The sequence below is a fragment of the Vigna umbellata genome, chromosome 11 (assembly GCF_029865625.1).
Source record: "Vigna umbellata cultivar VRB3 chromosome 11, Vumbellata_1.0, whole genome shotgun sequence".
Lineage (NCBI taxonomy): Eukaryota > Viridiplantae > Streptophyta > Magnoliopsida > Fabales > Fabaceae > Vigna > Vigna umbellata.
In genome coordinates this window covers 10531723-10603811 of record NC_142175.1, presented here as the reverse complement: position 1 = coordinate 10603811, position 72089 = coordinate 10531723, and the positions used below count along the sequence as shown (strand labels likewise).

The 72089-nt window shown below is 34.2% G+C and overlaps 3 protein-coding genes and 3 pseudogenes across 6 annotated transcripts; 3 read left to right on the top strand and 3 right to left on the bottom strand.

Annotated features, from left to right (window-relative positions):
* Positions 1–23366: 23366 nt before the first annotated feature.
* LOC124846141 (Polynucleotidyl transferase, ribonuclease H-like superfamily protein) lies at positions 23367–26237 on the bottom strand. Of its 2 annotated transcripts, XM_088101682.1 has the most exons (6): positions 25919–26235; positions 25368–25427; positions 25159–25271; positions 24760–24828; positions 23947–23998; positions 23367–23781 (listed from the first exon to the last, which is right to left on the bottom strand). In XM_088101682.1, the coding sequence occupies exons 1-6, from the start codon at positions 26195–26197 to the stop codon at positions 23650–23652; spliced, it is 705 nt and encodes a 234-aa protein (XP_087957808.1). In that variant the 5' UTR covers positions 26198–26235; the 3' UTR covers positions 23367–23649. The 2 variants fall into 2 exon arrangements, with proteins under 2 accessions (XP_087957808.1, XP_087957809.1); XM_088101683.1 differs by lacking the exon at positions 23947–23998 and having other exon boundaries at positions 23640–23781; positions 25919–26237.
* A 7596-nt stretch (positions 26238–33833) lies between these two features.
* Positions 33834–43166, bottom strand: LOC124827882 (uncharacterized). Of its 2 annotated transcripts, XM_088101833.1 has the most exons (3): positions 42820–43166; positions 35808–35903; positions 33834–35363 (listed from the first exon to the last, which is right to left on the bottom strand). In XM_088101833.1, the coding sequence occupies exons 1-3, from the start codon at positions 43054–43056 to the stop codon at positions 34104–34106; spliced, it is 1593 nt and encodes a 530-aa protein (XP_087957959.1). In that variant the 5' UTR covers positions 43057–43166; the 3' UTR covers positions 33834–34103. The 2 variants fall into 2 exon arrangements, with proteins under 2 accessions (XP_087957959.1, XP_047157004.2); XM_047301048.2 differs by lacking the exon at positions 35808–35903 and having other exon boundaries at positions 42820–43165.
* A 4107-nt stretch (positions 43167–47273) lies between these two features.
* On the bottom strand, positions 47274–48347 carry LOC148190962 (serine/threonine-protein phosphatase 7 long form homolog; annotated as a pseudogene).
* A 370-nt stretch (positions 48348–48717) lies between these two features.
* On the top strand, positions 48718–50173 carry LOC148190961 (uncharacterized; annotated as a pseudogene).
* Positions 50174–60304: 10131 nt separating this feature from the next.
* On the top strand, positions 60305–60775 carry LOC148190960 (secreted RxLR effector protein 161-like). Its single transcript, XM_088101223.1, has one exon. The coding sequence runs from the start codon at positions 60305–60307 to the stop codon at positions 60773–60775; it is 471 nt and encodes a 156-aa protein (XP_087957349.1).
* Positions 60776–62929: 2154 nt separating this feature from the next.
* LOC124841323 (putative disease resistance RPP13-like protein 1) lies at positions 62930–68194 on the top strand (annotated as a pseudogene). Its single transcript, XR_015782989.1, has 2 exons — positions 62930–66747; positions 67069–68194. The product of XR_015782989.1 is annotated as a putative disease resistance RPP13-like protein 1 (transcript).
* The last annotated feature ends 3895 nt before the right edge of the window (positions 68195–72089 follow it).

Genomic DNA, 72089 nt, shown 5'->3' with positions numbered 1-72089 from the left:
AGGAATCCAAATCTCTATTTAATGTCATGATTAAATTCTTGATTTAGACTTTTGTTATTTTATTAAACTTTCATTATGCAATGAATAAAACCGAGCAATTCACGCTCGATCATCGGTTACCAATTTCGATCCAGAATTTCATAGTCAACACTAAAACCCTCTCAAAGACGAACGGTAAAGCCCGTTCCCTAGGAAGCACTCCTAGGTCGAAGACCGAGCGGTAAATCCCTCTCGGGAGAGAGGTAAAGCCCTCTCAAAGACGAACGGTAAATCCCGTTCACTAGGAAACACTCCTAGCTCAAAGCAGAGGTAAAACCCTCTCAAAGTCGAACGGTAAAGCCCGTTCCCTAGGAAGCACTCCTAGGTCGAAGACCGAACGGTAAATCCCGTTCACTAGGAAACACTCCTAGCTCAAAGCAGAGGTAAAACCCTCTCAAAGTCGAACGGTAAAGCCCGTTCCCTAGGAAGCACTCCTAGGTCGAAGACCGAGCGGTAAATCCCTCTCGGGAGAGAGGTAAAGCCCTTTCAAAGACGAACGGTAAATCCCGTTCACTAGGAAACACTCCTAGCTCAAAGCAGAGGTAAAACCCTCTCAAAGCCGAACGGTAAAGCCCGTTCCCTAGGAAGCACTCCTAGGTCGAAGACCGAGCGGTAAATCCCTCTCGGGAGAGAGGTAAAGCCCTCTCAAAGACGAACGGTAAATCTCGTTCACTAGGAAACACTCCTAGCTCAAAGCAGAGGTAAAACCCTCTCAAAGCCGAACGGTAAAGCCCGTTCCCTGGGAAGCACTCCTAGGTCGAAGACCGAGCGGTAAATCCCTCTCGGTTCATGTTGAAGGACGAGCGGTAAATCCCGCTCGGTTAATGTTGAAAGTCGAGCGGTAAAACGCTTTCAATTCCGCAAACGCAGCCTCCCTCAAACTCATCAGTCCTATAGTTAACCACGGCTAAAGCCAAACGCTTAACTCGGACTTGGGGGGCATAGTGTACAGTATAAAATATTAACCGAGTGGTTACAAACAACCAACCGGATATTCAGGTAATCTGTTTATATCTTATTCTGTTTATATTTTATTGGGTTTATATCAGCTTAAGATCCATGAGGTAAATTATAAATACAAAGCCAGGGCCAAAAGCCAGGTACGTTCCACTTAGGCATGATTTACTCTACGTTACTCTCAAATACTCAATAGTGATAATCATTCACTAAATATTCAACCAAGAGCCGAGGCTCTTCAAATCACATGCCTAACTTGGGCGTCGGAGTACCTTTTGCAGGTACATCCTCCCTCGTCGAGAAAGAGACCGATCGGTTTGTGCCAACACCGATTGGCCAATAGCAGGAGTTTGGAAGCGAGCGAGCGGCCCAGACACGTCAACAGGTTAGTTTCTCGGTCCCAAAATTATCCACCGAAACACATTGTAAAACAAATCTTGAAGTATAGATAAATGGTAATATGTGAGAAAAAAATAATTTGGGTAAAAATTTTAATTATTACAATTTAATGACTACAAAAGAGTAACTTAAATTCATGTTTTTTAATTATTATAATATATTTTTACATATTTAGTTCATTCATCAAGTTTTTCTTTGGCGGGTACGAGAGAGAGAGAGAGTGATTTTACACCACTTTACATTTCATTTTGTCTGCATTTTCAGATCCAAAAAAAATCTTTTTCAAATATATTTCAAAATTTATTAAAAGCTTTCGAAATATTTTTCAACAAATTTCGATATTTATTAAAATAATTATTCAACGGATTTTAAAATTTGTTAAAGAAAAATTCTTTCAATAAATTTTGAAATTCAACGAAGGATTTTTCGAAAGTTTAAATAAATTTCAAAACTTAATAAATTTCAAAATTTATTGGATGATGTCAGGCCCCGTTAAATGCACCCAAATCCCTCCTGTCAGCTCATTAAAAATGTACCCAAAAATCCCTGCTCAGACTCATTAAAAACGCACCCAAACCCTCTGTGTGAACGCCAGTTGTCAAGAATCGAAGTTTCGAAAATCAGTTAGTGGATGGCAGGTGTCGACAGGAGAGCGTACGTCCGTTTGGACGTGGGGTAAACAAAAATGATTTTTTGAAAACCCTGCCCACTCTCCTCTGCATGCACCCTCTTTCCAAAATCTGATCTTTCATTTTCCTCCTTCTTCTCTCTAGAAAACCCTTCCTTCTCTCTACTGTAACTCACCTTTTTTCTGCCCCGATCACCGTTCAGGCACCGTAGGAATACTCCCGGCGTCCCAAGCAAATCGAACCGATTAGCTTCAAGTTCTGAAACTGGTAAATCTCTTCGTCTTCACTCGTTCGTTTTCTGGTACATGCAAACCAAGTACCGGCTTCATGCTGTTATGTTGTCTGAACCATTTTTTGGTTTTTGACTGTTTAGTTAGTTTAAGAGTTGTGGAACGTAAGAGTAGAAGGGAATCCAGTCAGGCTAACGTGTTGTGTTGTTAGGACGTCCGTTCACAGAAGAGGTAAGGGAAGCTTATTCAATTTAATTCATAAGTTTTTACTGAGTTGCATGGACGTTCTGTGAGTTGCATGAAGCATGACTTTGTGATGTTGATTATTTGATATATGATAATGATTATGAGTTGATGTATGAATAATATGAAATGTGCTATGATAGGAAAGTATGAAATTATGAAGTTATACGCTGAGAAATGAATTAGAATAAAAGTGAGTTCAAATAAGAAATTTTCCTATGATATTGAACGTTCGACATTGAACGGTCTTTGACCGTTCGGTGTTCCTTGTAAACTCTTTTGAAATCGAATTCTTTCATTTGGGAAGAGTTCTAGTGGAGGACGAGCGTTTTCTTGTAATAGTACTATGTTTGAGCGTTCGGCCGAACATAGATGTACTTGAGTGTTAAGTGAGGAACTGAAAATCTTGTAAACAGATATTTGTATATTTAGTTATTCTTCAACACCGTCTCCAAATGTGTCTTATCATAATTATTATTAATGTTTCTATTATAAGTTCAAATTAGTGATAGTCTCAACTCACGCTCTCATAATGATTGGTGTTCGGTCTTACACCGAGCGCTCGTAACCATTTTAACTTATAAATCGGGATGAAACAGCGTTCGTCCAAATTCAGTAGAATCTCCTTTACCGTGTTCAGTCATTGACCAGCACTTAGTCTATATATATATATATATATATATATATATATATATATATATATATATATATATATATATATATATATATATATACATATATGTATTAATTATTCTACGTTTGGTTCTTTAAACGTCTTGGCACGTCTACCTTCGTTGCCTCCGACCTAGAGTTCCCTGTACCGGATGTATTCTTCGAGTGTTAATCTTAGTTCACGAGAGTCAGTTCATTTAACTGATTCATGTTGTAAGTAACGTTAGTCACATATTGTGTAACCGTACTCAATTTATTTTAAATCTGAAAGTAACCCCTTCAGTCTTATTCTATTCTGGAAAGGGAGATTTCACGGTCTCGTTCCTGTCGTTCGTCCTCGTTCTGAAGAGGGTTGAACGTTCGGTATTTGACGTTCTTGGAAATTGTGATAAAAATGGCATTAAAGTGAAGATTTATAAAAGAAGAAGAGTATATGAGATGAATGAAAGATTGTGGATTTGAACGAGCGTTCTGGGGAGGAACGACTCATGAGTGAATATTTGATAGTTGTAAAGTATGACTGTGGTAATGCTAAGCTGTCGATTCATCCTGATGTTCCGTGAGTACTCGTCCTCATGTAGAGGAGAGTAGGTCATGTGTGGGGACGGTAGGAGGTCCTAGTCCTTAAGGGTACTTTGGACAGATAGGACTAACCTCGGGTGGCAGCTGATGGGAATATTCTAGTTACTACATCACCCGGGTGCACGAACGTCGTAGCTACACAGATGTCATACAGTCCGGACGGTCGGTCTAGTAGTAGGCCTTGCTTGAAGTGTTTTGTTAACTTTGTCTCTGTGTTGATGTATGAATTGTATGATTTGTAACTGAATTAAATTACATAAGCTTACCCTGTGTTTTTCCTTGTGTTGTCTCGTTTGTACGACTGTCCTTGTCCTTGCAATGATCATCCGTGTGGATGTGAGCAGAAGGAGACGCGCTACTGGAAGAGGTGCTTGAAGAACAATATTTGGAGGAAGAGAATCTCGTAGAAGTTGAAGTTAAGGCTGAACCGTAGAACGTTCGGTTAGTAGTATAGTTTAGTTAGTGTAAGGTGTCGTTCGATCACCTTTTTCTTTTGGTAGGAATGACCGTTCGGTAACCCCTTTTGTAAACCGTTCGGTCTAGTCTTGTTTATCTTGTGCAGTTAAGTTTATAGCTCTATGTAAGGCCGTTCGGCCAAGATCGTATGCTTGATTAGTATAAGACTGAACTGATATATTACTAATTGTAATTATTTCTAATGTATGGTTTATTACTGTATTTTTGGGATGTTACAGATGACATTTTCTTCAACAAATTTCAAAATTTGTTAAGAAAAGAAATGAGATGTAAAGTTTTGGGTTAAATATGTTTTTCGTCCCTTAAGTATCACACGATTTTGGTTTTACTCTCTATTCGAAACTTTGATGGTTTTTAGTCCTCATAGTTTTAAAACTCTTACTATTAGTCCTTAAAATTGGATGGCGTTAACTTTTGTTTGACGTGACTAACGGCCAGCCCATGTGTCATGCCACCTTACTACTTTTAATTGACGTGACACTAAAGGTCTGGTGGTAGGTCGGCCTGGTGGGTTGTCGACCACTCAGTCTGGTGGTCGACATGGTGATCTTTGCCCATAACCGTTTGGGCTTTTCCCAACACCGTTCGGTCTTTAATGTGTTGCACTCCACCTATCACCATAACCGTTCGGTCTGTGTCCAACACCGTTCGGTCTTTGCCCAATACCGTTCTATCTTTCAGATATTGCACTTCACTCGTCACCATAATCGTTCGGTCTTTAACCAACACCTCTCAGTATTTGCGGAACACTGTTCGGTCTATGCCCATAACCGTTCGGTCTTTTATATAGTCCACTCCACACGTCACTATAACCGTTCGGTCTTTACCCAATACCCATCAGGCCGACCGACCACCACACCTTTACTGCCACGTCAATTAAAAGTAGTCAGGAAAGGTGGCATCACACGTGGACTGACCATTAGCCACATCTACTAAAAGTTAACGCCGTCCAATTTTAAGGATTAATAGTAAGAGTTTCAAAACTATGAGGACTAAAAACCATCAAAGTTTCGAGTAAGGACTAAAACCAAAATCATGTGATACTTAAGGGACGGAAAACATATTTAACCCTAAAGCCTTTTTAAATATAAGAGATAGTTTTGAAATTTTAAAAAAATGTGGGAATACAGAAAGAAATGTGGAGTATTGTAGGAAGAAATACTCTTTGCGCTTTTCTATTTTCATGGGCTTTTTGTCTATAGGTATTTTCTTACCACTTCTTTATTATTTTCCTTCTAGGTGTACTTTCTTCCTACACCTCATAATTTCTTCTTACAACCTTATAAGTATAAAAAAAATCAAATTTACCCGGTTAGAAACATTCCATACTTCATGATCTACCAAATTGTATAATTCATAACTTCAAAATATATTTTTAATTTTGCAACATGAGAATGTATTTTAGAATATACAATTTAAAATTCATTTTCATTGTAAATTATGTAATTTAAAATATATTTCTAGCAATTATTTAACATATATTTTAAAATTATGCAATTCGAAAATCTATAAGTTCATTTTTATTAAATATTTTGAGTTAATTATGTAATTATTTTAGGTTTAAAATACATTTATAATAGTAGAGTCCATAATATATTTCTAAATTTCTTAATTTAAGAATGAACATTTCAAACATTTTCATACTCTCATGAACTAAAACATTAGGAAAAGGCACAACGTAATTACCCTTTCTTCCTCGTAATTGAACAAACCTTCATGACATGCACTTAATCGAGATTGCGAGAGAAATATATAAAAAGATTTAAAGAATAATTCTAATGCATTATTTCAAAGAGTAGGGTAACATATATATATATATATGCACACACACACAAGGGTCCTATAATTTCTCCTCTATTAAAGGAATAACAACTGCACAAATCTGCACAAATTATAATAATGCCTAAATTATAGCCAACATAATATTTAATTATCTAATACTTAATAATAGAATATTTGACATATCTTAACACCCAAACTCAAGTTGATGCATGGATATCACACATTTCCAACTTGAATATATACTCATTAAACAATCTGCTTGATACTCCTTTGGTGAGAACATCAACTAACTACAATTCTGATCTTACAAAAGGAAAGGAAATTATTCCAGCTTCAAGCTTCTCTTTGATGAAATGTTTATCAATCTTCAAATGCTTTGTTATATCATGTTGCACAAGATTGTGAGCAATTGTTATAGCCGACGTATTGTGAGAGTACAAAATCATAGCTTCATTTGGTTTAAAGCTCAAATCTGATAGCACATTCTTAATCAACAAAAGTTCATATACACCTAGTTTCATGCCTCTAAGTTCTGCTTTAGAACTAGATCTTGCTACTACAGGTTGTTTTTTACTCCTCCAAGTTACAAGATTCCCTCCTACAAAAGTAAAGTATCCAGAGGTAGATCTTCTATTGTCTTTTGAACCTGCCCAATCTGCATCAGTGTACCCTTCTACCTTTAAGTTTCCATGATTTAAGAACAAAATTCCTTTTCCAGGAGTGGGCTTCAAATATCTCAAAATCTTTTCCACAACATCCATATGAAGCTTTCGTGGGTCATGCATAAATTGACTAACAACATTCAATGCATAGGTAACATTTGGGCGTGTATGGAACAAATAAATTAATTTTCCTACCAGCCTTTAGTATCTCCCTCTGTCTCTACTTGTTGAATTTGAGCATTGAAAGAGTTTATGATTTTATTCAATTGGTGTATCAACTGGTTTACTCCCAAGCAGCCCAGTTTTCGATAGTAAGTCAATAATATATTTTCTTTGGCATAGGAAAATACCATGTTTTGACCTAGCCACTTCAATAGCCAAAAATTATTTAAGGTTTCCAAGTTGTTTCATCTCAAATTCAGATGCAAGGTATTGTTGTAAACTAGAAATCTCATCTTAGTCATTTCCTGTAACAATCATGTCATGTACATATAAAATCAAAGCTGTAATTTTTCTTTTTCCTCTCTTAAAAAATAAGGTGTGATCAGAGTTACTTGCTCTATAGCCAAAAACCTTCACAAACTTGGTAAACCTTCCAAACCATGCTCTTGGGGATTATTTTAATCCATATAAAGCCTTATTTAATTTGCAAACCTTCATTCCAATTGAATCTGCCATGCCTGGTGGAGAATCCATATAAATTTCTTCTGAAATTTCTCCTTGTATGAAAGCATTTTTCACATCAAATTGTAGAAGAGACCAATCTTGGTTTGCTGCTAGCGAGAGAAGTATTCTCACAGTGTTGAGCTTGGCCACTGGTGTGAACCTCTCTTAGTAATCTACACCATAAGATTGAGTGTAACCTTTAGCCACAAGTCATGTTTTATACTTTAATAGTTCCATCAACTTTATGCTTAATTGTAAATATCCATTTGCAACCCACCGTTTTTTTCCTTCTTGGTAAGGACACAAGATCCCAAGTGCTGTTTTTTTCTAAAGCTTTCATCTCATCAACCATTGTTCTGGTCCATCTAGGTTCTGCCAAAGCTTCTTGTATATTACTAGGAATAGAAATTGAAGATAATCGAGATATAAATGATGTATATGACTGGGATAACTTGTGAGATGACACATATTTACTAATGAGATATTTAACTTTGGCTTGGAAGTGTGGTTTATATTTAGTTGGAGGTTGACCATGGTTAGAACGAATTGAAAGATTATATTGAACAGTAGTAGACTCAATGTTTAGTGTCTTACCAATGTGAAAGCATTGTATCTTTGAAGTAATTTTGATGATGATGCAAGTGACTGTGATGATCAAAGACTTGAGGTTTCTTGAGAAGCAATGCTTGTTGATTTGAAATGTCTGATCAATCTGCACAACTGGGTGTATTCTGCATGATCAGGATTTGCAATCTCTGAAGATTGGCTTGGATTCCCTGTGGTGTTTGTAGGAAGAATAACGGTGTTCTTGACTTTGAGGGTGCCTCAAAGGGATAGACAACAGAAGAGGGTGTTCTTGTTGTTGGTCTAGTTTGGTTATTGCCTATATTTAGATTAGAGGGTTAGGGAGGTGTTTTACACTTTTGACGTGAGGTCTCTGTAAAAACCTTGTTGTAAAAACCTTGATCCTTATAGTGCATTTGCTTCCTGTGATTGGAAGGACACTGGATGTAGGCAAGTTGGCCGAACCAGTATAAAAATCAGCGTTTGAATTTTCTGATCCCTACACTATTTTATTAAGTCGATTACACTGTCTTTATATTCGATTAAGTTTATTGTTGCATTGCATATCTTTTAACTTGAGATTCAAGAAAAGTGTTAAAACATCTTATTTGGTGAAATAGTTTTTGAAAGCTTCTATTTTTACACTTCACCAATTCACCCCCCTCTTGGTGTGAGAAACTAAGTCATTCTATTTTAACACGTCTAATGTTGAATATTAATGACATTAAACTTAAAAACTACTGCATTTGTGAGAACTTTTTGAAATGTGGTTGTGAAGAATGTAACAGTAAATACCAATAAACTCAGGATCCTCAACAGTAAATATAAGTAAGTATTAATCAAACCTTACTTGGGTTGTGCTTCACCAAAACCCTACATAAGGAGAACAAGCAACAATCAGCGAGCCACACACCATGACAACAACAACATAAGAGAAATGAGGGAATGTGCCACCCACTACGATAGATAATGCTTCATTTGTGTTTCACCAAAACCCTAAACATGAGTGAGCATCTACAGCATGAGCAATGCCAACACAAGAGCTTCAGTGCGATGGGAAGGAGGGAATGTGTCAATCACAACAACAACAACAACAACACCACAACATGAGCAACGCCACTACAACATAAGCAATGTCACCACAACATGAGGGCAACCAATGAGCAATGACGAGGGTCAATGACAAATAAAAGTAAGGAGCAAATGAAAATGCAATGTAGAGAAGCAAATAGATGAAGCGCGAATGAAAGTGAAGCGCCAAAGAGCTGTAAAAAGGAGGATTAAACATTCTAATCGGTTATAATGACTAAAAAGAATAGAAACTCTTCTCCAATATTATAGATTTGTCATCATGCCACTTTTTATACCAGTTCCAGGTTTAACCAATATAAAAACACTTTGTAATTTATTACAGTTTTATCATCGTATCACTTTCTATACCGCTTTTGGGTCTAACTAGTATACAAAATCTTTGTAATTTATTATAATTTTGTTATCGTGTCACTTTCTATATTGCTTTTAGGTCCAAACGGTATAGAAATATTTCACCTATTTACAATACTGCCACCACATAACTTTTTATACTTGGTAAATTATAACCCATATAAAAATGTGGTATGAAAAGGCTTTTCTATACCAGTAAATAAATTTTGTACAAAAACCATCAAATCCGACAACATTTCCCTAAAATATCAAACTACTATCCCGAAATTCAATATTTGCCCAACAACACTTCTACCGCCACAAAAATCACGAAGCTCGACGTCTGAATCTCAAAAAAGCAAGTAAAAAACAACAAAGGTCGCCCTCTACATACAGAAATAAAATACAATAAACAGAAACACATAATTATGCCCCACTACAGGTGAGAGAATATAGATTGGTAAATTAAATATTTTCTTTAAAATTAAAAATATATTTTTATAATAAAAAGGTAAATATATAATTGTTGGATATGAGTGTTTTTGGCTAATCTCGATGAATTAATGGAGCAATAATTTACATTTGCAACCTTTTACAATTTTTCTACTTTTCAAATATATATTTAATATGTTTAAGAGGTTTTGATATTTTTATATTTTTTATTATATTAAACTATGTCAGACTAATTTCAAAAGACTGTGCCATTGAACCAATATCAATGATTACCTAAGTGCCAGGAAATTTACCGGAGTTAATTCGTTGACCTTTAGTGTTAGGAAATTTTTTAGAATTAATCAGTTGACTTTAGTGTCTAGAAATTTAGTGGATAAATTTTGTTTGCCTCAATTCATGGTTTAGCCAATAAATTACAATCGTGTCAATGTGTGATTTAGTAGATAAATTTTGGTTGCCTCATTATGTGATTTAGTGAATAAATTTTGTTTGTCTTAGTGTTTGGTTTAGTGGATGAATTTCATTCACCTTGGTGTTTGGTTTAGCAAATGAGTTTTGTTCATGTTTAAGAATAAAATTTGGTTTCTTCATGATAATGAATCTCTATTTATAAACAAGTATGAGAAGTTTAGACTTTTCACCTTGAAGACTTGAGTCTGGGGCCTATGGTCTGTCCGAGACGAGTATGAGAATTTTAGGCTTTTCGCCTTGCAGATTTTAATATGAGAAGCTATGGTCTGTCTAGAATAATGATTGTCAATATTTAGACAAGTACTAATATTTAAATTTAGATATTGAGTTTGGAATTTATTTAGAACAAGAAACACTAATAATAGTATCACTACATACCTTAACAAATTAACAATTTAAATTGGAAAATATAAAAGAATAATCTTATTTATTGAATCACCGTGCATAACTATGTAAAGGGTTATATATATATACATGAAAGGAAGTAACAAACCTTAAAGTAAGGAAACATAATAAATAGCAAATAAAGATAAACAAGTACTATAACAAATATAAATTAGTTAGAAACTAATTTGACTAAATGACATATATTAGCCTTCCTCAAATTGGAGAATGTATATTAAGTATTCCGAGTTTGGAAAAAATAGATCTAAAAGATGCAGATGTCAAAGGTTTTGTATAAATGTCATCCAATTGTTGTGATGAAGGGATAGGTAGAAGATGAATAAGGCCTTGGTTTAGTTTTTCCGGAACAATGTGACAATCCAATTCAATATGTTTTATACGTTCATGGAAATTGGGATTATAAGCAATATGAATTGCTGAGCGGTTGTCACAAAAAAGTGACACAAGAGAAGGTTCACTAACTTGTAAATCTTGCAGAAGATAAGAGATCCATTGTACTTCACACACTATTGCTGCAAATACTCAGCTTCACATGAGGATCGTGCCGCAGTAGTTTGCTTCTTGGATCGCCACGAGATTAAAGAGGAACCAATGTATAAACAATATCAATAATTGATTTTCTAGAGTCAATGCAACCAGCCTAGTCAAAGTCATTGTATGCGGTGAGCTTGTGAGTGTTTGATGATGGATAGAAAAGACCACACCCAGGTGAGCCTTTAATATAGCAGAGTACTCTTTGAGCAACTGTTTGATGTTGATCTGCGGGGCAAATAAGAATTGACTAAGTTTGTTCACCACAGAAGCTATGTCTGGCCATGTAGTTGTAAGATAAAGAAGTATTCTTATCAATCTTCTATAAGTGTGGATGTTTGAGAGTGATTCGTCAATAATAGCTCCCAGATTAACGAAGTTATCCACGAGTGTTGTTACTGCTTTACAGAAGAGAAGACCATAATATGATAAAAGTTCTAAGGCATATTTGCGTTGGTTAACCACTATGCCTTTGGAAAATTGTGCAATTTCTAGACACAAAAAGAACTTGGCTTCTCCAAGATCCTTAACGTGAAATTGTGCATGAAGAGACCGTTTGACCTTATTGTTTTCAGAAATCTCATTTCCTGTTGTTGATGGATTGACAAGTGTACCAAATCGCACAAGTAATATAAAATGGTATCTTAGACGAATCTCGGCACTAAACACTCGTGTGATAAATAATTAATTAAGACTTAAAATAAACAAGATCATTGGTTTAAAATGCAAAGACAGAAAATTAAATATGAATGAAAATTGATCAATAGTAGAGTAACACAAAGATGAACGGATGTTGTTTAATATGAGATGAATATGTTGTTGGGGTTAAATTTCACCAAGTTCCCTCTCATGTATATAAGAATTCCTCCTTATGCATTAATGTTAACGTCACTCATTAAAGTACTTAGAACCCAATCCCTTGGCGCAATAAGTCTGCCTTAATTCCTAGTTCGTGCAATTCCTAGCGTTCCTAGAAAATTAAGTCTGAACATCAAGAGCTTAAGATGACAAGTACTCATACCTTTATCCCTAAGAAATATTACCCTTGGGAGAATTCAACAAGAACCTGAATTGTAAGGAACCTCCCGGCACTCATGCAATTCATAAATTATGCAACTAAATGAGTTAAATAGAGCAAGCATTAAAACAGATGAATTCCCTAACAATTAATGAATAAAGCATATATGATTAAGAATCAATTCAAATACATGAGAGTTCACAAGGTTACATGATTCCCCAACAACAAATAGAGTTTAGTTCCCCACAGACATGGAGAAACTAGATGTACAATGGAAAAGCATGAGATAGTAAAACCCTAAGAGTAGGAGAGGAAGCTCCCGCCTCTAGATCCGCCTTTAAAGAGTAAAAGAGTGTGTTGTTGTGTTGCTCCAGCCAGAGATACCAAACCTAGAGCGCCAGGATCCTTTAAAAAGAGTTGGAACAGATTAGAAACAGAGCCCGGTCCAAAAGAGTCGAAACAGAGCAAAAACTGGGCCGGATAAGCAACCCACGCCGCTCGGATTCCCCATTTAGGGCACCCGGGCGGTGGACGTCGATTTTCGTAGGGCTTGAGCCTTCAATTTCGCCCAAGCTTCAGGGGTCTGACGCCCGGGCGGCAGACATTGATTTTTCCATGGTCAAGCCTCCTGCAGGTCGCCCAAGCTTCGTGCGGTTCCCTCTTCTGGTGCTTTTCTAGGCCTTTAAGAGCTCTATATCCTGAGCACTTCATTTCTGCTTTCTGTATTAACTCATTTTCTATCAAAACAAAGGGAATTAGTCATAAAATCATCAAATTCAACCTCAACTCTCTTATTCACACAACTTAATGAAAAAACATGAGTCCAAGCAAGTTTCTAAGTCAAAAAGGATGTATTTAGTATCAAAATTATATTACAGATAACGGTATTTTAAACCGTTATCACCTGCTAACAAGACATCATCAACATATAAAAGTAAAGTTTTGAAGGATTTCTCTGTTTTCTTGGTATACAATGTGTGATCAGCTTGACTTTAAGAATAACCAAGAATTTGTAGAGCACGAAAGATAGTATTGAACCACTATTGACTAGCTTGCTTCAACTCATAGAGAGATTTCTTTAATAAATAGACCTGGTTGGGCATGTAAGTTGAGAGACCTTGCGGTGAAGCCATATAGATTTCTTCTTCTAGATTTGCATGCAAGAAAGAATTATCTACATCTAATTGGTGTAAAAACCAATTTTTTGGAGGAGGCCAAAGTCAATACAACTCTTAGAGTGGTCATTTTTTCCACTAGGGAAAAGGTGTCCATGAAGTCAATACCTTCTATTTGAGTGTAACCCTTCACAACCAACCTTGCTTTATATCGTTCTACTGTCTCATCTTGTTTGTGCTTAACTTTGTAGACCCACTTGTAATCAACAAGGTTTTTGTCAGATGGTTTATCAACCAGAACCCAAGTATTATTTCTTGCTAGCGCCTCTAGTTCTTGATCCATGGCTATCCTCCAACATTCATGTTTGACGGCCTCATAATATCTGGTGGGCTTAGGTGTGGTGGTGATATTCATGACAAAAGACTGATGTGAAGGTGTTAAACAATGATAGGAAAGTACTTGATAAAGAGGATAGAGATTACCTTTGCTTGAAGATGGATGTGGCATAGTAATGGAAACAACAAGGTTGTAGTGATAATCTCACAAATATGAAGGAGCCTTTTTAATTCTCTTAGGTAAACACTGTGGTACTAGTATAAGATTATGTGGTGTGGCTACTGTATCTGTTGTTTGGTTTTTAGGAAGAGGATTTCGTGGTATTTCAGGTTCTAATTCAGTTTGTGATACAATGTAAATGAAAGGTTCCATAGGAAGAAAGGTTGGCAAGGGAATACTAGAACTAGAAGTAGCGTGAGTAGATGATTTCAGTTGGTATGGAAAAATGTTTTCATGGTAGATGACATTCTAAGATACTAACAATTCTCTAGTCTTTATATCATAAACAATATAACCTTTTGTGCCACTTTTATATCCTACAAAAAATACACTTTATGGCTCTAGGATCAAATTTGGTCTTATGACTAACAAGTGTGGAGCAAAAACAAAGTGAACCAAAAACCTTGAGGTGAGTGAGGTCAGGAAGACATTTATATAGGAGCTGATAAAGGAACTTATTATCCAAGATTGATGTAGGAATTTTGTTGATGAGATAAACTGAGTGCATAACTGCATAAGACCAAAATATTTTGGGAAGGTTAGCTTGAAACAACAAGGCTCTAGCAACATTGAGAATATGTTGGTGTTTTCTCTCTACTATAGAGTTTTGTTGGGGAGTTTCTACACAACTTACCATTATCAGTTCTAATGGTTTTAACTATTATTCGAAATTGGTTTTCTACCAATGCACAAAAGCCTTTAATTAAAGGTCTAACTTCTACCTTATTCTTTAGTAAATAAATTCAAGTGTGTCTAGAGTAATCATCAACTATGATAAGAAAATAAGAATGACCATGTATGGAAATCATAAAAACTAGACCCCAAATATCAACGTGAATTAACTTAAATATTGTAGTGGTGAATGAAGAACTTAAGGGAAAACTCAAATATATCACAAACATGCTTTTTAGTACAATGAATGAAAGGAAACATTTTATTAATTGATTAACCTCTATCAAAAGACAATGACCCAATCTATAGTGCCATAAATTGGGCAAACTAGAGAAAAAATTTCTGAAATAGTGTTGCAAATAATAGAGGGTTGAGAAGAGTCAATTGTCTGGGTGAAAACGTAAAGGCCTCTTTTTTCTTTAGTTGTGTCAATCATATTGCAAGCATTGGAATCATGTATTAAACAAATGTCAGTAAAGAAAGTCAGCTTATAATGAAGGGTTTGGGTTAATTTTGTAACTGATATCAGATTGAATTTGAAGCTTAGGAGAAATAACACATAAGTTAAAACAAAATTGAATGAAAGGTGAATTATGCCAAAGATGGTGGCTGAAATTAAGGTACCATTAGGTAGAGACACTTTGACAAGTAGTCTGTGTCTATATGTAGTAAAGTAACCAAGGGAATTTGATATGTGATTTCTGGCACTAGTGTCTAGGATCCAACTAGAGATTAGTAGATTACCATTGCTTGTTGGAGTTGATTAGTACAAGCATTTACATGAGGAGTGGGCAGTGTGGAGTCTCTATGATCCTGTTGTGGCAGTAAAACCAATATATGTTGATATTTTCCTGTAGTAAAACCAAACTATGCACTTCCTTGCGTGTTTTTTTTCTAATGAATCTTTTGGACAGTTGGTCTCATTTTCTTTAGTTACCACCATATTTGCAAAACTTGGAGTAGGGATTTTGGAATTTTTGAACATAAAACCAGCAGGGAAACCATGTTTCCTATAACAAACGTCAATTGTGTGACCCATTTTTCCACACCATGAACACTTCTTGGAAGTGTATCTGCTATTCCAAACATTGTCATGTCCTTGATTTTTCTTGGAGTATGAAGCTTCATTGCTAACCTCAATAAGAGCCTTTGACATAGTAAAACTCTCAGTGGTAAATTATCCTTCTTATTGTGCAGTTAGTGCAAAAACTCGGTTCACATTGGGAAGATTATTTAAGAGCATCAATTGTGATCTTAGACCTGAATATTGATCATTCAACCCTCTCGCAAAAATCTAACCACTTGATTCTTATTCCTCTCCTCTTCAATTTTCTAGATTACACCACATGAACATTTGGGGTTGCATGTGCAAACAGTAAGGGGATTCAAAACATCTAATTCAGCCCGTAGAGTTTTCAATGTAGTGTAAAATTTTGATACAGAGTTATCACCTTGCCTCTGGCTGAAGATTTCATCTCGAATTTATGAAATTTTGAATAGATCAGCATGTGAAAAATGCTCGCGAAACTCCCTTCACACATATGAAGCCTTCTCACGCCAAAGAATGGACTGCGCAATTTCGACGTTCATCGACTTTATTAGCCAACTAAGAACAAGCTTGTTACCTTGTTCCCATAAAGAAAAAATTGCATGATTCTTCGGTGATTCTGCAATCGTGTCGTCAATGAATCCTAGCTTTTTCTTTGTTAACAAGCTCTTTTTCATTGCACGAGACCAACTATGATAATTATCATCTGTGAGTAGTGGTGAGACAAGGACAGTGGAGGGACTCTCATTTGGGTGTATATATAGGGGATGCGATGAACTTTGTGCATCCTGCAGAGTATAGGGGTAGGTGGCTTCATTAGCCATTAGTGCGTGTAGTAGAGCTCTCTCTAAGAGAGATCTGATACTATAAGAAATTAACAATTGAAACTGGAAAAGATAAAAGATTAATCTTATTTATTAAATCACTATACATAATTATTCAGAGGGTTATATATATACATGAAAGAAAGTAACAAACCTTAAAATAAAGAAACAAAATAACTAACAAATAAAGATAATCAAGTACTATAACAAATATAAATTAGTTCGAAATTAATTTGACTAATATGATGTATATTATACCACTACTCTTAAGTGATAGAGTGAAATATTATATATATATATATATATATATATATATATATATATATATATATAAAGACGATAGATGAGTGAATTAGAATAATATAATATCCATACTTTTATATAATTTCATTATTTATTTTATCTTATTTAAATGTAATAATTAGAAAATTTTATGTCTTCTGTTATTAAATTCATATTTCGTATTAGTACCATGTTTTAAATGTAGACAATATTTTTATTTTTTGTAAACTAACCTCATGTAATTTATTTGTTCTTATGGTATGGTGTGGAGTTAATTGATGAATCTTAGCAAAAGTAATTCTACATGCATATTAACAAAAGTAATTCTACAATGATAATTCTATTCTTTTCAACACATGTAACATTTGTGGTATTTTGGAAGGGTAAACTTCTTAGTACAATGGAAAGAATTCAATTGGTTAATTTTGTGACTGAAGATGCTCTTATTTATAGTTTTCAAGTTTACAAATAGCTTGCTAATTTGTTTTTTTAAATAGGAATTGATTCTAGAGTTTGGTCCTTACTTCAACAAGTTTTTTCATGTTAGACATTTTCTTTTATCTACTAATGATATTTTGAATTTTATATATATTAGAGACAATCTTCTTGTGAGAGATATACACATTTCATTTGGTACATATATTGGGATGTTGTAGTAAATCATAATTCTTGATTCTTGTAGAAAGAATTAGTTTTGCCCTTGTTCGTGAAGGATGAGATTCATGGGTATTGTTTTTGCTTCAAGTGGATGCGGGAGAGGTAGGTCTAGTGAGGAGAGGGACGAAGGATAGTACGACGAGGCGGAGATGGGGTCGGAGAAGAGGAAGGTTGCGTAGAGCTAGTGGCAAAGGGGGTCGGAGTGGGAGCCAGAAAGGGAGGCTGAGACGGAAACATAGGCGGCGGAGGAGGAGAGGAGGGCAAGGGCGAGGTGGTCAGAGTCGGCGAGAGAGGAAAGGGAGTCGTGGGAGGAGGAGGTGAGGATGGCGGCGAGGGCGTGGATGCAGGAACAAGCCTTGGACATTGATGCCCACCAGGAGTGCATTGGGTCGGTTGCGGGTTTCTAGGGATCGGTGGTGTTGGGTGTGGGCATGGACAAAGACGGCGACGATGAATCGCTGCGGTGGAACTCTATGTTCCTCTCACTTTTATAATTAAACACAACATTTACATTTGGTGGGGTTTTGGGCAGCGAGGAACAACTTGAGGTTTGATTTGGAGAAATTGAGGTTTTGGGAGAGGTTTGGGAATCTGGATTTGTCGCGTAACGCGGGTAAGATTCCGAACAACGTTGTTGGGCTTCAGAAGATGTCGGAGAAGGTTCTACATGCTAATAATTTGCTCCATTCCGATGGGTACTAGCAAGAGAAGCAATTTTCCGGCGAGGGTTTTCCAACTAAGACGATCACACTGTGCCACATCATTAAAAATTGCGCAGTCAACAAGTCAACATTCAGAAATTTTAACGTCGTTCAGTGAAATTGACGGCAAGGTTTCAATTGACTCAATTTTACAAAAATAGAGACCTAATTGAGGTCAAATAAAATACAAGGACCTATTTGAGAAGATTCCACGAAAATGGAGACATTCGAGATGATTAAACCTTTATCTTATTATAAATGTACCTATAATTCCTTTTGTATCAAAATGACAAGTAATTCCTCTAAAACTTAGATGAGCAATTATATTCATGATTTTTCTTAATAAAAAACTTCAACTTTATTAATTTTGTTTGAAAGTCGTTAATACCTCAACTATTGATGCGCGATATCCATGGAACAGGGACATTCAGGGGGCGTCAGGGCACACAAGCAAGTTCTCACAAAAAAGGTGTCAGTGGGCGCTTAAGAAGCGCTCAAGCCTCATGACAATACCTATAACACTTCAAAAATAGATTTTTATGTTCTCATAACTTTTTCTATTGATCAAGTTGGTTCCTTGAACATTAAAATTGATAGGAAAACACATTTATAAGTCAAAATAAGTATCCATTTGATCATTACACTCAAGATTAGTTGCATCAAACCGTTTTTGACACAGGAAGCACCTAGACTCAGATTTACACCTTATACACCAAATTTTTGCAACCTAGCCCCTTGAACAAGTCCTAATAGAGTCAATAACATATTACAAATCATCACCTATAGCTCAGAACTTCTAATTTGAAATCTCACTAGTTAAAACTCCTAAAATTGAACTTAAAACCATACAAAATTCAACATTTCAACTACTAATTCATTTTACCTCATATTTCTCTTAACCAAGAGTCTAGAAAAGTCATAATAATTCTCCCAATTAATTCCCAAATGTCCAAAATAGTACACACCTCTTACTCCTAAATATCACTACTCCAAACCCCATTTTTCACACTAAAAACACTTCAAAACCTCAACAAGAAACCACTTAAGTGCTACATATCAGTTCTTAATCAAAACACACTCGTCCCAAGTCCCAAATAACCTCATAACAATGTTAAACTAGTTTCCTTCTCACTCCAATACCTATTTCTCAAACTCACTCCTCAAACCTTACTTTTTAAGCTTAAAATCCAAGTAATTGACTCTTACTTACTCCAAATGCTTTAAAATCATATTCAAAGACAATAACACTCTCAAACACACAATCATAACAGTCGAAACATCACAATCACACCATTCCAATTATATTCCATATCATACTATCAAAATCATCAATTAAATATACATAGTATCGACCCAATTATACCAATTTCTCCAAAATAATCCATAATTCATACAAATACCAAATTTATGATACAAACACAAACTTAAAGCAAGAATTCTAGCTTCCCTTAACTCACAAGAAATAGCCCCAACTCAAATAACATTTCGTCGATTACTTGAAACGCAAGAAATATCTAGACAAGTCATAATAATTCTCCCAATTAATTCCCAAATGTCCAAAACAGTACACACCTCTTACTCCTAAATATCACTACTCCAAACCCCATTTTTCACACTAAAAACACTTCAAAACCTCAACAAGAAACCACTTAAGTGCTACATATCAGTTCTTAATCAAAACACACTCGTCCCAAGTCCCAAATAACCTCATAACAATGTTAAACTAGTTTCCTTCTCACTCCAATACCTATTTCTCAAAGTCACTCATCAAACCTCACTTTTTAAGCTTAAAATCCAAGTAATTGACTCTTACTTACTCCAAATGCTTTAAAATCATATTCAAAGACAATAACACTCTCAAACACACATTCATAACAGTCGAAACATCACAATCACACCATTCCAATTATATTCCATATCATACTATCAAAATCATCAATTAAACATACATAGTATTGACCCAATTATACCAATTTCTCCAAAATAATCCATAATTCATACAAATACCAAATTTATGATACAAACACAAACTTAAAGCAAGAATTCTAGCTTCCTTAACTCACAAGAAATAGCCCCAACTCAAATAACATTTTGTCGATTACTTGAAACGCAAGAAATATCTAGACGAACATACGAAACACCAAATTGAAAATGGACAGAGTCCTTAAAACTCTAGATGAACCGAGAATGAGTAGGAGAAACATGATTACACATGCAACAATACAAGATTCTTCTAAAAACATATTAGGAACGAGAGAGGAAAAAGGAGTCGAAACTTACTTGCTCTATTCTTGAAATTGATCGACTAGATGTGGAGATAACTCAACTGTGATCTCTTAGGAACTTCCTGATCATCAAACAGATGATCAAGGGATGAGAAATCTTAAAGAGATGTGAGAGAAAGTAAAGAGAAAGAGTTTTAGAGAGATAGACGTAATGAGACGAGTATAGAAAGTTTTATTTATATTATTGAATTATTTTAAAATAAAATACTCGGTCTCATTATTTTAATATACCTACCAACTCTAATAATCTATTTTCTAGGTTCTTACAAAACTGGACAAAAAAAACAAATCATCCTCAAATAAAAATTTCAAAATAAATACTTTTAAAGAAACATAAATTATAAATACTTCAAAATTAAAAATCACAAACAAATATATGCATATCTATATTTTGCATTTTCAACTATTTTGTCACATATTTTACTAAATATTTATGATTTAATAAACTAATTCAATAGTTTCAGCCACCACTAACAAACTTTTAACTAGCCTTTCGAGTTCTAAGATAAAAATCAAACAAGTACACGGAAGTTTTAGAATTTCATGTTTTTTTCATTTTGGTGCTTTGACATTTTAAATCTCCAAAACTAACGTTACAAATCAAAAATAAAAATTAAGTACTTACATCAAATCCTAAATAATTTCAATAACTTGTTTTCTCTACATATACTAATATGGTATCTACGTGGACACTAAATTGACCTTTTAGTCTTTGAAAGATAATGTTAAAACTCTTTATATTCTTAATAATTTATTTGCGTTAATGAATATTATTATATATAATGGGAACTTACACATAAACACTTAATTCATTTAACTTCAATTGAAAGATAATGTTAAAACTCTTTATATTCTTAATAATTTATTTGCGTTAATGAATATTATTATATATAATGGGAACTTACACATAAACACTTAATTCATTTAACTTCAATTTTTACATATTTAATGTAAAAACCTAGAAAATAGAGTATTAAAAATGATATTATGTTCTAAATAATAGGACTCAATTATTTTAATAATAAAAATTAATATGTATAAATAAAATTTCAATTAACAAATTTTATTATCTAAAATAATACTATCTCTTTAAAACTCTTTTTCTTATAGCCCTTTACCCTCTCTCTAAGCCTTCTAAACCGTAGTTCATTTGTTTGAAGATCAAAGAGTACTTAAGTGATTACTAAGGTGGGGTCTTCAAATTTGTTTGATCAGTTCTTCCAAAAGAGTAAGTTAGTTTTTACTCTTTCCTCTAATTTGTGTGATTTCCTATGCATGTAAGTTATGGTTCTTTGCATGTCATTTGAGTCTGATTAGTAGTATTAACGGTATACCTTGACAATGTTTCAGTGGTTTGTAAGAGTAGAGTTCCTTGCATCGTTGGAGTTGTTCTAACACTCTTAGAGCAATTTCAACCTTTAAAAAGGAAAGCTAATTACTTTGATTTTAATTGATAGGCAATTTATAATTGATGATTGTAGGTGTGTATGATAGTTGGTTTGTGAAATTTAGTTGTTTGATAAATTATGACATATTGAGTTGATTTTGTAGTTTTGATTCGTCTTTAATGATTGTACTTTGGAATACTAATATGCTATATGGTTGGAACTTCATTTGAGGTGAATTGAGTTATTGAATGGTGTCTGATTGTTAATTGGATTTGGCATTTGTGGTTGGTGTTAGATTGGTTCTACAGGGCTGGAATGACATAAATCTGTAGAAACATGTTTTGCAAAATTATGTAGACTCTTTGGGTGAGCATATACTCGTTGGGCAAAGTTAAAATCAATAAGCTACTTACTTGGTGGTCAATGGGTGAGAAAAGTCTCGTTGGGAAAAACTTAAGTCAAAGAGCTCACTGACTTGATATTTACAGAACGAAAACATACTGGTTGGACGACTTTTAGGAGGATTTAAATCTATAAGTTCTTGTGGTATTTCCACTGAACGAGTTATCTAATGGATAAACAAGTGTGCTACGAAGCATTATTCATTGAACGAGCAAATCTCATAGCTGAGCAAAAATACCAAAATGTTAGTTAGAATTTCATATTTTTCTTATGATGAGTTTAATGTGTGTGATTATTGCAATGGTTGGTTTATAACATGATATGTGAATGATTGGTACTAATCTAAGGAGGATGGGTAGTGGTTAAAGTAGTGTGTATATTGATATATGGATTTCGTATTGAGAGTTATCTAAATGTCTAATAAGCATCCAATCTCAAGTAAAAATGGGTGGGGTATGTGGTGAGAGGAGTAGGAAGTCCTAGTCTAAAGACTTTATCTTGGTCAAAGATGGTTGACGAACTAACCTTATGTGTGGTAACTTGAGTGAACAAACTGTTTCACCACTATAAGTGTATAATTCACCAGAATCTAATATCAATACATATATCTGAATAGTCAAGTCTACAATGAATAATTATATACCCTAAGATTGGTTGATATATCTTTGTATATGTGTTAACATCTCTATTTTGCTATATGGATGCTCTTTTGATAAATTAGCTTACCCTTTTGATTTTGTTTGCATGTGTTTCTTGTTTACTATTATCATTTTAATGATTTAAGAAGATGAAAAAGATAGTTGTTGATAAAGTCCATGCTAAAGATGGTGTTGAAGTATAAAATAGGGTTTTAATTTTGTGTAAAACTCTATTATTGCACTTTAGTTTTCATTGTAACAGAACTCTTAATAATATAGAATCTTTTATATATATATATATATATATATATATATATATATATATATATATATATATTTATTGGTGTTATAGTTATGTTTGGATAACTATAATAACATCTTATATTTTCTCTTGGATTAATTGTTTTCTATGTATTGAATGTGTGATGATTCTTTTAGTAGTTGAACATTACTACACTTTAAATATTTAAAATCAATAAAATAGTTTTTTTTATTAAACTTGTTAGTGTTTCAAAATGATGGCATAATGCTTCTTTTATCATTATTATTATTATTACTATTATTATTGTATTAAGATTAATTCAACCAAAGTACTATTTTCTTCCATTAAACTTTTACTCTATTTCCCCATTTCATTTATCTGCACTCTTTTACAATAATTTCAATTCATGATCTAAAATCTAAATCCTTCATCATGATCACAGCTTGCTGGAATATCTTTCTTTTTTTCTCAAAACCTTCTCATGCATAATTGCAATCTATCAACATGAAGGAATAGTACACACAAGTAAGCTGCTGCACGATATGTTATCAACCCTTGCCAGGCATTACCATAAAATTCACCACAGAAGCTAGTGGAACCAGGCAAGCATTCTGAGATTAATCTTCGTCAGAGAAAAAATCAACATCTTTGGGAGGACCCCTTTGAAGTTTTGCTTGTAATTCTAGATTTTTGGGCAGAACAAGTTCAGTACCCTGACCTGAAGTGGAGAAATATCTCTCCAGTACCATCTGGTACACAAAATATATATATAGTAAAGTCAATATTCCAGAAATGTTTTATATTGTGATTGGAAATTTAAAGCAGATAGAGCATAAAACTTCATATCCCAAGGTCATATAACTCTATTAATATAATATATTGCCAAAAAAGCATTACATATAAAAATCATTTACCATGGCAGCAAAGGCATCAAGTTTCTTTTGTTGACAGGACTTACTCAAACCCCTGAAAGAGTATTGGGTTAGTTTCCTCAATAAAATACTAAACTCCCACACAATTTTGATTGACAACTTTTAACAGTGATTTTCTAAATCTCATTTGACTTTCACATCCTCTAACACTATTTCCTCTGTGTTGAAATTCTCATATCAATTAGAGATAAGATCAATTTGAGTTATGCTTAAAGTCTAATATACCAACAATCTTTGTCTCACATCCCTCAACATGTCATTTCTCCATTCCCCCATTAGAGCACAGTAGGGTCTCTTATTTAAATACACTAAAAAGGAATTCAGAAGTTAAGCACATAATAGCTTCAATGGAATAAAAACCAAAACAGTCTCAACCTACATAAAAAGAAGTTATAACATGTTTCTCATTGGACACAGCGTGCATATTTCTTCACAAGCAAGTCTTATATGATCGGATGATGGTTTTAATTACAGCCTACTTAAATACTGAAGAACTTCAACATGGTTCTCTGTGAGAATGAGATTCCATAAGTATACACGGTTCTTTTCCCATCAATTTCCCCTCATGAAGCATATCATAACTGTGTCGACTACACTAAATGAATAGTGAATGAAAGATCCAGCAGTTTAAACTTTTCATATTGGTGACATTGTGACAATGCACCAGATGCCAAATCATTGCCAACAATACCATATCACTTATGAAATTACTTACTATTTCTAATTTAATTCACACAAAAAGATAGAATTTCAAAGGTTATAATACAATCAATAAAGAAGTTTAAAAACAATTACATGTTGATCATTCGATCCATGGCTTCTGATGTTGTCCCATGTTCATCTTGTAGATATACTCTCCAACCCCTGAAGTAGAGTTCATATATAAATAAAAATTAAACTAGTAATATAAGTACTTAACAGTTCAATATAATCCTATCAGGAGTCATCCAGAATTCCAAATATGTCATTCAAAGTTATTAGTAACTTAATGTCAATAAATATAATTGTTATTTGCTAAGGTCAACCACTTAATATAATTCATAACTCACGGTTCTGGTGGCTTAGCAGCTTCAAGAATGAAGATTATAACATATAAAGCTGAGCCTGATGCTATTGCTTTCATATTCTCATTACGGAATTCATAAATAAAGACAGAAGAATATAAATCGTCAAAGCTTCACTGAAATGGCTTACCTTTCAGCAGCTTGAACAGCAAGCCTTCCAGCAACACTTCTGACTTTGTTTGACTGAGGTGTTTCCTTCCCATCAGCAGATTTTGGAAGCCCAATTATAAACTCATCAACCTCCTACAGTTTTAAAATCATGTCAATTTGAATGTTATGTACCCTCAGAGAAAATAACCCATTCTTTAGTAGAACAAGAGAAAAAAGATGAATCCAGACCTCTTGTTCGGCAATGTTAATAATCTGAACCTCAAGCTTCTGTCCTCGCAGTTCCAACACCTAAATCAACTGCAGGCTTGTCAGGATTGATGACTGATGAAACACAAATAAATAATTCATAATTGCCGTAGAAGTAATGAGCATATATTAATATTGTCACAGTTAACTGCAGCATTTTATTATCAACTATAGCAATATGTGCTCCAATGGTAAATTTTATAAATGTACAAGATTTTGGTTTTAGTTCCTCAATGATTTGGGTTAGACCACCAATTTCATCCTTGAAGGATTACTTTCTCTTCTAAGTGTTCTCTAGTGTTAAAACAAAACTTAAAGTCTTAAGATATATCTAAAATCATGTTAAGTAGTCCCCCAAATATTTAAATACACTTCCAATTAGTCTCTAAACTTTACTAAAATACATCAATCTAAGTACAAAGATGATGAATATACAACCGAAAACACAGTAAAAAGATTACATCTTTAATTCACCCAAATTTCACTGAAAGAGGAAACTCTTAAAAGTAAAAGAGCAAAAGAGAAATTGTTACGGTTAAGGGGCGAATGGAGAAGCCTTTGCTTAGGGCAAGACCAGTGCGAGCCAATCCCAAGTCAAGGCCAAGGCTGAAACCTCCTCTCCATTGCGGCTCTCTCTTCCTCCGAAGTGCATTTGGGGGAAGTTCATCCAACTTTAGTGCATTTACTGTTAAGAAACTATGACCATACCCAATTTTACAATTCACAAAAGATGGGATTTTTCTAACATTGAGAGGGGAACAAGAGAGGAACAGTTTCTGGGGTGGCAGATGCAGCACTTGCTGCGACAACATTATTGCAAAGACTGAAAGAGAGTTTCAAAGAAACCAGAGAGGATAATATATATTGAAAGATTGAATGATTAAATAAGTTGGTAATTAATAGACTTAGGTTTATATTGAAATCAATATTTCTAATTCTTTTTATTGTGTAATATATTCATAATTAATGCATTAAAATACTTTTATGAAATATTCATAATAGATTAATTATAAATATATTATAATCATGTTTATAAATTTACTTTGACCGACAATTATGTAACTATTATATGGTATTATATTTTAATATTTATATGAATATGGTTTGTCATTTATTAATTGATATTGTGTACAAAAATATTTGTTAACTTATCATTAAAATTTTAATAATATTTTATGTTTTATAAAAATTATTATTTAATTAATATTTGAATAAATATAAAAATTAATAGATATATTTATTTTGCCGTACCTATAAAATAAAAACAAATTTTAAGATAAATAATCAATTTAATATGATAATTAGTGACATGTTTTGTATTCTTAATACAATAAAAAGTTATAATTTTAAGAAAATTTACAATATCTTATTAATATATGATAACATTCATTTGTTGTAAGTATTATTGTCAAAACCCTTAAAATCTCATGATAGTGGAAACGTTGTAGGTGCAAGAAGCCTTAAAAATCCTGTGTGAATGGAAGGTAAGCGTTAGTGAAAATCAGAAAGTGGAAGAGCAGCAGAGTGACCGATCGGTTTTGACGGTAGGAGTAAAACTTAAGTTTTCAAATTTCACACCACTTTTCTGCATGTACTCTTCATCTTCAACCTTCTGAGTTTTCATTCTCTCCTCCTTCTCTCTATAAACCTCCTACTTCTCTCTAAGAAATCTTACTCTTTTCTTCTTTCGATCATCATTCAGACCACGCCTGAGTATTCCTGGTGCCAAGAGCTACGCTTTGCACCGATCAAGTTTTGGGTTTAAGCTGGTAAGTTCATTCCTTCCTCAGCCGTGTGGTTTTCTGGCACATACAAACCAAGTTCTGGTTGCATGGATTGATCACTTTTCTATATGTAATTCTGATAGTGTTTTGGTCCTTTATTTTGGTCTAGTTTTGTAATCAGTGAATTCTAAGGGTAGAAGAAATTGTAGTGGTGAACCAGTATTCTGCACCTGTGAGCGTCAGGTCACATTTAGAGGTAAGGGAAGCTTATATAATTTGATTATGATTATTGTTTTGAATGGTTGCATGTTTGTTTGATTATTGGATGAATATGAAGTATAATTGTTACTGCATTTTGGTTGTATGAGTGAATGAATATAAATGATGAGGAATTGGATTGATATAAGATTTGATCTTAAGTTTGTAACTTCTTGTGTAATTATATGTTTATCACCGAAAGTCATTATTGACCGTTCGGTTTCTCATTGAGTATTCGGTCGGGACTCGGTTCTTCTTTTGGGAAGAATTCTAGTGAATGACCGATTAGTTTCCTCTTAGTATACTTGTAAATAAGTGCCTGTCTAAGTGTAGTTGTCTCCTTATATTTGGTATTCAATATTACTTACACATATACTAGTATATTTATCTTCCCTTAAAAATCCATTATTTGTATCTGTATTTAATTCTTCATTCTATAAGCTAAGTAGTGCTCGGTCTTAAACCCGACACTCAGTCTAAGTGGTGCTCGGTCTTAAACCAAGCGCTCGGTCTCGTCTCAGTAATCTATCATTACCATTTTTAAAATAAGAGCGTTCGGCCAAACTCAATAGTGTTCGGTTTCTAAAATGCTCGGTCTCAGAATAACACTCGATCTCTTTAGTGTATTGTCTTAAGACTAAAAAAACTAAGTATTATTAGTACTCAGCATCTTTCTATCTCTCGATTTCTTCATAGCATTCAGTTTGTTATTAGTATTCGGTGTCAAACAATATTCGGTCTTAAACCCGACACTCAGTCTAAGTGGTGCTCGGTCTTAAACCAAGCGCTCGGTCTCGTCTCAGTAATCTATCATTACCATTTTTAAAATAAGAGCGTTCGGCCAAACTCAATAGTGTTCGGTTTCTAAAATGCTCGGTCTCAGAATAGCACTCGATCTCTTTAGTGTATTGTCTTAAGACTAAAAAAACTAAGTATTATTAGTACTCAGCATCTTTCTATCTCTCGATTTCTTCATAGCATTCAGTTTGTTATTAGTATTCGGTGTCAAACAATATTCGGTCTCATTAAATGGTGTTCGGCCTAGAGTCTTAGTATTCGGCCTAGGCTTTGTAGTGTTCGGTTTGAACTCTTAAGGGTTAGTTCATTGAAGCGGATCAATTGGTAAATAGCGCTCGGTCATGTTAGTTTCTAAGGAGTGTTATTCCATTCGGACTTATTCTATGATGAGAAAGTGTGGTCTTATTTCAAGTTGAATATATTGATGATGAAGTATGATGGAATTTGAAATGTGATACAAATGAAATTGTTTGGATATGAAAGAGTATTCCAGGGAGGAATATCTCAGAAATTGGTTATTGAATGGTAAAGTATGAATGTGGGCAAAGCTTAGCTGGCGTTTATCTTGATATTCCATGATTACTCATTCTCACGTAGAGAGGAGTAACTCATGTGTGGGAATGGCAGGAGGTCCTAGTCCATAAGGTTAACTTGGACGGAACGGATTAACCTCGGGTGACAGCTGTTCAGGGTATCCCAGTTACTACATCACCCGGGTGCACAAACGTCGTAGCTACACAGAATTCATACAGTCCGGACAGTTAGAGTCAAATGGTTGTTTATTGCATGCAATAATGTATGATTGATTGTGTATAATTGACTTATTGATTTGTATCAGACTTATGTGATATATATATATATATATATATATATATATATATATATATATATATATATATATATAATTATGGTCTTCCATTAATTAAATTACATAAGCTTACCTTATTTTCCTGTCTTGTCTGTATTGTCGTTCGGTTGTCCTTCCTGTTACAATGATCATCCTGTGGATGTGAGCAGAAGGAAAAGAGTTGTTGGAAGAAGCTCTGGAAGAAGTGGAAGTGAAGACCGAACCTTAGGATTGTTCGGTTATTATTCTGCTTCTAGTTTTGTAGAACCGTTCGGTGTAGGTAATTTTGGAAACCGTTCGGTCTAGTCAGTATTTCTGTAAAGTTTAAATTATGCATTATTTTGGTAAGGTCGTTCGGCCAGAATTGTATTTCTTAATCTGAGAACTGAACTGTAATATTATTAATATGTGATTATTCTATTATATGGTTTTGTGCTGTATTTTTGGGATTATACAATTATTTTTTTAATGAATTTATTTTGCTATTAACATGTTGAGTATTGTACAATTGTAGTTACAAAAAAGATGGTGTAAATATTTTAAAACCAAAAGAGAAAAGAAAAAGAAAGTTGATGTATTATGCCAGCGTTGTAGGTATTTTTCAGATTTTTTTTATTAATGCGTACGCTGGAAAAGAGAAAATAAATAAATATCTAAGAAATAAAGCTTGTTTGATGGATGAAAAAGAAAGTGCATGAAAAACATTTTTAGTATAACATTATCTTAAGAGAAAAAAGAAAAAAGGAACATGAACGTATTAGTTAACTTTAGCTAGATCATACAAGAAAGAAAAAAAAAATCTAAAAAAAAATACATTGTGGAGGTTCATACGTAGCTTTTTTTTTCCTCTTGCTTTTTCCCTAGCCAATTCTAGTTATGCTCAATGACTAGATAAAAAGGTTACTTCAACTTGGGTAAGTTTTCAAAAAAAATAAAAAATGAATATAGGTAATTTTATTTAAAGCACTTTTAAGGTTAAAGTTTTGTTAATATGCATAACATTAGTTAAAAAAAATTGAAACTGAAGTAATGTTATTTTGATACAATTTTACAATCTCAATACAATTTCAATTTAAAATACATTACACAATTTTAATTTAAAATATATTAAAATAAGTCGTGTTATTTTAGTATGATTTGAATGTTTCTGATTTAAAGTCGTATCATCTTATATAAAATCATATCATCCTTATATGATTTCTTCATATTGAAATCGTGTTAAAGTAGAATGATTTACTAATATTTATAATTTATTTTAATGTATCCATTTAGTAATTTGTTTTTAAAATTGCACTAATTTAGTAAACAAACCTATTGAGGCAGGTGCATGTTTTATATAAAGAAAAATAATATGATTTGGTGACATAATAAATTATTCTTAGTATTACTTGCATATGGTACAGGCTAATTGTTACATTACATTTGTTTATAAAAAAAATTCTCATTATCTATCTTGTTATTTATTTGGTATCAAAAAAAATATTTGAAAATGTTTATGCATGGAAATATTTTTAATTTTATTTTTGACTTAATTAAATTTTATATTTTTATAAACTTAGATATTTTTAAATAAATTTCTAGTTATTTTTGTTTATCTATTAGATACTCAAACTATATTGTAATAATCAAATACTCTCCAATCATATTGATATAGGACTCGTTTTTGGCTGAATATAAATCAGACTAGTAAGTCGACATGTTCTCGACTCATCCCTACTCGACCAATGCGACATCACACAAGTTATATACTTATAATAATCCATGATTAATCATGATAATTAAAATAAGTATTTCGGTCAGTAGATCTAGATCTATTAAGTTAAGAGCTCATTAATATAAATAACACATCTTATAAAACATGTTAATTACATTAACTAATTACCGCATTTATAATAGTGCGTTAAACATGTTAATTACATTAACTAATTATCGCATTTATAATTTGCTAACGCACTAGATAAATGTCACGTGGAAAAGTTTTTTGTCAGCACAACCTTACACAGTTCAAGAATATCCAGAGAAAAAAAAATATATTAGAGAATGAAAATTTAAAATGTTTGGAATACATTTGAGTTTTTATAAAACACATATTCACCTATGTAAATACCCAAACCTTTTATATTTCCAATAAACTTCTTTTCATAAATATTGTTATATATTAATTTTAAAACTTCACATTTTTTAACATCCAAAAAATAAAACAAAATGATGAGTTAAAATAATAATTACTATCTTAAAAAATATATGAATTTAATAAAAAATATAATTTTTTGAGGATTTAATAAAAATAATAATAAGAATTCCATTGAAAATATTCAAATTCATCATAAACTTAAACTTAAAAGTTAATTTTGTGTATATGAAACTTTCAGTACATATAAAATAAATAAAAAAAGTTATTACAATTAAATCTAAATTTAAATTGTAGGCCCAATAATGGAAATCGAAATCTCATTCCACAAAAGAAAATAGAGATTGAAAGGAAAAGCAATATCAAAAGAATATTATAACTAAAGTAGACAACATACCTATTACTAATAGAATAAAATACCACAAGAAATTATAAATTAGGAATGGAAGATAAAAATCTTAGACATCAAAAGACGCAATGTGAATGAGTTGAAGATCAAAGTGTTAGAAATTAAGGGTGAAATGTGCAACGCGTAAGAGAGGAAGATGACAAGGAATAAAGAAAATAGATCACTTAGAATAACTATGGATTTGACAAAAATATCTATAAGCGGATATTTATGAATCCGAGTAGTTCCACGTGATAATAGATATTTTAATATTTTCTTATAAAGGTGATGATAAAGATATCATAATATATTAGAGCTATTAAAATGGGATTCGATTCGACTCGACCTATCACGGGTTGGTTAGCTAGTGAGCCAACCCAACCTGACTCATTTATTAGCGAGTCAGAAAAATTCGAACCTGATCCGATCCAATACGGGTTGATGGGTAAACGGGTTAATTCACTGACTCACTTAATTACAATTTTTTTAAATAAAAAAATTACAAACTTTCTATAATTTAAATCCAAACAAATTTTACTCCCAAAATGGGTGTTTAATTAATTTTGAAAAATAAAGAACTTAAATAATTTTTTCAAGCAAAAAAAAAATAATAAATATTTTTTTATAAAATTAAAATTAAATTTTAATAAAATAAAATTAGGTAGGTGGGTTGGTGGGTCAACCCGGCCCACCACGGATTCAACCTGCATGAGCCGTGTTTAAATGAGCCGGGTTAAAATCTGACCCGCATAAAAAAAATACAATTTTTTCAAACCCAACCAGGTTCAAATCCGTGGTGAGCTGGATTGGCCCGCGAGTTGTAACTCATTTTGACAGCTCTATAATATATATATATATATATATATATATATATATATATATATATATATATATATATATATATATATATATTACTTGTGAAAATTAAAATAAATATTTAATTTATATTGTATTAAGTTAAATTTAATTAAAATTAAAATTAATTTACATTTTATAAGATTAAATTTAATTAAAATTAAACTTTAAATTATATTTAACTTAAATTATATTATATTTTATATTTTTTATAATTTTATTTATTTTATAATTTTTTTAAGGTCTTCAAATATCTTTGAATTTTAAAATAATCTATTTTCTTTAACGAATTTTGAAATTCATTAAAGATTTGAGAAATCCTTCACTAGATTTTAAAATTCGTTAAAGATTTTCTTTAACTGATTTCGAAATCTTTTAAAAAAAAAAAGGTTGTAGAATATTTTGAATTAGGAAGGATAATTTTGAAATAAAAAAAATACTAGAAAAACACTCAGTTTTTATTTCAATTTAAACGAGACTTATCATATCATATTATTTTTAACTCACTCACACTAAATAAACACGATTTCTTCCATTTTTCTTGTTAAATATTTCGTATCAAAACAACTTTAAAATTGTACAATATCTTATTATCATATAAATTATTTTCCCAGCGATTTTCTATAAAAGAAAGCTATTTTTTTTTTGTTAACTAAAAGATTAAAGGCTCCACCGAATAGATGTCCCATAGTGCAAGGTGGCAGCGTGAGATGAGCCTTAATAGTAAATGCTATATATTACTACTGCAATATTGAGGCGAAATAAAAAGTCATAGTAAAAATTACATTTACAATGTAATGTGACTACTTCACCATCTTCTGTTTCTTTCATGCTTCAGGTTTTAAAACCTCTTTGCAGATTCAAAGTATATCGTATGTAGTACGTTTCAGCACACATTTTTACAAGTAATTTTACAAAAGAAACAAAAATATGTTTTACCAAAATTTTCTATAAACTATCCTGTAAAAAATTGTAATCAATAAAAAATTAGAAAATTATATTTTTTATAAATTAATTTAAATTTACAAAAAAATCTGTTATCAATTTTTTCTCTATCATAAAACTCCTCAAAGCAAACCCTGAAACAAAAATATCTTAAGCTAAAATACGTAACTTACACAAAAATTAGTATGTTAAAGTTATCTTATTAGGGTTTTCAAATTTTTGAAATTGTAATTTTTGAGAAAAATAGGTCAAACACGCGATGTTGCCGATAGTAACAACTTTTCTACACGTCTGTACAACCAAATATAGACTCTTAGAATCCGGCTGAAATGACATTCTTCATAATATTAACTTCTTTACAAATTAAATTTAACTTTATATTAACCAATAACAAAATTACTTAATCTTTTCTTCAAATTATTTTAAGTGCACATAGCAAACATTTCAAAGCAGACCCTCGGATTTCTTAAATGTTAAACACGTTCACTGATCCGCTCCCGACTTTGATCACTCAAAGGTAATTTTCACATTGCAGTAACATAAAGGATTTCTAGCACCTCCCAACATCCATATGAGCAAATTCCTACAATATTCAAATCTACCTATGAGAAAAAAATAAAATCCCAACAACAGTTAATAACCACCCTTTTGGGAAGAACAAAAGTGGAAAATTTAAGAGAATGATTGAATCATCTTTGGCCTACCAAGCGGTGGGAGATTCACATTCTGAAATTGGCTGTGGGTGTCGCAACAGAAATATATTGGGGGAATTTTACACCGGTTTAGTTTCAGAACCACCACCTTCAATTTGAGTGCTGACACTTGAGCCTTGCTGAGCTTTTGACTCCAGTGATGGATCAGGTAACACCTCAATTTTTGTTTCCGCAGAAGGATTATCCAAATTAGCATGTGCTGTGATTTCTGATACTTGTGTTTGCAACAACTGGGGTTCATAACTTGGTCCAGCCATAGATATGGGTCCAGGCATCTGAGCAGCGGTGACACCTGTCACTTGGGCTGCTGCTGTAACTTGTGCTTGAGATAGTACAGTCATCAGGAGCTGAGCCAAAAGTACCTGTGGATCATTATCACCTTGTTGTACTTGAGCATTAATTGCATTAGACAGAGCATTGATGTCAGGAGGGTAAAGGGCTTGAAGACCCAAGAGTGCTCCAGACAGAGCTTGCTGCTGGCCTACTCCAGATGAAGCTTGGGGATCATGAGCACGCCTTAGTTTCGATAAGTGCTTTTTTCCAGTCATGTGGCTCTGGTAAACAATTTGTGATTCACATTTAACGTCACACAACTCACATCTAAAAGACATGGTTTGTGCAGATTCCACAGGCTTTAAACCATCATTGGTTCTCATGTATTTACCTCCTTTTCCTCCTCCTTTCTTCTTCCGCTTTAATCCTCGGCCTCTTGCGGCAGAGCTATCCGTGTTTTTTGCCTCAGGTGCTTCAGAAGCCTCAGAAATGTTTCCTACATTATTCTGCTGCTGAGTTTCGTCCTCGTGATTATTAACTATAATCCTAGAGCCCATATTTTCTGCTGGGGATCCATTATTCTCAGACTCCTGAACTTGCTTAGGTTGATCTGTCAAATTCAATTGAGAGGTAGGAATTTGCGCATTCTGTTGTCCATTTAGAGCATTACGCCTTTGCAATTCTTCATGCATCCTCATATTCTTCTGATGTTTCTTCCCATTCTTGTGTTGCTCCAAGATTTCTGGAGTATTGCACTCAACCTTACAAATTTCACAGCACACCTTACGTGGTGCTGGTGGTTGCACTCGAGCTTGTTTAGGTAATTGTGTTGGCACAGAGACTGATGATGAAGGTTCTATCGCTGAACTAGTCCCAGCAGCAACAGGTGCACCAGCTACATGAGAAATAGCAGCACCAGAAGAATGAGATGGTGCGTGTCTACCACCTCCAACACCATGGCCCCTACCATGGCCCCGACCACGACCAGCCCCTCTAAATGGTCTACCACCCCGGCCACCCCTACCTCTGTATTGAGATGGTCCAGTCTGTAAATAAGAATTCACATATGAATTCAAGAACATATTGGTATGGTTACAGTAATCAGGTACGAATGAACGAGAAATTTGAGAGTAAATTATTAGAATGACAAGATGTGCACAAACGATATAAAATAAGAAATGTGGTAATGTTCAGATAGAGAAATGTCAAAGGAAACAGTTATAAAATTGAAATCTTTCAGTATTTCATTCAGCATTTTCATAATTACCTTTGACGATTTCATCTCCAAACAAAATATCATTATTATAAGATGAATATAGAAAATTATACTTGTTGATAAGCTATTGTCAAATTGTTTTATTATCCCTTCATTGAAAATTATACTTGTTGATAAGCCATTGTGACATGTAATTCCCTCATTATGGTTTAGATAACACCATGTATGGCTCACAGATAATTTCTTAACTTTCTAACCAACAAAATACACCCACCCTTTGACCAGGCACTTGGCCCAATTCATGCCTATCTCTATGAGCCTCAAGATACTGTTGATCTAGCAATCCTTGATAAGTTGTCAATTTATGGTCCTGAAAATATCATCAACGCTTTCCTAAGTCTGAAAGTGAAAAGAAACATCCTCTGACAAAAGAAACCAAACCATATCAAATAAAAGTGATGTTCAATGAATAACAAAGAGACAAGTTTCTAGTTCTAAACTGTGAGGCACTGATTATTACTTTGAAAGGCCAAACAGTTAAGAAGAGAAACAAAATGTTCTGATGCCCACATCAGCTCTAAAGCAACCAGCAAAGACCCAACATCATTAGGCCTTATTGTGACTTCAAAGATATGATATGAGCCACAATAGATTGTGCTTATATATATTATGTAACTCCTGTCTTTATCTGGTCACTCTAGGGTGTTGTGGCCAAGTTTGCAGAATTCTCAACACCTTCTGAAGGTTTTAAATGAAAAGCTGAGGATATAATACCTAATCCAGTAACGACCTTTTGTCCAGCAGAGAAGTTCCCAAAAGAAGCTGAGGAAGCACCGCACGCTATTTGCTCTAAAAGCAAAAGAAAATCTTTAAAAAGTAAGTGTTGCAAAATCTTCAATCAACCTTCTCCGTTTACTTCTTGAAATGTTATTTTCCCCTTTTTGTCAGGGAATTAAGATACCGACATGTTGATGTAGCAGGGAATTTGTTGAATCAAGTCAAGGAGGAATAAACCATATTAAATGGCTTAACTTTGACTGAATCGATCTTATGTCATCTTGTTTCAGCTACACCGAAGCAACTTACAAGAGCTAAATAAAAGCCCCAACTGATTGGCATAGAATATAATACAACAGTTCAAAGATGTCACCGGAGAAAATATTATATACGAAGCGTTTGCTGTGTGTAAAATATCCTATGCCAAAGCCTTTATCTGAAACAATGACGTGGAAACCCATAGCTTTTGTTGGTTCTACTGATCTTCTTTAGTGGAAGAGATACAAGCAAAAAGGAACAGGCTGACCACTACTATAAATGTTACAATACAAGTTACAAATAAAAACCAGAAAAAATTCATGATAAATAATATCACAGTTTACAGAATGACCATCAATATAGGATCAATAAGAAACAAAGTAATTAACAAAAAATGAAAGACGATGGAGAAATTAATATAAAAAGAACATAACAAAATAAAAAAAAAAAAAAAGCAAAATGTGAATTAGAAAGTCTGAGAAAGAAATAAAAACAGAACACATGGGAAAAAGAAGTGTCTTATAAAGTGTGAAAGAACATAGGTAACTTTTCGTGGAATATTTTACCCCCAAAACACTATAATAGTGTTCTAGGGCTAAACATGTGTTTTCAAATGCTGTCATGGTAGTGCTGCTACTGCAGCTGCACCAGCCTTAATTGAAAACCACTTCACTCTTTGAATCCCGTAGCAGTTTCTGGATGCATTGAATGCCACTCCTCTATATCATAAACAAAATAGTTTTTATTAAGCCTAATGACATTAATTGATCCATGAGAACCAACGGACATGAATTGAGAGAATTATGGGTAGTTAAGAGAGCTATTGACAGGAAGTAGAAGCAGTCTATGATGTCAATTGCGGCCAATCATGGATAGTGATCACAAAATTTGAAGCTATGCAACTCCAAAGAGTGTAGCATCGCAAGTTTGAAAGCAGTTGTGATTTTGAACCAACTTGTGCCCCTCCATGTATGGGTTTTTTGCCACCTGGACCATCAGCAAGCTCAGTTGCCTATGCAAAGCACATGTATACGTGACTTGCTTTGTGGCCAAATTGATTTCTTCTGCAAAATTAATTCTTCCTTCTTTTCTCTGTGAAATCAATATATTTGCCTCTTTTTGTTTGGTAGTTTATTATTTTTAGGCCTTTCTGTAAACAATTGAAGACAAAAATGAAATGCAATGGAAGCTGGAATGTTCATCACACTACTTGGATACCGCCAGAAACTTTATATAATTTAGAAGTTAAACCCTTATTTGATATTGATTATAATTCACGACATTACTGTTAGAATATGAAGTTGGAAGATTATACCATTTTGGATTTCGTCCACGGGTCTCCTGTGTTGCAGCTCCTAGTCCTAAAATGTTATATGATTGGCTTGACCATCCTCATTTGTCAAAATTAGAAAAAAATGTTCCTGAACTTAGGGGTCTCTAGACCTTAGAATGTGAGTCATGTCAACTAGGAAAACATGTTAGATCTACCTTTCCTAAAAAGTCTCAATCAATGTGTAATTCTAGTTTTTCTATTATCCATTTTGCTATTTGAGGACCTAGTCGCGTCTCCTCTTTTGGTTTTAGGTATTTTGTTAAGTTCATTGATGAGTATTCAAGATGTACTTGAGTTTATCTTATGAAAGATTGCTCTAAATTGTTACCCATCTTCACATACTTTTTGATTGAAATCAAGAATCAAATTGGTCAAGTAATCAAAATCTTAAGAAGTGACAATGCCAAAGAGTACTTTTCCTCCACTTCTTCCGCAATCTTAAGTTCTCATGGTATATTACATTAGTCCACTTGTCCTCATACAGCACACCAAAATGGTATAGTAGAGGAAAAATAAACACTTGGTTGAAACTGCTTGTACCCTTTTGCTTGGTATCCATATTCTTGTCCATCACTGGGGGATGTCATCTTAACTGTATGTTTTCTTATTAATAAGATGCCCTCCTCGAGTTTTCTTATTAATAAGATGTCCCTTTCTCCATTCTCTTTCCAAATGATCATATCTTTCACACCTCTCCTCGAGTTTTTGGCTGTGTATGTTTTGTTCATGACATTTCTCTAGGGCTAGACAAGCTTTCCACTTGTGTTATCAAATGAGTCTTCTTGGGTTATTCTCGTCGAAGTCTTGATCAAAGTCCTCCTGGACCCTCCTTTCTACATATTGATATCTTCCAACACAGGACCCCGATGGATAGTCCACTTCTCTAAGAAAATGGTGAATCCCCTACTTTAGATTCTTCTCCCTTGCCACTTCATACCACGCCTCTTGGTGAAGATGATTCAAGTTGGCCCATTGCTCTCAGAAAAGGTACTCGTTCCACTCAAAACCCACATCCTATTTATAATTTTCTTAGTTATCATAGATTGTTGGCTTCCTATTATTCTCTTTTATCCTCAGTGTCTTTTGTGATTATACCAAAAATGTGAATGAAGCACTTGATCATCCTGAATGGTGACAAGCCATGATTGTAGAAATGGATGCTCTTGACCATAATATTACTTGGGAGCTCATGCCCCTTCCATCGGGCAAAAAGGCAATTGGTTGCCGATGGGAGTATGTAATTAAAGTCGGCTTTGATGGTGAAATTGATCGGCTCAAAGCTCGACTAGTTGCAAAAGGGTACACTCAGGTTTATGACCTTGAGTATTATGACACTTTCTCTCCTGTGGCCAAGATGACTACTATCCATCTCTTCTTTGTAATGGCAGCAATTCGTCATTGGCCACTTCATCAATTGGATATAAAAAATGCCTTCCTCCACGATGATCTTGAGAAAGAAGTTTTATATGGAGCAAGCTCCTGGGTTTGTTGCTCAAGGAGAGTTTGGTATGGTATGCAAATTGCATCGATCCCTATATGACCTCAACCAATCACCATGTGCTTGGTTTAGAAAATTAAACTCCACTGTTAAAAAATTTGGGCTAAAACACACTGAAGCAAATCATTCGGTCTTTTACTGTCATACATCTCTCAGGAAATGTGTTTACTTAATAGTATATGTTGATGATATAATTATTACAAGAAATGATACTGCTATAATATCTCAACTAAAGGAGTACTTGTGTAGACATTTTCAAACCAAGGATCTTGGAAGCCTCAAATACTTCTTAGGCATTTAAGTAGCTCAATCAAAAGATGGAGTTGTAATCTCCCAAAGGAAGTGTGCTCTTTGATATATTACAAGAAACAGACATGACTGATTGTAGATTGGTAGACAGTCCTATGGACCCAAATTAGAAATTAACGACAAAAGAAGGGGAATTATTTCCGAATCCAGAGAGATATAGGAGGTTGGTTGGAAAACTAATTTATCTTACTATTACAAGGCCGAATCTGTCTTTTGCGGTTGGATTGGTTAGTCAATTCATGTAGGCTCCATGTGTTGGCCATTGGAATCGTATTGTTCGCATTCTAAGGTACATCAAAAGGGCTCCCAGACAAGGGTTATTATATGAAGATAAAGGAAGCATTCAGGTCTTTGGGTACTGTGATACAAATTGGACAAGTTCACCTATTGACAGACAGTCTACTATCGGATATTGCGCTTTCCTTGGAGGAAACATTATTTCATGGAAAAGTAAGAAACAAAAATGTAGTAGCTCGATCAACAACTGAAGCTGAATATAGGGAAATGGTGTCACTAACATGTGAACTTATATAGGTGAAACAATTCCTTCAAGAGCTTAACTTCTGTGACATCCAGACTATGAAAATGTATTGTGATAATCAAGCCACTCTCCACATTGCATCAAATCCAATGTTTCACGAGAGAACTAAAAATATACAAATTGATTGTCATTTTGTTCGTGAAAATTTGTTGACAAAAGAAATATGTATTGAGTTTGTTGGATCAGATGACCAATTCACAAATGTGTTGACCAAGTCATTAAGGAGACCTCAGATTAAGTTTATTTGTTCCAAACTTGGTACATAGAATCTGTATGTTCTAGCTTAAGTGGGAGTGTTAGAATAGTTACATCTATGTATCATCATTAGTCTAAGTAGGGTGTAGTGTGCTAAACAATTTATGAGTTGTACGTATAGTTGTACCTTGTTCTGCACCTAGATGTCTAGTGTAGTCCCTTAATCTTCAATGTACTCTTTTATCAATTTTTCATTATAAGTATAAGATTGTGAGAGAGATCTCTTAAGCCCTCTAGAAATATATTTATTTGTCTTAATCTCAAGTGTTACGAATTTGTGTACCTATAAACCACATCGAGCTTGATAGCTACGCAACTGGAGAAGAAAGACAACAAACTAGCAACAAAATAAAGAAAATAGTAGCATTCATTCAAAATAAAAACTTTATCCCATGTGACACAGGCACTGAAGTTAAATTACAAGTAGATTCAAACAAAAACTTTCAGAGGACCAATTGGAAGCCAACATTACCATTTACATCAGACAAAATATAGGAAGGTCAATATGGGTCTTAAACAATGCTACCATGTAAATTAATCACCAACAGTTATCCCATAAGAATTTTGTAGGTCATCAATCCCACTTTTGAGTCAAAATTAAGAGCTAGAGTTGCAGGGCATAACCCACCCTCACACTCAACAAATCGTTATCTTTTATGATGGCAAACACCAATATACAGTTTAAATCAACCAAAAAACCCCTCCTACTCATTCCCAAGGTTTAATAAACCACTCAGCAACCGCAATTTCATTTGCAATGTCCAAGGTCTTTGAGGATTTGCCAACAGCAATGTGAACACAATTGTGGAGGCAATTTTGAATGAAAACTGTAGCCAGAAGACCACATTTGTTCGCAATTTCCCATAATATCAAGGAACACAGGAAAATCACGACCACTATGGTAGCTGCAGTTTCCATGGCAACTGTTGCCTCAATGAACACAAAAATCACAAACACATCCACAAAGACTTGCTAATCACAGGTTGACGAACCCCATTCCATTTCCAACTATCAAACAAGTCATGAACATACTATTCACAGCCAAGTCCACTGTAATAAACTCTTTTACAGAGTTAGTTTAGGGCTTTTATGGTTGTTGTTTAACAGAAATTGTTAAACTGTTATATCCCAAACTTTCAGTTTGAGGATTAGATGGTGTATATAAAGACCTTCACGGGAACTTGAAGGGGATTATTCAATTATTAGCTTGTATATCTATGAGTCTGAGTGCCACCGTAGGGAGTTTTGGAGAGAGTCTGTGTTTGGTGCTTAGAAGCGAGCTGGTGAGACTGATAAAGAATAAAAAAAATTATCACATTGGTATCAGTTTTGCTGCGTGATGATGGATTCTTACGAGCTCTTTGATCTTCAAGAATCAGTGAGGCAATCTTTGGAAATAGTAAAAAAGTCAATTGCAGACCTAACAGCAACAGTTGGAGCTTTCAAGATGACAAAGAAACCATTAAAGATGATGAGATACAGGCTGAATTTGTAGAGACGGCTGTTTCACTGCTGGAACAGTTTTCTAAGTTAGAGGAAATCCCTGAAACTCAGAAGCTATTTGATGGTTGAGTTAGAAAAGTCACTCAGGGTTAATAGTGCTACATCTGTTCAGGAGGCAATCCGAATTACTTGCTTACAAGTTCATAATCTTTACAAAAGCTATGTTAATTATGGCCTTGCCTTTGGAGCTAAACGCTGGGTGGCACCTTTGAATAGACAGTGTGAACGTTTTCCAAGGCAAAGGCCACAAACATACCCCGTGGGAGCATTGGTGTGCTATCAAATGGTGGAGGATGAAGAAAAATGATGTGGCTGGCTGAAAGAGTGATGTTGAGCTTTTGTACTGCTGTTGTTGCTTCTATGGCAAATGCTTGGACTCTATTGATAGTTGCCAATGAAGATGTAAAGTTCTAGACCAGAAGAAAAGTGTGGATGATTCAGGCATACCTCCCGGTATTATGCTTGGAGCTTCAACTTTCTTGTGGTTCCCAATTTCTTCAAGAACCGTTTTTTATTTTTTTCTATATGAAAACTCAAGGAATCAGTGGAACATTCTCTTTAAAGAGGGAGAAGTGGAAGAATTGGTACCCATTGACATTGGTCATGATACTGAAAACTATGTCTACTTGCTTTGAGTTTCATTTTAGAAAAGATTATCACACCCACCCACAATTTTAATTAGGTCACGATCCATTCACATAATTTTCCGCATAAAAATTTCACAAGCAAGCTAAGAACATGAAAACTAAACAGAACAAATGAATTTAATCATAACATGATTAAGAATTGGAAGGGTTAAAGGAAAAATTTACCGGGGCGGACTCCGGAACGGTGGGATTGACGCCGGGAGGGTGAAGAGGAGCGGGTTCGGATTGGAATTGAAACTGACCTTGATGTGTGTTGGAAAAATAGGCGTATTGGGAATTGTATGCGTAGTATTGTTGATAAGCATAGGATTGATCGTAGGGTTGGATTTGGATCTGAGAAGGGTCGTAGCCATAGGAATGTTGTTGCTGTTGCTGCTGGTAGTTGTAGCCCGAATAATCCATCTCTGCAACACGCTATTTGGTCTGAGTTTCTTGACGACGATGAAGAACAAGAAGAGGAAAAATCAACGGACACAGGTGCTGAGTGTTCTATTCTACCTTATCGAACGCAGTGTTGGGTAGTCGTTTTGCACGCTTTTAACACGGACACATAGCATTTAATTAATGGCTTAATTAAATTTTAGTTCAAAAAATAAATTTGAGTATTTGTAGTTTTCTTTTTATCAAAAAGGTTGTTATATGTTTAAAATATTTATTATTTTTATTTAAAAATTCGTCTCTAATTTATTTGTAAATGTGTTTCTTTAGTTTAATTTCTTATCACTCAATTTGTAAATATTGACTTAGATTGATAAATTGATAAAAATTTGAGAGAAAATATGTAGGTTGATCCAGAAGTTAAAAATAAAAAGTCAAAAGCAACAATATTTCATCTCTTTGAGAGAAAAATTAAAGGAAAAAATACTTAACGAAATAAAAAATATATTTAACATTGATCAAATAACAAAGACTTAATTAAAAATACCGTAAGGTATTTAGAATTTAAATAAATTTTAATCAACTAAATTTGTAATATTTAAATATTTAATTTACCAAATAGTTTTACATTATTAGTAAATAAAATATTGTCATGACACTTTTAAAATAATCATTATAGAAATTAATATCTCTACTATATATAATAACTTTTAAGGAAAATTGCTATTATTTTGTAGGTTTAATATCCAATTTTGTTTCCAGTTTGGTTGACAAATCTCAATTTAGTCCATCGTTAGAAAAGTGTTTGAAATGAGTCCTTGCTTGTAAATTTGTGAGTCAAATTAGTCCCTTTCGTTTAAATATAATCAAACGGAGTTAATGGGATGACGATGTGGCAGTAGTTAGTGGTTACGTGTGAAAATATAATTGTGTGCGTGGTTACGTGTTAGTTAATTAGAGAAGAAAGAGTTTTATTAAGAAATTGAGTTTTTTAAAATCAATTTCTCCATTCTCAGTCATCATTCAACCATCGCCATAACCATCTTGCCACTCACAGCTACTACCAACACCTTTTCACCAATGTCCATTCACATCCTTCCTATCATACTTTTCTCCTATTTCCCCTGCTTTCAACCAAAAACATAACACACCAAAAACAGATTAACAATCCCAACCAACTTATTCTCCATCTTCAATCCTCAATTCTCAAATCATTCAAACCTTCATTTTCTCTGCAAATTCAATTCAAATTCAACCCCACCATTCATTCATTTCTCAAGCCTCTAAAAAAATAGCTTGAAACACACCACACACAAAAAAGAACCCCATAAAACTTCACAGACACACAAAGGAATAAAAAAGTTCTGTTTTTTCTTTAGTGTGATCATCGTTTTCTTGGGAGGACTCGGAGAACAACGGCGATGCCGTTTTCTTGGGAGGACTCAGAGAATAAGCTAGTGGCGTGGCCAACCATGCCATGATGCCTTGGAATTTGAGAACGAGAGAAACCCCAACCAAGCTCGGTGGAGGTGTGGGCGGCGACTAGGGGCTTAGTCTCCAATGGCAGTGGCGCCGTAGAGAGAGAAACCCCAACCAAGAGTTTGGCCTCGCATTCATGACCAGTGCTGAACCCGATAGGAGCGGACCAGAGTGGCGTCTCCATCGCTCCTGGTGAGCGTTACAAAGTTGAAAAGGAGGAGAGAAACCCTAACGTTTGGAAGAAAAGAAAACCCTGGCCGCAACAAGCGTTTTCGGCGACAATCCCGACGACGATGCAGTTGCGGCAACGACTCTGGCAGCGGAGAATGGTGGGAGGCACGGCGGTGAGGGCGCAGCGCGGAGAGGCGAGAGTATTTCTCTCACGCGAAGAGAGGCAGAAGACGAGAGGTTGGCGCGATGGTCGGCGGTGACTCTGGCGACGATCGGTGTCGTCGACGACAGTTTTGGCCGGCCAGTGGGATGCGTGGCGGTGTTGGGCTGATGGAAGGCAGGGCTGCCACGGTTGTGAGTGAAGAAGAGACTCTAAAATTTGTCCCAAGAGAGAAAAAAGAAGAAACCCTAGTTTCTAATATGAAGAAGCTTTGGGCCTATACACCAAAACTCTTTCTTCTCTAATTAACTCTAATTAACCAACACATAAGCATGCACACAATTATATTTTTACACGTAACCACTAACTACTGCCACATCATCATCCCATTAACTCCGTTTGATTATATTTAACGGAAGGGACTAATTTGACTCCCAAATTTACAAGTAAGGACCTATTTCAAACACTTTTCTAACGAGGGACTAAATTAAAATTTGCCAAGTAAACTGAGACAAAATTGGGTATTAAACCTATTTTTTAAAATAATTTGATATGCGTCTTTCCATTATTGGTGTAAACAATTATATTTTTTAATTATTTTTGTGCTCAAATGAAAATGAAATGAATTGCAATTTGAAAGTGCGGGTGTTTCAAACTTTCCACGTTTCATTTTTATGTTCATGAAACCTAGGTTTTTTTAGGCTTGGTTACAGAAAATGATTTTTTTTTCTGATATATCATAAATTCTCTTTACATTTACCAATACAATTTATTTACTTGAATATCACACTTTTTTTTAAGGTAAGAATTCGGTTTCTGGAAAACCGAATTCATATATATATATATATATATATTCTATAATCTTAGGTTAGAATTCGAAACCAAATTCTAAGTTATTTCTTTTTTTTAATCTTACGTCAGAATTTTATGTTTGAAATTTTTTTAAGACTTTTATTTTTTAAGTATTTATATATAGAAAAGCACCTAAATGATCTTTCTCTTCAACAATTCAATGGCCTAATGTGTTTATTGGTGCACTAAACATCACTCATGACCATTAAACTCACTCACCCGTCTAAAATAAGAAACATGAAACAATAACTTCAAAGTAAACTCATTTAGGAAGCTTATAAAAACGTTTCTTTTTTGGAAATTAACTGCATCTTGTACAGTGGTCTAAAAATGATGAGTTGATAGTCATTTGAAAGGTCTTTGAGTTTAGATTCCAACAAAACAAGAATCAACTCATTTGGAGTTTGGTGGAGAAAGTTAAGAGCAAAACAACCACGAAAGGTCAGAGTTGGCAGGAATATATAAAATGTTAATTTTAAGAAATTAACTGCACCTACTGAGATGTCCAAAAATTTCAAATTAGTATTCCTTGGAAAGCTTCTTGAGTCTATTTTCTAATAAAAAAAGAATCGCATCATTTGGAGGTCAGTGGAAAAAGTTATCATTAAAATAGCGAGTAAAGGTTAAAGTTGACAACATGTTATCTTGGTCATGACACCGACACTGGGTCTTTCCTCAACCAAGAACTGCCCAAAACCCAGTTTTTAGACTTTACTCACACTTAAACATTAAAAAAAAACTCTCATCCATTCAAAAAATATGACAAAATTACGTAAAATGTCTTTGGCTACATATGTACCCACAGTTGGCTCCTACAACATAAGTTTTTGTACAAAACCAAATTTTTGTTCGTGTAATCATTTACAGGGTCTTTGTAATCGATTACAATGGCCAAAAAGGCCTACACTTGATTACCAAGGCATAATTTAAAAGCTCTTTGAGTCTAGATTCCAACAAAACAAGAATCAACTCATTTGGAGTTCGGTGGAGAAAGTTCTGAGCAAAACAATCAGCAAAGGTCAGAGTTGGCAAGAATATATAAAGCGTTAACTTTAAGGAATCAACTACATACTTAGATGTCCAAAAATTACAAATTAGTAGTAATTGAAAAACTTCTTGAGTCTAGTTTGTAATAAAAAAAGAATCACATCATTTGGAGGTCGGTGGGAAAAGTTATCATTAAAATAATTGTCTTGCATAATAATGTCTGAAACACAGTTGACATTATGACTACATCGAACATTAAAAGTAGTAATTAACTAATCATTCGCAATAACGGTGTCCAGTTGCACAACGTGGTCGCAGCCTATTCTTAGTTGGATTTCTCCTTCCATGTGGAGGTCTAGGTGGTTCTTCCTGTGAAGGTTGTCGTTGAATATGTTCTTCACCTTCATCTCCTCCATAAGTAGCAAAGGAAGTACCTACTTCGTTATGGCTTTCAACAAAATAAAACGAGTTATCATAAGGTCCCCCAACAGCGTGGGGTTGAAGGTGGAGTATGGGCATAAGTTCCAAACAAGCTTGGCATGCTTAGATCCGAGAACGATGAAATGGAATGCCTTCTTGCATCCATACTTGCCTATGCATGAGGAGTGTTTTCATGGTCCCTACTATGATGGTATTCAAGAGAATGAAGATGTGTCGATGTCGAGGCACGATGCATCCTAGGGTCATTCAACATTTGTGGAATGGACAAAAACAAAATTGCATTCTCAAAATACCAAGACATGTACTCGTTTGTATGGACAAGTGGTCCTAGAACTGGAATTCCCGTGAATGTTAGGCACACCTATTGTTCCATACGTTTATCCATTGGGCATGTCTAGTAACCCAATTCTCATCTTGTCTGCCCCTCATATCAACTTTATGGAGGTCATCAAGATTGTTTGGTAATTTAGGAACATGTTGTGATATGCGAAATTGTAACTGGACCCAATCTAACTGGTGTCATTCAACAATTGCAAAACAAATTAAAGTTGTGCATGATGTCCATAATGTCTGATCTCTATAAGCTTGGGCATGAATAATTGACTCTAATTCCTCATACGGAGCCCATGTAAATTGCTTCAATGGACCATTATTGTCTGATTCATTTTTTTATCAAAAAATATTTGAATGACAAATACAATGTTACTGGGTTATGTTCTATATGGTCTAGCCTTGATCAGTATCCGATTAAATCATTGTAAGGGACATTTCGAAAGGTCGAAACACGACCTCCGCTCCATCGGCATACAAGTGGGAAACTAAATTGCAGTCGCGAAATTGGTCCAATAAAGGGCATACGAAACCATGCCCACGATTGTAACAATGATGCACAATCACCCATGGTCTTTGAATGTCGATCTGTTGCTCTATACATCTCTCTGTACAACACAACTATACAAGCAGACCTCCAACTATATCATCGAGTTCTATGAAGATTACTTAAGAAATTCAAGTACATTAAGTGTACTTTATTACCTATTTTATCAGGCATAAGAACCCCTCTAATTAGTCCTAATATATATGCCCTTGTATGGGCATGTATTTCGTCGAGACTTGAGTCGTCATGTACATGCAACATATTTTCCCACAATCACTTTAACTTCACCGTAGATCCAACAAAGGACTTCCCCTTAATCGGTGTAATCCCTAACAACGTATCACACATATCTTCCCAATCAAACATTGTAGGTCCAATTACTAGAGGACCATCAACTCTAAGCCCCAATTGTAGTGACACATCTTGCAAGGTAATTGTGCATTCTCTAGTTGGAAGACGAAAAGTATATGTCTCAAGCCTCCACCTTTTGACCAACGTTGTAACTAACCCGTGATCTACTTTTAAGTGTCTCTATTTAGATACAACACCAAACCCAGCTTCCTCTATAACAGGAGCAACTACAACATGTGGTTCAGGGATCAAATGGCAGTATGAAGACATAATGTTGCCCTCTGCATCCTAAAATTAAAGAAAAACAGAAAGTTTAGGACAAAAGTTAATTGGAATTTAAGTTTATGAAAAACAAAATTAGCATACCATGGATGCAATATATGCAGTTCTATGTTTTTCTTTCCTCCACAACAACATCTTTGAAGTGTTTTGGTTGTCTAGGATTTAATTGATGTCAATAATATCAATATGTGATGATGTTATGAACAACCACAATTGGAGATATATGTAGACAATTGCTCACTACATGAATTCAATGTCATCAGTTGGATTAAAGTTATAAAAAAATATGACAATCTCTTACTTCAACAAATTACCATGCCTACTACAAGCCATGCAAACTTTTCTTCCCGGCTTTGTGTACAAATTGAAAACACAACCAATTACTGATGGCCAAGAGATCCATCAAAACAAATAATATTTCAAAAGACTTTTCTGGACCTTCAAACCTTGTGTTGAAGGATTCCCATATTGCAAATCGTTGGTGCAAGTGGACAGAACATTCCTATACGTGTATGTGTATTGCATTCGACACATTGCACAAAATTTCACCTGAAGATTTAGGGATACAAGTTTGAAGAAGGACCATGTCAACATGGGTAACTACCTCTTTTTAAAAATCTTTAACCAATTACATGTCGTCTTTATTATTCTTCGTTATTCGTAATCATTACTATTTTCTTAAATATTTTTGCAACATATGCAATGATTGAGCCGTGATGTAACTATTACTACAATATCATTAGGGAAAATAATCCCGAAGCAGTAGCTTGGATTGATTAAATTCTAAGACCACAATTCACACTTGCGTATGATGAAGGCAGAAGATGAGGTCACCTAACAACAAATCTAGCCGAAGCAATTAACTCAGTCTTGAAGAAGACAAGAAATTTACCAATCTCCTTCACAGTATTGGCCACATACACAAGATGCAACTCCTTTTTCACATAAATAGGGAAACAAATAAATGTAATGATAAGTGTTGGTCATGTCTATTCTGAAAATGCCACGAAGGTCCTACATAATGCTCATTCAAAATCAAACACCCATAGGTTGTTAAATTTGATAGAAATAAAACAAGATTCAAAGTCGAGGAGATGGTAAACCCAAGACAAATACGACCCGCGGGAAAATTTGTTGTCAGATTGGATGAACGATGGTGTGATTGTGGCAAGTTTCAAAAGATTCATCTACCGTGTTCACATGTCTTAGCAGCTTGCAAACATGCTCATCATGACTTTAACATTTACATCAGTTCCTACTATAGGTTGAATGTCATCATGAAAGTGTATAATAATATGTTTGGGGAGCTACGACATGAAGAATATTGGCCACCATACCAAGGCATAGAAATTTGGCCTCATCCAGCCACAAAAAGGAATGCAAAGGGTCGACCAAAATCATCCATAATCAGGATTGAAATGGACATCAGAGAACGAGCACACCCATGAAATTGCTCATATTGTCAAACCCCTAGCCACACAAGAAATCATTGTCCTCACAATCTTGGCATTAGAGGGTCAACATCCCATTATGAAGAATGATTAGTTAATTACTAGTTTTAATGTTCAATGTAGTCATTATGCCAACCGTATTTCAGACTTTGTTATGCAAGACAATTATGTTAAAATTAAAGAAAATATTCCATTCACTGATGTCAATGACTTCATTCTCTATTAAAGTTAATTATTGTGTCTTCTGTCAAAAAATTGAAAAATTGATCCAAAATAGACCACCAATCACCATAGGTACAATTAATTCCTTAAAGCTAACGTTTTATATATTCTTGTCAGCTCTGACCTTTGCTTGTTGTTTTGCTCTTAACTTGCTCCCCAAACCTCAGTTTTCAAGCTCTACTCACACTTAAACACTAAAAATAAGTCTCATTCATTGAAGAAATATGAAAAGTTACAAAAAATCTCTTTGGCTACTTATGTGCCCACAACTGGCTCCTACAGCACAAGTTTTTGTATAAAACCATAATTTTTTTCATGTAATCGTTTATAAGGTCCTTGGAATTGATTACACGAAAAAAATTCTGGTATTGTACAAAAACTTATGCTGCAGGAGTCAAATGTGGCCACACAAGTAGCCAAAAAGATTTTTCATAATTTTTTCATATTTCTTCAACGGATGAGACTTCTTTTTAGTGTTTAAGTGTGAGTAGACCTTGAAAACAGAGGTTTGGGCAGTCCATGGTGTAGGAAAGACCCAATGTTGGTGTGATGACCAAGTTAGGTGATATCCTGAAAAAGTGTAGGCCATTTTGTCCCTTGTAATCGATTACAAGGTCCCTATAAATGATTACACGAAAAAAAACTTGATTTTGTACAAAAACTTGTACTGTAGTAACCAGCTGTGGGAACATAACTCACCAATTGCAATTTGAGTGAGATAACATGCTGTCAACTTTGACCTTTGCTGACTATTTTAATCATAACTTTTTCCACAGACTTTCAAATGATGCAATTCTTCTTTTAATAGAAACTAGACTAAAAAATATTTTCAATGACTAGTAATTTGTGATTTTTGGACATCTGAGTAGGTGCAGTTAATTCCTTAAAGTTAACGCTTTATATATTCCTGCGAACTCTGACCTTTGCTGGTTGTTTTGCTCATAACTTTCTCCACCAATCTCCAAATGAGTTGATTTTTGTTTTGTTGGAATCGAAACTCAAAGACCTTTCAAATTACTATCAACCCATCATTTTTAGACCACTATACAAGATGCAGTTAATTTCCCAAAGAAACATTTTTCTAAGCTTCGTAAATGAATTTACTTTTAAGTTATTGTTTCATGTTTCTTATTTTAGATAGGTGAGTAAATTTAATGGTCATGGGTGGTGTTTAGTGCACCAATAAACACATTAAGCCATAGAATTGTTGAGGAGAAAGGTCATTTAGGTGCTTTTCTATATATAAATGCTTAAAAAATAAAAGTCTTTACAAAAAAATATTCAAACATAAAATTCTGACCTAAGATTACAAATTCGGTTTCCAGAAGCCGAACTCTAACCTAAGATTATAAAAAAAATATATAACTCAGAATTCAGTTTCTATATATATATATATATATATATATATATATATTGGTAAATGTAAAGAGAATCCGTGCTATGTAAAAAAAAATCTACAGAAAATTCCTCCCAAATGCGTGTTTTTTCTTCGTTTCTTCATCTCGGTGTTTGTTGGCCATCTCTGAGACCGAATATTGCAACATTGTTCTTTCTGACACGTGCTCTGTTTTCGTCTTGCTCTCTGTTTTGCAGTCATTGGTTGTCTTGGGTGAGTTTCTTAAGCTTCCTTCCTAAGCGTGAGTTGTGGGTGGAAAAACTAACTTCCTTGGTTGCGATTTTAGGATGGAAAACCTAGTTTACTCTGTATTGCTTTGTGTGCCAGGGTTTTTTTTAGTGAAGTCATTTTGTTTTTCTATGTTTTCGTTTTCTTTTAGTGGATTGTGATGAAAGTTGGTAGGTTTTTGTTCACTGAATAACGTTGTTTTAACTTAACTAAAGCAAATATGGTAACCAGAGAGATCGAGATCATGAAAGGGCTGAGGCAATAGTTGGTGAAAAAACTAAGGAACCTACGGATGATGGCTTGACTCCTGAACAGCGCAGGGAAAAGCTGTTTTCTTTCTTGCTATTGAGAATATTAAAATTTACATGCAAAACAACTTTTGTTATAGGAATCAAGTTTGAGAGAATGTCGAAATTATAAGACTTAATATCTCTTTTGGTCCCTCGAAAGGGGAGGAATGTTCAAGTACGTCCTACCTTTTTTAAAAAGTTAAATGTGGTCTCAACTTGTGAAAAAAGTGTGTAATTAAATCCTTTTTGGTCACAGTGTTAATTTTTTAACGGTGTAACTGACAACATGGACTGAACAGTACAACATGTCTATTTTATGTGAATGTTGGCTTTCTGAGGTTAAATGACGTGTAAAAAAAATATTTTGAGGGGTAGGGATTGTTTGCTCTATATTGAAGAAGATGCAGATGTTGATGGAAGACTGACGATGAAGGATTTACTTGCAGGTTCGAAGAGTTTGCGACGGGTGACTTTCATCATACCCATTTAGGTTCAACTTCACGCCCCATCCTTCCCATCCTACACAATGCATCAAGTTCATTCTCAACCACTTTCAATACCAATAGATACCCAACATCAAGATACAAACTCGTGATCTTCATCTAATCTCAAGATTTTCTTTCATCTGCACAAAAAAACGGATCAAAGCACAAACAAATCCCTCACATTCAACCCAAGAATACATCCCCAATCTCCCAATTTCCACTTAGTTGGCAAACTCTAAACTAGTCATCCCAACCCCCATCCACATCATGTCTCCACCGCAACCGTGAAGCTCCCACCGCCGTCGCTCACCACCAAGCTTACCGTCGCCAGCACACTGTTGTAAGTCGCGTGACCGCGACCCCAAACCCTTGCGCCATGATTGTCACCGCGACCCCAAACCCAAACCCCAAACCACCACCAAGCTTACCGTCGCCGGAGACATGGTGTCTCCGGCCTGCTTCTCGTTCTTCTCGGGAGGCCAAACGACCAACACCTTAACTCGAGGCAGGTCACCTTGCCACCTCCTAAAGGCCTCCCTTCTCTTGCTCATTCTCACGGAGGAAACCCTAAGAGGGGTTTGGGCTTGGCCCATCTTCAACGCAAGCAAGCAGCTCTATTCTTTGTCAAAATATTTTTTTTTAAAATTTAAATTTTACACGTCACTTCCACGTAATGACATAAACTAGACACGTAATTATGTTTTGTCCACGCTGTCAGCTGTACCGTTAAAAAATTAACGTCGTGACCAAAAATGATTTAATTGCACACTTTTTTCACAAGTTGGAACCACATTGAACTTTTTTAAAAACGTAGGACGGACTTGAACATTGCCCCTCTAAAGAGGGACCAAAAGAGGTATTAAGCCAAATTATAATTATGTACAATTTAGTAGAAATTGGGCTTGATGGTAAAAATGAATTAGATTTAAAATCAAATTTAGTTATTTTAAGGACTAGAAAATATTGATGTTTATGTGACGAAATCCGATGTTCCAAATCTTATTTATTTGTCTCTTGTTTATGAAGTTTACAATGAATTTAAACTAATAGTTATGTGTATCTTAAAAAGATGTGGTAAATTGTGGTTTTGTGTTGTTAGTCTCGTGTTTTAAATTTATAATTACCAACCAAATTCAATAAACGTATTTGCAAATATTCATACAACCACAATAGTTACCAAAGTTGGTGAAATTATCACCAAATGTTATGACCAATTGTGGCTACAATGTGGTTGTCGAACACAAATTATTGTAATATTGTGGGATGATACAATTTAAATCCATGATCTGACATTGTTTTACATGGGTATAATTGTATTACTTATTATATAGTAGAGACTTTGGGTTTAGTCATCTGACATTTCAAATAAACAATTGAATAACTTTATTTAGCATGAAGGGCATTTGAGGTTGGCTTTTAATCCTTTGACTTCTATATGATATGGAATGCAATTTTGTCTGTTGTTATAATGTATTGCCTCTAAATGGATCTTATCTAAATGTGTCTATCTTGTTGATTTATGCAATTTGTCAAAAGACATTGAAATGTGTGATAAACATGGTTATTGAATCGGTAATTATTTTTTATTTTTATTTTTTTAATTATGGGTACATTCTTGTTATACTAAAATGTTATATAATAAATAAAATGATATTTTTAAGTAAAACCAAGTGAAATGAAATAAATATTAAAAATATCATTAATAAAAATAAAGTTATATACAACCAAAGCATAATAATAAAATACAAAAAATATTATTGTTTTTTATTTAAATTCTATATCATTATCTTAAATGCCATTTATTCTTCTAGTGATATTTGAGATGCCTTATTTATTTTAATTATTTTTGTGTATTGATTTTATTATATTATGAAATAAAAGAAAAGAGTAGGGTTGAATAATGTTTTTAAAATTATCTTGCAAAACAACGTTTTATCAATTGTAAAAGATATATAATTTAAATAAGATGTTTAGACGTTGGTTTTTATGAAGTGTGTATATGAAAAATGTTTCAAAGAGTAAAACAATAAAGTACAACTTTTATATTAGCTCATTCAACTTGAATTACGTTAAGTTCTTCTTTAAGAACTCCTAAGATGTTTCACCCATCTTCAAAAAGATTACACAAGTTTTACCTCTCTAAGTTTACAACGAGTATTCTCACCACTTCTATTTCACATAATCAATAGGTTTAGTTTGAGTTTACCCACTTCTGGTATACAAGTATTCTAATCACTTCTGGTTTCAATTCTAAACAATTGTATAGATTATTTAACTCAACTGAGCTAAACACCAAGTGTTTTAATTCTCTTCAAAATGTATAACACAATAAATGTTATGACCGAATACAGATCGGTAACTCTCAAAGAGAGGATAAGAACAATACAAAGAAATATGAGATTTTTCTAAGGTTTCTTTCTCTAGAAAATATAGCTTCGGACGATGTATGAACAGAGTAACAATAAGCTTCTTTTAGCAAATGATCTTTATATTGTCCTTCTTGTCTTCTCTTCAAGCCTTTGTTTATTTATAACTTTTATTGAGAAATGACTGTTAGGCAGAGAAGTTGACTTCATGTAGAGTTGGTAGCCTTTAGGTGAGAAGTCAACTTTGACCTTTGCTACTTGTTTGATGCATACACTTTTTCACAGTTATCCAATTGAGCTAATTCTTGTTTTCGTTAAATTCTTTATTCAATGATCTTCATTTTGAATGCAAGAACATATTTTTTGGAGTTCTATGGAAGATGCAATTTAATATCGAAAATACAAAACAAACTACAGATGACAAGTTTGACCTTTGTTGATTGATTGATGCATAACTTTCGCCACAAATTTGGTTGATTCTTTTTGTTTTAAATTATTGATTCAATGATGCACTAGTACAGTAAAGGAAAACGACAACAGTTATTTTTGCTTATAGGCAGCAGTTTCGCAACCGAGATATATACAGGCGAGGAAAAGAGGGGTAGACTTTTTGTCTTGGTTCTTAGGTACCCGGAGCAATACAATTTTTCCTTTTTTCATTTTTTATTTCGATAGACTTTCTACCTTGGTTCCTGTATGTGAGACGCTACTACCTCGGTTGTGACCTGAATCGATTCATATAGTGCTTTCTGACATGGTTATGGTCACAATTGAGGCATATTCCCCTATTTTGTTTTTTAAGAACAGGTCTATTTCTACAACACTTTCAATTGCAAAAACAGACCTACATATATTTAACAACCTAGAACAATCCAGAAGCACATATTTTCAATAAAAATCATACTAAAACATAAATCAATTCAAAATAATCGTAAATCAACTTCTTAAAAGCACAAGTCAATTCAATGTAATCATAAATGAACTTAGAAGCATAAATCAATCCAATGTACAAAGTTAACAACTTACTATATCCTAATATCTACATACTATTATAGAGTTGAATTACATATTTAGCAAGTGCTTTCCTTATGTGTCTAAGAGACTTCTCTGGAATTGAAGTAGTAAAATTGAACCTCTGCATAAAATACAATGATTTCAATTAGTGTATATGAACTCTAAACTATAGAGAAAATAAAATTAAACCAAAATATTACCCTTTGCCATCCACTAGTAACATGTGCACGAGTAGTGGTCATCATCCAATACATGATGTAGTAACCACACTCATATGACCCGCTTTGTCTATTACACTACAATATATCATCATAATCTCCCTTGGTGCCAACTCTTCTCAAATCTTCATGTCAACCAAATCCAAACAAGCATTCACTCCATCTTTTGTTTTTTCCTTAATGTTGAGTAGTGTATCAATCAAGCTATCACAAATATTCTTCTCTACATGCATCACATTTATGAAATGTCTAACATCTAACTTTGATCAATATGGAAGTTCAAAGAATATTGATTTCTTCTTCCAAGGGGTCGTTACAAATGACTTCTTGGATGTTTTCCCAAATACATGATGCACTTTATTAACTTTTTCAAGAACTTCAGGGCCAATAAGTGGAATTAGTGCATCGTCTTTCTCTTGTTGTCCATTAAATGCTTTTTTTAACCTTCGATATGGATGATTAGATTGTAAAAATCTTCGATGACGCATATACATTGTCTTCCTTTCATGTTCCATCAATAGTTAAACCAACCCTAAGATTTCTACTTTCTTGACCAAATTGGGGGAATTCTTGATCAATATTTTTTCATTACTTTGAATCAGCTGGATGACGAAGCAACCCATCAATTGTTCTCTCATCTGCATACCATCTTAGGTTTTTAGTGTCTTTCGGATTCGCGAACAAATGCTTAAGTCTGGCCACGAGTGAAAGGTACCAAACTACTTTCAAAGCATAATCATTCTTTTTTGTGTGACCACTATCTTCGTTGTTTGTTTTTTGACTTGTATCGGGATAACCCATATTTTGGACACTTTGTCGAAACTTCATACTCATTCCTATATAATATGCAATCATTCGGACATGCATGTATCTGTTTATACTTCATACCCATTTGACAAATAATTTTTTTCCATCATAATTATGAGTGGGTAATGTATTTCCATCTAGCAGCATTTCATTCAATAGCGACAACAATTCTGTAAAACTCTTATCAGTTCATCCATTGGCCTCCTTTAAATTAATAAGTCTTAAGACCGTTGACAATTATGTGAACTTAGTTAAACCTACATACAAAGGAGTCTCTACATCAGTGGACATCGTTTCATATACATGCGCTTGGGAAAAAGCTTATGTGCCAACATCACAGATCATTTCCTCTAAGTTGTCTTCTTCCGGTCGATCTTCCATGGTGGAATCGAATACATTTTCAGTTGGAGAGAAAGTTAGAAAGTCTATTAATTTTTCGTACCATATCCATGTTGTATAACTTCGTACGAAACCATCACAGATAAGATGTTCCCTACTATCGGTTGCATTCAACTTCCTCCTATTCAAACAGTTGACATAAGGACATCTAAACTTGACTTCATCATCACTTGTACTCTCATTATGTTACGCAAACTGTATAAATTCTTCTACCCCTCTCTCGTACTCGGCACTGGTGCGTGGTGAATTAATCTAATGTCGATTCGTACACATATTTACTGAAATTGTTTACACAATTTCAATAATCTTGAATGATCACTACGAAAATACAATATAAACAACACATTGGTTAGTCTCATGATATCTAACCTTAAAAGTTTATTTCATCACAAAATCAACCAATTTAAAATAAACAATTCAAAATTATAATCCATAATTTCTATATTTCTAATTTCTATATACATAATTCAAATTTATACAACAATTTACATAATCAATCAATTCAAAATATGTTCTCCTAATTTATATATTCCTAATTCAAAATTATACATCAATTTACATCCTCAACCAATTTACATCTTCAACCAATTTACATTCCCTAATTTTTATATTCCTAAATTTTATTTTCTAATACATTATCAAAATTCAAAATTATACACAAATTCAACCGAATTTCTATATTCCTATCAACATACATATACACAAATTACTATCAAACACAAAAATGGAGGTGGTCTAAAGAACATACCATGCCAACAAGAACACTAGCATCAATGGTGGCAATGATGAAGGACGGTCGACAACACGGCCGCCAGAAGTTGAGCCAGCGACAGAGACGATGCCGCTAGTGGTGCACCTGACAGTGGCGACGACGACAAAGGTCTAGTGGTGCGGTAGGGAGGCAAGGAGCAGTGGCAACAATGAAGAACATTCAAAACCACGATGCTCAGAGGTTGAGCCACCGACAGAGATGACGACGATAGTGATGCACTTCGCAGTGGGGACTGAGACGACGGTGGCGGTGCTGCAGCAACGTGGCGAGAGGCAAGGAGCAGTGATGAGCGTGAGAGGGAGCAAAGAGCATTTCGTAGAGAAATGGGAAGAAGAACAATGAAGCTGCCTACAATTTTGGCTTTTAGCCCTCAAAGATGCTATTACTTGGTTAAGTAAAAAACCGAGGTAATACGTCCCTTACTGCCTCGGTCACAAAACAACCGAGGCATAAACCCCTTAGAAATATATTCAAAATTATACTAAAATGGAAAATTTTAAAATATCCTCCACTATAGGCATCGGTTCACGGTTAAACCGAGGTATAAAAATGTTATGGCATCGGTTAAACAGGAACCGAAGTAGTATCCCTCGACAAAATGGAATTGGAACGTTCGCAACCAGAGAATGTCAGTATCTAACAGGAGATACTATCTTGGTTGGTCAGAGAACCGAGCTAGTATCCCTAATCGGAAAAGGTAATCAGTTCAAAAGTCTGATCTACAGTTTAAAAGTTATCAGTGGCAGGGGTTTCTGCCTCGGTTCTCTAAGCAACCAAGGTAGTAAACCCTTCTCCAAATCGTTGTCAAGTCAAATGTTGATTTTTTTAAGGGGTCAATAGAGTTTTCTGCCTCGGTGCTTTGACCAACCGAGGCAGTATACCCTCTTAGACAGCGGTTCCCTTTGAACCGAGGCATATAGTGTCTCGAAAATTACAAGTTTGCCACCGCATTTTTATACGCTTTGGTTTTTCGAAAACTGAACCATATTACCCGCAGTAGAATTCCGATTCCGCACTAATGATGTTTAATTTAAATATAAGAACATATTTTTTAGAATTCTTAGAACATGCAATTTAGTTTCGAAAACAACAGAGAAACTGTAAAGGATAACTTTGATCTTTGCTACTTATTTGATGCATAAATTTCTCCATAATTATCCAATTTAGCTAATTATTTTTTTTTTGTTACATTCTTTTTTCAATGGTCTTCAATTTGAATGTAAGAACATATTTTTTTGAGTTCTATGGAGGATGCAGTTTAATCTCAAAAATACGAAACAGACTGTAGAGGATAACTTTGACCTTTGCTGATTAATTGATGCATAACTTTTGCCACAATTATTCAATTTGTTCGATTCTTTTTATTTTAAATTCTTGATTCAATAATCTCTAATTTGAATGTAAGAACATATTCTTTTGAACTTCGTGGAAGGTGCAATTTTGAAAAAACAAGATGTATTATAAAAGTGCTAACGTCTGATTTTAAGTGCATTTAAGATTTGTAGTGTTAAGCAAAAGTGTGATTTCTGCTCATAAATGGTAAAATTGGTGACCTGAGTGGTAGACTAGCATATGGATGTGAAATTCACATTTTTGAATGGGTTTCTTGAAGAAGAAGTTTATGTAGAGTAGCCTCTCGATTATATGAGAAGCGATGAAGAAAAGAAGGTGTTGAGATTGAAGAAGGCGTTGTATGGTCTGAAGTAGGCTCTTCATGCTTATAATGAAAGAATTGCACTTATTTCAAGAAAAATGGTTATGAGCAATGTTCGTATGAATACACTCTATACCTAAGGAAGCACAAACCAGGTATGTTGCTCGTTGCTCAATATGTAGATGACTTGATTTTTATAGGAACTAAAGCCGAATTAGTTGAAGAATTTAAAGAAGTGATGAAGATGGAGTTTGAAATGACCGATCTGGGCATCATGAGATATTTTGTGGGTTTGGAGGTGAACCAAAGCTTAAAAGGGATTGTTGTGTCTTAAAAGAGGTATGTTGAAGATATACTGAAAAAGGAAAAGATGATGAAGTGCAATCCAGTTTCCACTTCAATGCAACCTGAAACGAAGCTATCAAAAACTGAAGAAGCGGATCATGTTGATGCAAGCAGGTATCAAAGCTTGATTGGGAGTCTCAGGTACTTAACAAACACATGGCCATACCTTATGATCAACGTGGGAGTCAGAAGTCGTTTTATGGAGGAGCCAAGATATTCTCATTGGAAAGCACTAAAGTGGATACTAAGGTATGTAAATGGAACTATGTCTTTCAAATTATGGTATACTAAGTCGAACAGTTACAAGCTTAGTGGGTATTCAAACAACGATTGGTGTGGAGATGTGGATGATCGAAAGAGCACAGTTGGCTATGTCTCTTCATGGGAGATACGACATTTAATTGGCTCTCAAAGAAACAACCTATTGTTACACTATCTATGTGTGAGGCTGAATATGTGGCAACATCTTGGAGTTTCCAACATACAATCTGGCTAACACTTAAGAATTTAGAGATAATGCAAGAAGAAAAGGTGTTGATCTAATGACTCATTCCTTCGGTTTTTTTTTTTTCTAATTTTGGAAGTGGAACACATGAACCTTACACGTGATAATATCACTGATATAATGTTTGTATATAGCATATAGGAATAGAATAAGAAAATCATGGGAATCTACTAATTTAGTGTACTAAGATTAGAGACTGGAACTACAGTAAAGCTTGACAAAAGTTAGGCTTTATTTCAACTTTCAATTTAGTAATAGGAGACATAGAAAATGTGTTGACTTTGAATTCCATTATTCTTTTTCTGCTACTGTTTTATAACGGATAAAAGGTTTCTTTTGATATGTCTCCCTACATTCATTTACTTTCTAAAGTTTATGCCAGTCTTGGCAATTTTTACTCTGGTATGCAAATGTCTACTGCTAATACGTCTCAGTGATTTTTGTGTGTTTCTATAACTTTTCGATCAAAGTTCTGTTTTTGTTTAAATTATGAAATATTTAGCTAATTCTTATCTATTAAGTAATATGGTTATTGGAGTCCAAGGATGAAGAAAAAGACCAATAAATTGAATTTGTAAATTCAAGTTTATGTGTAATTTTCTAATAATCCATTGATAAAAAGTGTTCCCATGTTTACTCTTCACGATTTTTCAACAATTGGTATGTGAGTCCATAATTCATCTCATGAATAATGTGTCAAAATCTAGAAGAAAAGCTAATATATATTATACTATTTTAAGATTATTATATTATCAGATGAACCTCGTATAAGTCTTACTAAATAATAAATGAAGTTAAATAGATTAAAAAATAGCCTTTCATTGAACATGTGGCCTTTAAAGGTCAAAGTATAATAATCAAAATTATATTATTAAAAATAAAAGACTGTTCTAATGTTCATTTTTTTTAAATCACTACAAAATTCCAAATTTAGGAAAAACTATCAACACCATCACCACATTGTATACTGGAAAAAAAATTGTATTACAATCTCATTATTACAACATTTGCAAATACTTAAAAAGAAAGAGAGAATGATATAAACATAATAAACACTGCTTTTAACCTTAAAGCAATAGTTTTGTTGGTCTTTTTCCATTTAACTTTCTCATTGAACGTAGAATTTACATTCATACTTGAATTACTAACCCTTGCAACACTTGAATTACTAATCATTGCAACAAGTGCAAAGACTTTAAAATGAAAGCGGATTCTAAATTTCTTATACTCAATAGAAAGTTCTTTACTTATATTCAGTGATAAGGGTGCTTATGTATAAGTTTGTGTTGACAGTTTGTATCCTGATATGACAGCTTATGTATAAGTTTAGAATTTTATTCCTTCCCAAATGGATAACACCAAAGAGAAATATCAAGTTTCCAATTCACAATTTTAATCATTATTTGCAAGTCTAACTCACACTTGTTAGGTTAAACTTCAGTTTGTCACAACTGAATTTGACAAAAAGCTTGATAAACAAATTGAAAACTTTCATTTTTTTTATCAGTGTTGTGAAAATTTTCAGTGCAGTTCGATTCCAACACTGAATTTGATTCCGAGAACTGAATTTTGGTTTAGAAACAGAACACCAATGTAATGAATGTGATGGGATAAGAAAGAATGCCAAACCTGATCTCCAACTAAATCAAACAACCCAACAGTTCTTGGCGAAATCATGTTTTTCCCAGTGAAAAATTAATCAACTTTGACGAAACACTTGAATTCCACTGTATAAACTAGATAAAATTGCCACAGCCAGCAAGTATCTACAATCAAACAATTCCAATTTAACTTCAAATACTATATATGTTAAAAAAAATTAAATACTCAACTGATTAAATTCTATAATTATTTTTCCTACATACTTATAGGAAAGCAAACAAGATAAGAGCTAGTTAAAATCAATATAGACTAGAAATACTTCCACAAAAAGAAAATCTATTTCTTTTAACATGTCTTGATTCTCAGCAGTGTAATTTTTAATTAATATATTTATGGTTAATTTTCAAGAGGCATCAGACCATGAACCTTAATTTTTGAAAACGACAAACTACTAGACTTTTCAACTAAGCATCTTTAATTTCAACCATTAAAACTTTTAATAATATCCAACTAGTTAAGTGAAGTCTCTTTCCATCAGTTAACTCATCCAGAACCAGCCCAGTTTCTTGCAGCCAATTCCTTTCCTTTGCGTTTTTGTTTCCTTCTCTGATCATCACTTGTTTTCTGTTAAGATCATGGCATTAGCTGCGGTAGGTGGTGCGCTCCTTTCTGCTTTCTTTGACGTTCTTTTCGACCGGCTGGCCTCCCCTGAGGTTCTCAACTTTATCCGAGGAAAGAAGCCTGACAAGTTGCTTCGAAAGGTGAAAACCCAGCTGATAGTTGTTAGAGTTGTGCTTGCTGATGCTGAGGAGAGACAAATCACAGACTCCAATGTCAAAGAGTGGCTCGCTCTTCTCAGAGATGTTGTCTATGAGGTTGATGACTTACTCGATGAAGTTTCTACTAAAGCTGCTACTCAAAAGGAGGTAAGCAATTCATTTTCTCGCCTTTTCAAAACGAAGAAGATTGTTAGTATTAGTAAGTTGGAAGACATAGTTGAAAGATTAGATGACATTTTAAAACAAAAAGAGAGTCTTGATTTGAAGGAGATTCCAGTGGAGAGCTACCGGCCATGGAAAGCTCAGCCAACATCTTTGGAAGATGGATATGCTATGTACGGTAGAGATAATGATAAGGAGGCCATAATGAAGATGGTGTCAGTGGATAGCATCAATGGTGAAAGAGTGTCTATGATCTCTATTGTAGGCATGGGTGGGGTTGGAAAAACCACTTTGGCAAGATCTGTGTTCAACGATGTCAAATTGAACCAGCAGATATTTGATTTAAAGGCATGGGTTTGTGTTTCGGATATATTTGATATTGTGAAGGTCACAAGAAGCATGATAGAGGAAATTACCCGAAAGCCTTGTAAATTGAGTGAAAGGTAAAAAGTTATTGATTGTCTTGGATGATGTTTGGATCGAGGATTGTGACAATTGGAGTAGTCTTACAAAACCTTTTCTAAGCGGGATCAGGGGCAGTAAAGTTCTGATCACAACCCGCAATGAAAATGTAGCGGCCGCAGTGCCTTATCATACTGTTGAAGTATATCATCTAAACAAATTGTCAAATGAAGATTGTTGGTTGGTATTTGCAAACCATGCATTTCCTCTCTCAGAAGCTAGTGAGACTAGAGGAACTCTAGAAAAGATTGGAAAGGAGATTGTTAAAAAGTGCAATGGGTTGCCGTTAGCGGCACAGTCACTTGGAGGAATGTTGAGAAGAAAGCAGACTATTAGGGATTGGAATAATGTACTTCAAAGTGACATTTGGGAACTTCCTGAAAGTCAGTGTAAAATTATTCCGGCACTCAGAATTAGTTATAATTATCTCCCTCCACATTTAAAATGGTGTTTCGTTTATTGTTCACTGTACCCCAAAGATTATGAATTTAAAAAAGATGAACTGATCCAGCTGTGGATGGCTGAAGATTTTGTAAAACCAGCAAAAAAAGGAAAGACTTCAGAAGAAGTTGGTCAAGAGTATTTTGATGATTTAGTTTCGAGATGCTTTTTTCAATTTGCAAGTCGGAGTTTGGGTGATTACTTTGTAATGCACGACCTCATTCATGATCTAGCAACATTTCTTGGTGGGGACTTCTATTTCAGAACAGATGAACTTGGAAAAGAAACCAAAATCGATAGAAAAACTCGTCATTTGTCATTTACCAGATTTAGTGATCCAGTATCGGATATTGAAGTTTTCGACACAGTAAAATTTCCAAGAACTTTCTTGCTAATCAGTTACTAAGATTCTCCATTCAACAACGAAAACGCACCGCACATTATAGTGTCAAGGCTTAAGTACTTGAGAGTTTTATCGCTTATCAACTTTCAAAGTCAACGTGCTCTGCCTGATTCAGTTGGTGAATTGCTACATTTGCGTTATCTAAATCTCTCTCGTACAAGTATAGAAACCCTGCCGGAGTCACTGTGTAATTTGTGCAATCTACAAACTCTGAAGTTGTCCTTTTGTTCAGAGCTGACTAAGTTGCCTAGTGCCATGCAAAATCTTGTAAACTTGCGTCATCTTGAAATTGGTGACAGTTCCATAAAAGAGATGCCTAAAGGAATGGGGAAACTAAACCAATTACAGAATTTGGAGTTTTATATTGTGGGCAAGCATAAAGAGAATAGCATCAAAGAACTGGGAGGACTTCCAAATCTCGGTGGTTCGTTTTCTATTAAGGCACTGGAGAATGTTACCAATGGCGAAGAAGCATTAGAGGCCAGGATAATGGATAAGAATCATATTAGCCATCTATCCTTGGAATGGTCTATAGCTAAGGACAATAGCATCGACTTCCAAATTGAGTTAGATGTTCTCAGCAACTTAGAACCTCATCAAGACCTTAAATCGTTGTCAATAAAGGGTTATAAAGGAACCAGATTTCCGGAATGGGTGGGGAATTTTTCCTACCGCTACATGACACGTATAGATTTATATAATTGTAACAACTGTTGCATGCTTCCTTTACTTGGGCAACTACCGTCACTCTCTGAACTTATTATTTCGAACATGAATTCGGTGAAGACTATCGATGCAGGCTTTTATAAGAACGATGATTGTTCATCTGTGACGCCCTTTCCATCCCTTGAAGATCTATGCATTTATAATATGCCTTGTTGGGAGGTGTGGAATGATTTTGATTCAGAAGCTTTTCCTTTGCTCAAGAATCTGTATATAGAAGAATGCCCCAAACTAAAGGGAGATCTCCCAAATCACCTTCCTGCTTTGCAAACACTCACCATTAGAAATTGCGAGCTTCTTGTCTATTCTGTCCCAGGGCCCCTCACCCTCCGAACACTAGAGATACGTAAAAGCGACAAAGTAACGTTTCATGGGTTTCCTCTTTTGGTGGAAGGTATAGATCTTGAAGGAGGCCCAGTGGTGGAGTCCATGATGGAGGCCATCGCTATCATCCAACCTACTTGCCTTAAATCTTTATTTTTACAGAATTGTTCGTCAGCCATATCTTTTCCAAGTGATCTTCTTGCTGCATCGCTGAAAAGTCTTAACATCAGTGGTTTAACCAAGATGAAATTCCCGATGCAACACAAACACAAATTACTGAAATCACTTTCAATAAATAATAGTTGTGATTCGCTCACGTCTCTTCCATTAGCTATCTTCCCAAATCTCACTAGTCTTAAAATCACAAACTGTGAAAATATGGAATCACTTTTGGTCTCAGGGTCAGAGTTGTCGATGAGTCTGAACTCTTTTGAGATTGGCCATTGTCCCAACTTTGTATCATTCCCGGGGGAAAGATTGTGTATGCCCAATTTGACTAGTTTCCGTGTTTATAATTGTGAAAAGTTGAAGTCGTTGCCCAATCATATGGAAACTCTTGTCCCAAAGATGGAATATCTTTACGTATCCAACTGTCAACAAATTGAGTCATTCCCTGGAGGAGGTATGCCGCCTAACTTGAGAACAGTTGAGATCAGCAATTGTGAGAAACTACTGAGGGGCCAGGGATGGAAATCGATGGACATGGTTAAATCTCTCGATGTGTGGGGTCCATGTGATGGCATCAAATCCTTCCCAAAGGAGAGTTTGCTACCTCCCTCCCTTGTGTCTCTACATCTATTTGATTTGTCTAGTCTGGAAACGTTAGATTGCAAGGGTCTTCAACATCTCACATCACTCCAAGAATTAAACATTGAAAGGTGTCAAAAGCTGGAGAATATTGCGGGAGAAAAGCTGCCTTTCTCTCTAATAAAATTAATGATATATGAATGTCCCTTGCTGAAACAACGATGCCACAAAAAGGACAGTCAAATTTGGCCTAAAATCTGCCATGTCCGTGGGATAAAGATTGACGGTAGATGGATTTAACGAGCATGGATAATGAGAAGGTCATCGTTCTCCTTCTTTCACTTACATCATCAACCTTTAACCATGAAAAAATATTTTTGTCTGTGTTATCTTTCATTTCTTGTCTTTCTCCTTTCAAATTTAACTTAATTAATATTGCATTCAACCAGTCTTAAATTAGTTTGTAATATGGGAGACAGATAATTTTCACTGAAATTTCATTTAAAGGGGTAAATTGAAGTAATGTTGTCTCTTCATGTTTTCTAAACACAAGTTTATAATTATTTTATATAAAATTAATCAAACGGCTGGTTGTGGTCAAAATTAAATTAATGACAAGAAGGGTGGTATTTGTTTTTCAGACAAGCTGGATTAGTTTGGAGAAACTGCACCTGTCCATCGTAATGTAGTGCCCTAAGGAGGTCATCACTTTTGTGTTTGACTGATGGATTTGGGTTGAATGCATCTGAAAGCTATATCCCAGCATGTAGAGGTTGAATTTCTCATGCTGCTTATTATGCATTTGAATTCTGTGTATATGTTGAAAGGACGGAATCCCATCTCATAACTACTGGTCTGCACTCACTTCAATGCACTGAATGAGAAAGAACCGGAAGAAAGGATATCTTCCATTCAAAGCTTTTGATGCAAAATATCAGAGTAGAGGTGTGGTTTCATCAGTGGTAAATGGTTCCACTGGGTCCTAAGAGATCAAATATGCATAAGAGAAGCTTCAGCACCTATGGATTGAGTAATCTTCAAGCTCAGTTTAATCATGGCCATGAATTTCTTTCCTTTTCATACTTCTGAAATGTCATAAATTCATAATAGTCTCATATTTTCTTTACTTCATCAGGATGCATACTTGTAACCAGCTAAACAGTTCAGCCTTGCATAATTTTTTCGTAGCAGAATAGTAAGTATCAAGTAGTGTGCTGAGCTTCATATAACTGTCAGAAAAACTTTAAGTAAAAGCTCATATTTTCATGTGCACAAAGCTGAGCCTCATGGCCAAATGGCAGAGGAAGTGAGGGAAAGTTCTGAAATTGCAAAGTGATTCAAATATCTTATATGGGAAAAGGGGAAGAAGGGAATAACTCAGGAGAATAAGATTGATCCATATTAAACCGTCTGGAGTTAGCTGGGAAACTCCATAAGCATATAGGCCTTATGCCCTCACTTTGTTGGTTGTGTTCCTATTCTACCACTGTTCATCTAAAACTGATAAGCTTTTATCTTCCTAGCCATAGAGGCCCGTGAACCAACTTATCAATTGCACCTCAGGTGATTTTGAAATGATAAATAAATTACAGTTTCTGTCTATTAGCTCTAGGAGAATTTCCAAAGATAGAATTGTAATTAACAGGGAAATAAAGAAAAGACAAAAATTGGACAGTGTCTTTTCATATTACTTCTATATTTTATTCTTCCTCCTATGGTTAACATCAATTTTGTAACATATATGGGAAGTCCTGATTTCAATCTTTACGTAGAATGCAGTTCATTTTCTATCCTGATTTAGGTAATTTGTCTTTATTTCTTATCCTCCTTCCATCTGCATCATCGTTTCTTATTTTCCTTTTACATTAGACTCAGTTTTTGGCGATTAATATCAAAATGGAGGGGTGGTTTCATCAGAGCTCATGAAGTTCATTGACAATCAAAAATTAAACTTCACTCAGAATCCTTATGTATATATCATATGGGTTCATTTAAAGGAAATAATTGTAATTTGAATGACTTGCTACGAAGGTGGACTAAAACTTCTCACATTCTTTTATTCCCCTTCTCACAAATTTTATGTTTTCTTATTCAAACTGAATTCGATGCTATATATGCAAATGCAAAGTTCGCCACACTAACATTCCGCTATTTTCACAAAAGTTGTTTGTGTGGATCAATTTTAAACATGTTCTTTAAACGATATTTGATGAAGAGAAAATGTTGCAAGGTCCTCTTTAGAAAATAAAAAAAACAAGCATTTCCTACTAGCATAAAATAAACATTTATAAGTTTGATGTATACCATAAAATAAACATTTATACTTGTCGAGGTCTTAGTATATTTATGTTTTGAGATGTACAACCATAAACAAAGTATATTTTGTTTGCATCTGCCAGATGTAAAAAGAGTAAATAGACTATGGAGACCAAATCGGTGGACTGGCTATGGCAAGAGCCTTCGAAAATTTTTGCCTAAAAGATTATGGTTTCATCTCAGTCCCTGATGTATCATACTGAAAACTTACAGAGCAGGATGAGTTTGTGGTTCTGGCCTCTGATGGGGTAAGCATTTTCGTATTAAGATCTCAAACATTTGATCAAATTCAACCAATAAGCAACAATATTATTCCCCAAATTTATCTCAATCAAAAGGGTCTAAATTTTCTTTCTTTACAAGTATGGGATGTGCTAACAAACAGTGAAGTAATAGACATAGTTGCTTCAGCACCAAAAAGGTCCATGGCAACTAAATTGTTAGTGGACCATGCAGTTAAAGCTTGGAAACGTAAGTATGTCTCTATGGTTGATGATTGTACAGCTATATGCTTGTTCTTGAAGGATCAAACTGTTTTAACCCAATCTTGACAAAATGTGAGTGTGAACAACATCCCTATGAAGCACCTGCATTGGTAAAAATCTAGAGACGTAAATACTGAATGTAACAAAGTTTTGATGATGTTCAAAATCAAATGTATGTTGTTATGTCTTATTCCTTTCAAAACAATTTCAAAAGAATCATTTTCATGAATAGTGCAAAAATTTTGTTCGAATGTTACCTTGAGTCATTTGTCGCAAAGTTGACTTATACTGAGTAGATTGTGCATTAATCCCTCTACGTATAGCACGTATTTGATCATCAAGGTATATATACTTCCAGTGTGTCCTATTCCAAGGATTTTGTCTTTGTTGTTGTCACCATAGGTGACAAAGCCTTGTTCCTTTTTCTAGAAGTTAATAAATTTCTTTTTTGTCTCCGGTCATGTGTTTTAAACATCCACGGTCAAGACACCACATAAACGTCCTTGATTTTGACGTTTCCTGCAAAATGAAAAGATTGAAATCATTTTACAACCCAAACATATCTACCATTTGGAACACCATGATGCTTCATTTTACATTTGTTTGAAGTATGACCATTTTTCATACAATAAAAGCATGAAACAATATTTGTGTTCCTATAAGTAGTTTCCTTTTCTACCCCAACTCTAGGGGTTCTTTTATTTTTAATTGGCTTAATACCTTATTTTGTCCCCAGTTTCGCTCGAAAATGTCAAATTAGTCCATCCTTTAAAAAATGCGTCAATTACGTCCTCACTTAATAAAATTTGCATCAATGAAATCCCTTCCGTTAAATCCGTACAAACGGCGTTAATTATTTTTCTCTCTTATTAAGTAACGCCGTTTGTACGGATTTAACGGAAGAGATTTCATTGATGTAAATTTTATTAAGTGAGGACGTAATTGACGCATTTTTTAAAGAATGGACTAATTTGACATTTTCGAGCGAAACTGGGGACAAAATAGGGTATTAAGCCTTTTTAATTTTGTTTTTATTTTTAGGAACATACTTATTTCTAACAACCTTTTTATTTTCTCAACATTTTTACTACATTCTCTTAAGGTTGTTTTATTTAGTAGTTTCTTATAATTTACACAAGATAAACATTCATCACTACTAGTATATTTACCTTTTTCATAATATAAAATTTTATTTTTTAAATCTTTATTTTCTTCAAGAATATTTTCAAAATTTAATTCTAATTCTTTGAAATCATTTTTCAATTTCTTATGAGCAATATCTAATTTTTCATATTCAACTAATAAAGCAGCATAAGTATCATGCAATTCATCTTCACTATCATATTCACTCGAATTATCAGAATCGCTAGATGTACTTACTTGGCTTCCAGCTATGTGGTCGTCCGCCATTAGACAAATATTTGCTTCTTCATCAGAATCACTCAAATCATAAATTGTTTCATTGTCATCATCTCATGCGATGTAGGCTTTCTTTTTCTTGAAGTTTTTCTTTTCTTTCTTTTGTTCTCCCTTCTTTTGATTTGGGCACTAAACTTTTAAGTGTCCTCTTCCCAACCGTAGCATCTGTAATTTGAGGAAGATCCTTTATTTTCTCTCTTTTCGTATATGAATCTTCCATTGCCTTTTGATTTGCTGAACCTGTTAAGCCTTTTGATTAAGAGACTCAAGTTTTCTTCTTCTTCTCAGTCTTCATCTTCTATTTTGCTCTTGCTCTTTTCTACATCAGATTTGAAGGCTAGAGTCTTTTTCTTAGTTTTTCCTTCTTCTTCATCTAGTCTTCCAAGGTCAAGTTCATGCTCTATCAACTTTCCGAATAATGTCGCTATAACCATTGTGTTGAGATTTTGTGACTCAAAAATTGCAGTCACTTTTGGTTGTCGATACTTGTCTAAAGATTTCAAAATTTTTATGTTAAGCTCATCAACTTCAAAAGATTTACCTAGTCCAATGAGATGATTGACAATGTTGGTGAAGCGTTTCTGAACATCTGAGATTTCTCCTTGCTTCATTCTGAACATCTTGTATTACCGGATTAAGGTATTTCTTCTGGCTCTCTTAAAATCATTTGTACCTTCGTGGGTTACTCTCAGAACTTCCCACATTTCTTAAACACTCTTACAGACAGAAATCTTGTAAAACTCATCAATAGTTAAAGCAAATGATATAATGTTACAAGCTCTTGCATCATTTTGAGCTTCTCTCTTTTCTTACACAGTCCAATGATCACGGGGTTTAGGTTCCTGCAGATTGTTAACTGCAACAATAGGAATAAAAGGACCATGCACAACAGCTTCCCAAATATCACTATCAACAAATTTAATAAATATATGCATTCTGACTTTCCAGAACACGTAATTTTCACTAGTAAATAATGGGGGTCTGTTAATGGAAGCACCCTCTACAAAAGTTTTATATTGTCCCGCCATTTGAATCACTATCAAAGCAAACTCTGACACCAATTGTCATAGCTATAAATTAGAATGATTGGCATGGTACAAATAACCAAGATGGGGCGTGAATTGGTTTCTTACTAAAACTTATGCCTTTTAAATTTTTCTCTCAATTAAACTTACTAGATAAAAATAACAAAGTAAAGAAAGTAAGGTACAGAGAAATTTGCACATATGATTTTATATTGGTTTGGATCTTACCAATTCTACGTCCAGTTGTTAATCTCAAACGAAGATTAACTTTCCACTATCACAAAACCAAATAAACTTACAATCACACTGATACAAGTTTAAAGGTTTAGAATACTACTCTCTTGATGCACAAGAGATGAAACACACTTCTCTCAGATACACCAAGTATGACACCTTCTTCAAAACACCTCCTTACAC

Bases quoted from the DNA above. Each gene is read 5' to 3' on its own strand.
- LOC124846141 (XM_088101682.1), bottom strand. From the start codon at position 26,197: ATGTTGTCGCAGCAAGTGCTGCATCTGCCACCCCAGAAACTGTTCCTC. The intron at 25,272-25,367 runs GTCTGGATTCAT...TTAAAACTGTAG, and splicing joins TTAACATTGCCGAACAAGAG to GAGGTTGATGAGTTTATAAT. The intron at 24,829-25,158 runs GTAAGCCATTTC...ACTCTACTTCAG, and splicing joins GCTGTTCAAGCTGCTGAAAG to GGGTTGGAGAGTATATCTAC.
- LOC124827882 (XM_088101833.1), bottom strand. From the start codon at position 43,056: ATGGATTATTCGGGCTACAACTACCAGCAGCAACAGCAACAACATTCC. The intron at 35,904-42,819 runs GTAAATTTTTCC...TGATATTTTCAG, and splicing joins CCGTTCCGGAGTCCGCCCCG to GACCATAAATTGACAACTTA. The intron at 35,364-35,807 runs GTGGGTGTATTT...TCTTATTTACAG, and splicing joins GCCAAGTGCCTGGTCAAAGG to ACTGGACCATCTCAATACAG.
- LOC148190960 (XM_088101223.1), top strand. From the start codon at position 60,305: ATGATGAAGTGCAATCCAGTTTCCACTTCAATGCAACCTGAAACGAAG.